General features: G+C 37.3%; 2 protein-coding genes across 2 annotated transcripts; one reads left to right on the top strand and one right to left on the bottom strand.

Annotated features, from left to right (window-relative positions):
• Nucleotides 1-32,509: 32,509 nt before the first annotated feature.
• Nucleotides 32,510-39,384, bottom strand: LOC117323864 (UBA-like domain-containing protein 2-A). Its single transcript, XM_033879370.1, has 3 exons — nt 39,182-39,384; nt 38,947-39,033; nt 32,510-34,395 (listed from the first exon to the last, which is right to left on the bottom strand). The coding sequence occupies exons 1-3, from the start codon at nt 39,287-39,289 to the stop codon at nt 34,228-34,230; spliced, it is 363 nt and encodes a 120-aa protein (XP_033735261.1). The 5' UTR covers nt 39,290-39,384; the 3' UTR covers nt 32,510-34,227.
• Nucleotides 39,385-39,606: 222 nt separating this feature from the next.
• Nucleotides 39,607-64,074, top strand: LOC117323856 (E3 ubiquitin-protein ligase MGRN1-like). The gene is made up of 14 exons (XM_033879360.1): nt 39,607-39,800; nt 42,918-43,036; nt 44,060-44,148; nt 45,138-45,290; nt 46,472-46,589; nt 47,893-47,956; nt 48,124-48,287; nt 48,621-48,845; nt 50,346-50,466; nt 52,975-53,053; nt 53,706-53,882; nt 56,548-56,608; nt 57,953-58,136; nt 63,398-64,074. Exons 1-14 carry the CDS (start codon nt 39,713-39,715, stop codon nt 63,697-63,699), a joined length of 1,944 nt encoding a protein of 647 aa, XP_033735251.1. The 5' UTR covers nt 39,607-39,712; the 3' UTR covers nt 63,700-64,074.
• The last annotated feature ends 4,881 nt before the right edge of the window (nt 64,075-68,955 follow it).

The raw sequence follows: 68,955 nt of genomic DNA, 5'->3' as shown, positions 1-68,955 counted from the left end.
ATGTTTACCGACAGTATATGGATATGTTTACCGACATTGTATAGATCTGTTTACCGATACTATAGAGATATGTTTACCGACACTGTATGGATATGTTTACCGACACTATAGAGATCTGTTTACCGACAGTATAGGGATATGTTTACCGACACTATAGGGATATGTTTACCGACACTATAGAGATCTGTTTACCGACACTATAGGGATATGTTTACCGACACTATAGGGATATGTTTACCGACACTATAGAGATATGTTTACCGACACTATAGAGATCTGTTTACCGACACTATAGAGATCTGTTTACCGACACTGTATGGATATGTTTACCGACAGTATATGGATATGTTTACCGACATTGTATAGATCTGTTTACCGAAACTATAGAGATATGTTTACCGACACTGTATGGATATGTTTACCGACACTATAGAGATCTGTTTACCGACAGTATAGGGATATGTTTACCGACACTATAGGGATCTGTTTACCGACACTATATGGATATGTTTACCGACACTATATGGATCTGTTTACCGACACTATAGATATATGTTTACCGACACTATAGGGATATGTTTACCGACACTATATGGATATGTTTACCGACACTATAGAGATCTGTTTACCGACACTATAGAGATCTGTTTACCGACACTATATGGATATGTTTACCGACACTATAGAGATCTGTTTACCGACACTATAGAGATCTGTTTACCGACACTATAGATATCTGTTTACCGACAATATAGAGATCTGTTTACCAACACTATATGGATATGTTTACCGACACTATAGAGATCTGTTCACCGACACTATATGGATATGTCTACCGACACTATAGAGATCTGTTTACCGACACTATATGGATCTTTTTACCGACACTATAGGGATATGTTTACCGACACTTTATAGATCTGTTCTGTTTACCGACACTATAGGGATCTGTTTACCGACACTATAGAGATTTGTTTACCGACACTATATGGATATGTTTACCGACACTATAGAGATCTGTTCACCGACACTATATGGATATGTTTACCGACACTATAGGGATCTGTTTACCGACACTGTATGGATATGTCTACCGACACTATAGAGATCTGTTTACCGACACTATATGGATCTTTTTACCGACACTATAGGGATATGTTTACCGACACTATATAGATCTGTTCTGTTTACCGACACTATAGGGATCTGTTTACCGACACTATAGAGATCTGTTTACCGACACTATAAAGATCTGTTTACGGACACTATAGATATCTGTTTACGGACACTATAGATATCTGTTTACCGACAATATAGAGATCTGTTTACCGACACTAGAGAGATCTGTTTACCGACACTATAGAGATCTGTTTACCGACACTATAGAGATATGTTTACCGACACTATAGAGATCTGTTTACGGACACTATAGATATCTGTTTACCGACAATATAGAGATCTGTTTACCGACACTAGAGAGATCTGTTTACCGACACTATAGAGATCTGTTTACCGACACTATAGAGATATGTTTACCGACACTATATGGATATGTTTACCGACACTATAGAGATCTGTTTACCGACACTATAGAGATCTGTTTACCGACACTATAGATATCTGTTTACCGACAATATAGAGATCTGTTTACCAACACTATAGGGATATGTTTACCGACACTATATGAGATCTGTTTACCGACACTATATGGATCTGTTTACTGATACTAAAGGGATTTGTTTACCAGTACCATAGATATTTGTTTACTCTCAGCATAGAGATTTGTTCACCGTTACCATAGAGATGTTTTGTCGTCACTATACAAATTTGTTTACCGTTACACTATTGTGATAAAGAGTTGTTAGCCTTTGTTTGATAGTATTTACCGATGTGTGACCATGCAGTTCTTTGTCGGACATTATTTTTCAATCACATCAAGCCAAACTCCCAGTAAACCAATGCCATCTAAGAAAGCTTTGAGAGAGACGAGGTCGAATGCTTTATTATTATCACATTTATCAAGGTTTTTTTTATCTATTTTGTCATGCAATGATTATAGTTACTAACAGTAGTCACCGATTATTTATGTTTTTGATACATGATACATTAAGATGATACAAACATGTTATCAAATTTTGTTGACAAATAAAATATTTGTTGAGCTCATGAGCATGTTTTATTCTAAACTGACCTGCCCGAATCGAGTGTGCTTCGAGCCAAATCGGAACCTCTTGTCATTTTCTTCGAACCTAGACAGCCTAGGTATTCATTCGCAGACGGAGGCGAGGTCTTCCGATTGCCTCGAACCGGAATCCATGTGCACGTCCCTCAATAAGTATTGAAAATGGCGGGTTTCCGAGACGGATGTAGCAGAATGACGCAGTATTCACAGAATATAGGGAATATCACTTTTCAGGTATCGGAAGAAACACAGACTACGAGTGCTGGTGATCATAGAAACACGGACTACCAGTACAAGTTGCCATGGAAACACGGACTACCAGTACTGGTGATCATAGACATAGAAACACGGACTACCGGTACTGGTGATCATAGAAACACGGACTACCAGTACTGGTGATCATAGAAACACGGCCTACCAGTACTGGTGATTATAGAAACACGGACTACCAGTACTGGTGATCATAGAAACACGGACTACCAGTACTGGTGATCATAGAAACATGGCCTACCAGTACTAGTGATCATAGAAATACGGACTACCAGTACTGTTGATCATAGAAACACGGACTACCAGTGCTGGTGATCATAGAAACACGGACTACCAGTACTGGTGATCATAGAAACACGGACTACCAGTACTGTTGATCATAGAAACACGGACTACCAGTACTGGTGATCATAGAAACACGGACTACCAGTACTGTTGATCATAGAAACACGGACTACCAGTACTGGTGATCATAGAAATACGGACTACCAGTACTGGTGATCATAGAAATACGGACTACCAGTACTGGTAATCATAGAAACACGGACTACCAGTACAGGTGATCATAGAAACACGGACTACCAGTATTGGTGATCATAGAAACACGGACTACCAGTACTGGTGATCATAGAAACACGGACTACTGGTACTGGTGATCATAGAAACACGGACTTCCAGTACAGGTGATCATAGACATAGAAACACGGACTACCAGTACTGGTGATCATAGAAACACGGACTACTGGTACTGGTGATCATAGAAACACGGACTACCAGTACAGGTGATCATAGACATAGAAACACGGACTACCAGTACTGGTGATCATAGAAACACGGACTACCAGTACTGGTGATCATAGAAACACGGACTACTAGTACTGGTGATCATAGAAACACGGACTACCAGTACTGTTGATCATAGAAATACGGACTACCAGTACTGGTGATCATAGAAACACGGACTACCAGTACTGGTGATCATAGAAACACGGACTACCAGTACTGGTGATCATAGAAACACGAACTATTGGTACTGGTGATCATAGAAATACGGACTACCGGTACTGGTGATCATAGACATAGAAACACGGACTACCAGTACTGGTGATCATAGAAACACGGACTACTGGTACTGGTGATCATAGAAACACGGACTACTGGTACTGTTGATCATAGAAACACGGCCTACCAGTACAGGTGATCATAGAAACACGGACTACCAGTACAGGTGATCATAGACATAGAAACACGGACTACCAGTACTGTTGATCATAGAAACACGGACTACCAGTACTGGTGATCATAGAAACACGGACTACTGGTACTGGTGATCATAGAAACACGGACTACCAGTACTGGTGATCACAGAAACACGGACTACTAGTACTGGTGATCATAGAAACACGGCCTACCAGTACTGGTGATCATAGAAACACGGACTACCAGTACAGGTGATCATAGACATAGAAACACGGACTACCGGTACTGGTGATCATAGAAACACGGTCTACTAGTACTGGTGATCATAGAAACACGGCCTACCAGTACAGGTGATCATAGAAACACGGACTACCAGTACTGGTGATCATAGAAACACGGACTACCAGTACAGGTGATCATAGAAACACGGACTACCAGTACTGGTGATCATAGAAACACGGACTACCAGTACTGGTGATCATAGACATAGAAACACGGACTACCGGTACTGGTGATCATAGAAACACGGACTACCAGTACTGGTGATGATAGAAACACGGACTACCAGTACTGGTGATCATAGACATAGAAACACGGACTACCGGTACTGGTGATCATAGAAACACGGACTACCAGTACTGGTGATCATAGAAACACGAACTACTGGTACTGGTGATCATAGAAATACGGACTACCGGTACTGGTGATCATAGAAACACGGACTACCAGTACTGGTGATGATAGAAACACGGACTACCAGTACTGGTGATCATAGAAACACGGACTACCAGTACTGGTGATCATAGAAACACGGCCTACCAGTACTGGTGATCATAGAAACACGGACTACCAGTACTGGTGATCATAGAAACACGGACTTCCAGTACAGGTGATCATAGACATAGAAACACGGACTACCAGTACTGGTGATCATAGAAACACGGACTACTGGTACTGGTGATCATAGAAACACGGACTACTAGTACAAGTTGCCATGGAAACACGGACTACCAGTACTGGTGATCATAGAAACACGGACTACCAGTACTGGTGATCATAGACATAGAAACACGGACTACCAGTACTGGTGATCATAGAAATACGGACTACCAGTACTGGTGATCATAGAAATACGGACTACCAGTACTGGTGATCATAGAAACACGGACTACCAGTACTGGTGATCATAGAAACACGGACTACCAGTACTGGTGATCATAGAAACACGGACTACTGGTACTGGTGATCATAGAAACACGGACTACTAGTACTGGTGATCATAGACATAGAAACACGGACTACCAGTACTGGTGATCATAGAAACACGGACTACTGGTACTGGTGATCATAGAAACACGGACTACTGGTACTGTTGATCATAGAAACACGGCCTACCAGTACAGGTGATCATAGAAACACGGACTACCAGTACAGGTGATCATAGACATAGAAACACGGACTACCAGTACTGTTGATCATAGAAACACGGACTACCAGTACTGGTGATCATAGAAACACGGACTACTGGTACTGGTGATCATAGAAACACGGACTACCAGTACTGGTGATCATAGAAACACGGACTACTAGTACTGGTGATCATAGAAACACGGCCTACCAGTACTGGTGATCATAGAAACACGGACTACCAGTACAGGTGATCATAGACATAGAAACACGGACTACCGGTTCTGGTGATCATAGAAACACGGTCTACTAGTACTGGTGATCATAGAAACACGGCCTACCAGTACAGGTGATCATAGAAACACGGACTACCAGTACTGGTGATCATAGAAACACGGACTACCAGTACAGGTGATCATAGAAACACGGACTACCAGTACTGGTGATCATAGAAACACGGACTACCAGTACTGGTGATCATAGACATAGAAACACAGACTACCGGTACTGGTGATCATAGAAACACGGACTACCAGTACTGGTGATGATAGAAACACGGACTACCAGTACTGGTGATCATAGACATAGAAACACGGACTACCGGTACTGGTGATCATAGAAACACGGACTACCAGTACTGGTGATCATAGAAACACGAACTACTGGTACTGGTGATCATAGAAATACGGACTACCGGTACTGGTGATCATAGAAACACGGACTACCAGTACTGGTGATGATAGAAACACGGACTACCAGTACTGGTGATCATAGAAACACGGACTACCAGTACTGGTGATCATAGAAACACGGCCTACCAGTACTGGTGATCATAGAAACACGGACTACCAGTACTGGTGATCATAGAAACACGGACTTCCAGTACAGGTGATCATAGACATAGAAACACGGACTACCAGTACTGGTGATCATAGAAACACGGACTACTGGTACTGGTGATCATAGAAACACGGACTACTAGTACAAGTTGCCATGGAAACACGGACTACCAGTACTGGTGATCATAGAAACACGGACTACCAGTACTGGTGATCATAGACATAGAAACACGGACTACCAGTACTGGTGATCATAGAAATACGGACTACCAGTACTGGTGATCATAGAAATACGGACTACCAGTACTGGTGATCATAGAAACACGGACTACCAGTACTGGTGATCATAGAAACACGGACTACCAGTACTGGTGATCATAGAAACACGTACTACCAGTACTGGTGATCATAGAAACACGGACTACTAGTACTGGTGATCATAGAAACACGGACTACCAGTACTGGTGATCATAGAAACACGGACTACTGGTACTGGTGATCATAGAAACACGGACTACTAGTACAAGTTGCCATGGAAACACGGACTACCAGTACTGGTGATCATAGAAACACGGACTACCAGTACTGGTGATCATAGAAACACGGACTACCAGTACTGGTGATCATAGAAACACGGACTACCAGTACTGGTGATCATAGAAATACGGACTACCAGTACTGGTGATCATAGAAACACGGACTACCAGTACTGGTGATCATAGAAACACGGACACAATTCAATAACGATACATTGTAGTTTGTATTTGAAGGGAGACAACCCAGTATACGATAAAGGGGAACAAACTCGGTATGTCTTGTATCATGATTATAACTACACTAATGAAGCCATTATCGTCAAGTTAAAAATGTCCAATGCCATATTTTTATAAGTTAAATATCATCTCGTTTTGCTTATGAGATTAGCGAATAATGGTTTTTGTGTCTAAAAAGACAACAAATGTCATTACCGTTAAGTTAAAAATATTTAAAGCCGTATTTGTATTTCAATTTTGTTTTAATCCAATACCCCTCCTGTTTAAAATTTTGGCAAATCCGTGTTGTATTTTCGCGGATCACAATACACTGTCAATATTTAATATCGAACATTACACGAGGTAAATATTACACTTCAAAGAAGGATATAAACGTGATTGTTTCTTATTTTCCTGATTTTTTTCCAATGGGCGATTTTGGTAAGTAATTGACAGGACTTCTTGGAGAATCCAAAGACACCAATTAACTTACGTTTCCAAGAGTTGATAAATCAAACTCTATCCATGATGGTGTGTTATTGGGAAATATTCCCATTTGATTATCTGATTAATTTGCATTGTTTTGCAAATAAATCACATGATCATTTCGGCTTTTGTTGAGTTTCAGAGCACAAGGTAGGGAGAAACACGTGCACACGTCATAATAGTGTATGGATATTGAGTATATGATGGAGAGCGATAGGTAGGTATATACTGTACATATACAGCCTACCCTGTATCTACACGTGATCTACACTTCACTGCCGTCGTACAGTTAACATGTCTTTACACATATGTACACTACACTACTCTACCGTATTTACATCTCCCTATACACACATGTGCACAACACTGCCGTGCTTAATTTACCTATATACGTATCCAATACATGTGTGTCACTGTACATACGTGTACTACATTTACGTATTTACGTGTCCCTATATACATATCCCCTATATATCAATACACACGTGTACTACATTGTCGTGTTATATGTCCCTATATACATATCACCTATATATCAATACACACGTGTACTACATTGTCGTGTTATATGTCCCTATATACATATCCCCTATATATCAATACACACGTGTACTACATTGTCGTGTTATATGTCCCTATATACATATCACCTATATATCAATACACACGTGTACTACATTGTCGTGTTATATGTCCCTATATACATATCACCTATATATATCAATACACACGTGTACTACATTGTCGTGTTATATGTCCCTATATACATATCCCCTATATCACAATACACACGTGTCCTAAATTGTCGTGTTATATGTCCCTATATACATATCACCTATATATCAATACACACGTGTCCTACATTGTCGTGTTACATGTCCCTATATACATATCACCTATATATCAATACACACGTGTACTACATTGTCGTGTTATATGTCCCTATATACATATCACCTATATCACAATACACACGTGTACTACATTGTCGTGTTATATGTCCCTATATACATATCACCTATATATATCAATACACACGTGTACTACATTGTCGTGTTATATGTCCCTATATACATATCACCTATATCACAATACACACGTGTCCTACATTGTCGTGTTATATGTCCCTATATACATATCCCCTATATATATCAATACACACGTGTACTACATTGTCGTGTTATATGTCCCTATATACATATCACCTATATATCAATACACACGTGTACTACATTGTCGTGTTATATGTCCCTATATACATATCACCTATATATCAATACACACGTGTACTACATTGTCGTGTTATAAGTCCCTGTATACATATCACCTATATATCAATACACACGTGTACTACATTGTCGTGTTACATGTCCCTATATACATATCACCTATATATCAATACACACGTGTACTACATTGTCGTGTTATATGTCCCTATATACATATCACCTATATATCAATACACACGTGTCCTACATTGTCGTGTTACATGTCCCTATATACATATCACCTATATATCAATACACACGTGTACTACATTGTAGTATTTACGTGTCCCTATATACATATCCCCTATATATCAATACACACGTGTACTACATTGTCGTGTTATATGTCCCTATATACATATCCCCTATATCACAATACACACGTGTCCTACATTGTCGTGTTATATGTCCCTATATACATATCACCTATATATCAATACACACGTGTACTACATTGTCGTGTTACGTGTCCCTATATACATATCACCTATATATCAATACACACGTGTACTACATTGTCGTGTTATATGTCCCTATATACATATCACCTATATATCAATACACACGTGTACTACATTGTCGTGTTACGTGTCCCTATATACATATCCCCTATATATCAATACACACGTGTCCTACATTGTCGTGTTACATCTCCCTATATACATATCACCTATATATATCAATACACACGTGTACTACATTGTCGTGTTATATGTCACTATATACATATTACCTATATATCAATACACACGTGTCCTACATTGTCGTGTTATATGTCCCTATATACATATCACCTATATCACAATACACACGTGTACTACATTGTCGTGTTACGTGTCCCTATATACATATCCCCTATATATCAATACACACATGTCCTACATTGTCGTGTTATATGTCCCTATATACATATCACCTATATATCAATACACACGTGTACTACATTGTCGTGTTATATGTCCCTATATACATATCACCTATATATAAATACACACATGTCCTACATTGTCGTGTTATAAGTCCCTATATACATATCCCCTATATATCAATACACACGTGTCCTACATTGTCGTGTTATATGTCCCTATATACATATCACCTATATATCAATACACACGTGTACTACATTGTCGTGTTATATGTCCCTATATACATATCACTTATATCACAATACACACGTGTACTACATTGTCGTGTTATATGTCACTATATACATATCCCCTATATATATCAATACACACGTGTCCTACATTGTCGTGTTATATGTCCCTATATACATATCACCTATATATATCAATACACACGTGTACTACATTGTCGTGTTATATGTCCCTATATACATATCACCTATATATATCAATACACACGTGTACTACATTGTCGTGTTATATGTCCCTATATACATATCACTTATATATATCAATACACACGTGTACTACATTGTCGTGTTATATGTCCCTATATACATATCCCCTATATATATCAATACACACGTGTCCTACATTGTCGTGTTATATGTCCCTATATACATATCACCTATATCACAATACACACGTGTACTACATTGTCGTGTTATATGTCCCTATATACATATCACCTATATATATCAATACACACGTGTACTACATTGTCGTGTTATATGTCCCTATATACATATCACCTATATATCAATACACACGTGTCCTACATTGTCGTGTTATATGTCCCTATATACATATCACCTATATATCAATACACACGTGTACTACATTGTCGTGTTATATGTCCCTATATACATATCACCTATATATAAATACACACATGTCCTACATTGTCGTGTTATAAGTCCCTATATACATATCCCCTATATATCAATACACACGTGTCCTACATTGTCGTGTTATATGTCCCTATATACATATCACCTATATATCAATACACACGTGTACTACATTGTCGTGTTATATGTCCCTATATACATATCCCCTATATATCAATACACACGTGTACTACATTGTCGTGTTATATGTCCCTATATATATATCCCCTATATATCAATACACACGTGTCCTACATTGTCGTGTTATATGTCCCTATATACATATCACCTATATATCAATACACACGTGTGCTTTACACCTCGGTGTTTACATGTCCCGATATATATATCCCAAATACCGCTATACATAAGTGTGTAGCAGCCGTCACCGCCGTGTTTAGATGTCCCATGGTGTCAACAACTTGGGACAAATCGAGTTCAGAAGTCTCTGTGTGTAACGATCTTAGACAAGGTGAAGGTCAGGATAAACTAGTAGACCACGTGAACCACACAGCCGTGAGTACGTGTATGTAAACACCCTGTTTCTAGGTCAGCCTAGGTACACGTCACTACTATAAATGTAAACATGGCTCAGTATTATGCTGTGCAACTATGTAGGCCAACACAGGTGAGTGATTCCGTTGACATACAGGGTCTAGCAATAATTACATCAACGATGACAAGTAGAATAACAGTATTACAATTATCACCTTGCACAAAACGTCGGGGATCATAAAAACCTTCAAATCAGATTGTTCCGTCGGATAAAACAAAAAACTTATCATACACATGCACATATAGCAGAAAACCTTGTCCATAACGTCGGATTATACCTACCGTTGGATAGTAGATAACCTTGTCCATACTGTCGTATTATACCTACCGTCGGATAGTAGAAAACCTTGTCCGTACTGTCGGATTATACCTATCGTCGGATAGTAGAAAACCTTGTCCGTACTGTCGGATTATACCTACCGTCGGATAGTAGAAAACCTTGTCCATACCCTCGGATTATACCTACCGTCGGATAGTAGAAAACCTTGTCCGTACTGTCGGATTATACCTACCGTCGGATAGTAGAAAACCTTGTCCATACCGTCGGATTATACCTACCGTCGGATAGTAGAAAACCTTGTCCATACCGTCGGATTATACCTACCGTCGGATAGTAGAAAACCTTGTCCATACTCTCGGATTATACCTACCGTCGGATAGTAGAAAACCTTGTCCATACTCTTCGGATTATACCTACCGTCGGATAGTAGAAAACCTTGTCCATACTGTCGGATTATACCTACCGTCGGATAGTAGAAAACCTTGTCCGTACTGTCGGATTATACCTACCGTCGGATAGTAGAAAACCTTGTCCATACCCTCGGATTATACCTACCGTCGGATAGTAGAAAACCTTGTCCGTACTGTCGGATTATACCTATCGTCGGATAGTAGAAAACCTTGTCCGTACTGTCGGATTATACCTACCGTCGGATAGTAGAAAACCTTGTCCGTACTGTCGGATTATACCTACCGTCGGATAGTAGAAAACCTTGTCCATACCATCGGATTATACCTACCGTCGGATAGTAGAAAACCTTGTCCATACTCTTGGATTATACCTACCGTCGGATAGTAGAAAACCTTGTCCATACTCTTGGATTATACCTACCGTCGGATAGTAGAAAACCTTGTCCGTACTGTCGGATTTTACCTACCGTCGGATAGTAGAAAACCTTGTCCATACTGTCGGATTATACCTACCGTCGGATAGTAGAAAACCTTGTCCGTACTGTCGGATTATACCTACCGTCGGATAGTAGAAAACCTTGTCCATACTGTCGGATTATACCTACCGTCGGATAGTAGAAAACCTTGTCCAAACCCTCGGATTATACCTACCGTCGGATAGTAGAAAACCTTGTCCGTACTGTCGGATTATACCTACCGTCGGATAGTAGAAAACCTTGTCCATACCGTCGGATTATACCTACCGTCGGATAGTAGAAAACCTTGTCCATACTGTCGGATTATACCTACCGTCGGATAGTAGAAAACCTTGTCCGTACTGTCGGATTATACCTACCGTCGGATAGTAGAAAACCTTGTCCATGCTGTCGGATTATACCTACCGTCGGATAGTAGAAAACCTTGTCCAAACCCTCGGATTATACCTACCGTCGGATAGTAGAAAACCTTGTCCATACTGTCGGATTATACCTACCGTCGGATAGTAGAAAACCTTGTCCATACTGTCTGTCGGATTATACCTACCGTCGGATAGTAGAAAACCTTGCACGTGTTGCTGGTCTTTTCCCTAGTGTGAGATAAAAAAAATCTCACCTCGATAAAACTGCTTATATCCTTGTCCAGGGTAAGAGAATTTCTTATCTCACCCTAGGGAAAAGACAAGCTACACGTGCTCTTTTCACGTTCTCAACAATTGCATTTCGTCACGTCAACCATACCATGACGTCACGGCAACAGTACAATGACGTCACGTCGACAATTCAATCACGTCACGTTATCATTTCCTTGAATTGGTGTAACGTTAATATTAGATGCATAAGAAGGTAAACAGGGTAAGAGAAAAATAATCATTCACCCCCATGGAAGTGAGACAGGGGAATCTCAACCCTCGGCAAGCCTCGTGTTTGGCAACTCAAGAATCTTCCCCTCGGGTTGAGATTCCCCTGTCTCACTCCCAAGGGGGTGGAAGACTCTATAAGTCCAATCCACTGTCGGATTATACCTACCGTCGGATAGTACCGAATGTGATTCGCTTGACATCGCGGTGTCCGACTAATTGAAATCTGACCATTCCCCGATGTTTCAGCCTAGCGGCAGTTCTACGGTATGATATATATTTAATCATATACCAAATAAAAGAAAAAAAAGCGTCTGTCTATCGATTTTGAACGGTTTATCGACAATCACAATTTTCTCAATTGGATCGTTTTAGTAGGCCGATGGAGCTCCTGACCTTGGCTATATATTGGGTGTATTTACGGACGATGCGAGCATCTGAGGTCCCTACCAATGAGACAAACAGTGCTGACGTCACACAAAGAATGATGATATGCCCGGCGATTTCGTGTGTTTTCCTTTCTTGGTAGTAGCATTGCTAAACTGTGATTTCTTCTGATAGATAGTAAAACAAGTTTAAGATGTAGCAATAAACGAACCTAAACCATACAATACATGTTTACGGGTTTCTATACCAAGTTCACATCGGTGAATGTTGTTGTGTACACTGCCACGCGGAGACAGTACAATGTCCCGTGGGTGCGAATGACGAGTGAGTGCAGCGCAGTAAGATATATGCATTCTTATAGGACCTACCAAATTGTAATGTTATTGTTTTGTACTCATTTATATATAACAAGTAATTCAATTATCTTAAACAGTATTATAGAAAAATAATCTGTCCGTCAATAACAATTATATAGAAAAATAATCTGACCGTCAATAACAGTATTATAGAAAAATAATCTGTCCGTCAATAACAATTATATAGAAACATAATCTGTCCGTCAATAACAGTATTATAGAAAAGTAATCTGACCGTCAATAACAATTATATAGAAAAGTAATCTGACCGTCAATAACAATTATACAGAAAAATAATCTGTCCGTCAATAACAATTATATAGAAAAATAATCTGTCCGTCAATAACAGTTATACAGAAAAGTAATCTGTCCGTCAATAACAGTAATACAGAAAAAAAATCTGTCCGTCAATAACAGTTATATAGAAAAGTAATCTGACCGTCAATAACAATTATATAGAAAAGTAATCTGACCGTCAATAACAGTTATACAGAAAAATAATCTGTCCGTCAATAACAGTGTTATAGAAAAGTAATATGTCCGTCAATAACAATTATACAGAAAAATAATCTGTCCGTCATGAATAACAGTTATATAGAAAAGTAATCTGACCGTCAATAACAATTATATAGAAAATTAATCTGACCGTCAATAATAGTTATACAGAAAAATAATCTGTCCGTCAATAACAGTTATACAGAAAAATAATCTGTCCGTCAATAACAATTATATAGAAAAGTAATCTGACCGTCAATAACAGCTTTATATAAAAGTAATCTGACCGTCAATAACAGTGTTATAGAAAAGTAATCTGACCGTCAATAACAATGTTATATAAAAGTAATCTGACCGTCAATAACAATGTTATAGAAAAGTAATCTGACCGTCAATAACAATGTTATATAAAAGTAATCTGACCGTCAATAACAGTGTTATATAAAAGTAATCTGACCGTCAAAAACAGTTTTATATAAAAGTAATCTGACCGTCAATAACAATGTTATAGAAAAGAAATCTGACCGTCAATAACAGTGTTATATAAAAGTAATCTGACCGTCAATAACAATGTTATATAAAAGTAATCTGACTGTCAAAAACAATGTTATAGAAAAGTAATCTGACCGTCAATAACAATGTTATAGAAAAGTAATCTGACCGTCAATAACAGTGTTATATAAAAGTAATCTGTCCGTCAATAACAGTTTTATATAAAAGTAATCTGTCCGTCAATGACAGTTTTATAGAAAAGTAATCTGACCGTCAATAACAATTATATAGAAAAGAAATCTGACCGTCAATAACAGTTTTATATAAAAGTAATATGTCCGTCAATAACAATTATACAGAAAAATAATCTGTCCGTCATGAATAACAGTTATATAGAAAAGTAATCTGACCGTCAATAACAATTATATAGAAAATTAATCTGACCGTCAATAATAGTTATACAGAAAAATAATCTGTCCGTCAATAACAGTTATACAGAAAAATAATCTGTCCGTCAATAACAATTATATAGAAAAGTAATCTGACCGTCAATAACAGTTTTATATAAAAGTAATCTGACCGTCAATAACAATGTTATAGAAAAGTAATCTGACCGTCAATAACAATGTTATATAAAAGTAATCTGACCGTCAATAACAGTGTTATATAAAAGTAATCTGACCGTCAAAAACAGTTTTATATAAAAGTAATCTGACCGTCAATAACAATGTTATAGAAAAGAAATCTGACCGTCAATAACAGTGTTATATAAAAGTAATCTGACCGTCAATAACAATGTTATATAAAAGTAATCTGACTGTCAAAAACAATGTTATAGAAAAGTAATCTGACCGTCAATAACAATGTTATAGAAAAGTAATCTGACCGTCAATAACAGTGTTATATAAAAGTAATCTGTCCGTCAATAACAGTTTTATATAAAAGTAATCTGACCGTCAATGACAGTTTTATAGAAAAGTAATCTGACCGTCAATAACAATTATATAGAAAAGAAATCTGACCGTCAATAACAGTTTTATATAAAAGTAATCTGACCGTCAATAACAAGTTATAGAGAAGCAATCTGACCGTCAATAACAGTTATACAGAAAAATAATCTGTCCGTCAATAACAGTATTATAGAAAAGTAATCTGACCGTCAATAACAGTGTTATATAAAAGTAATCTGTCCGTCAATAACAGTTTTATATAAAAGTAATCTGACCGTCAATAACAGTTTTATATAAAAGTAATCTGTCCGTCAATAACAGTATTATTGAAAAGTAATCTGACCGTCAATAACAGTGTTATAGAAAAGTAATCTGACCGTCAATAACAGTTTTATAGAAAAGTAATCTGACCGTCAATAACAGTGTTATATCAAAGTAATCTGACCGTCAATAACAGTTTTATATAAAAGTAATCTGTCCTTCAATAACAATGTTATATAAAAGTAATATGTCCGTCACTAACAATGTTATAGAAAAGTAACCTGACCGTCAATAACAGTTTTATATAAAAGTAATCTGACCGTCAATAACAGTGTTATAGAAAAGTAATCTGACCGTCAATAACAGTGTTATAGAAAAGTAATCTGACCGTCAATAACAGTTTCATAGAAAAGTAATCTGACCGTCAATAACAGTATTATAGAAAAGTAATCTGACCGTCAATAACAATGTTATAGAAAAGTAATCTGACCGTCAATTACAGTTATATAGAAAAATAATCTGACCGTCAATAACAGTTATATAGAAAAGTAATCTGACCGTCAATAACAGTTATACAGAAAAGTAATCTGACCGTCAATAACAATTATATAGAAAAGTAATCTGTCCGTCAATAACAGTTATACAGAAAAGTAATCTGACCGTCAATAACAATTATATAGAAAAGTAATCTGTCCGTCAATAACAATTATATAGAAAAGTAATCTGACCGTCAATAACAGTTATATATAAAAGTAATCTGACCGTCAATAACATTATTATATAAAAGTAATCTGACCGTCAATAACAATTATTATTAAAAGTAATCTGACCGTCAATAACAATGTTATATAGAAAAGTAATCTGACCGTCAATAACAGTGTTATAGGAAAGCAATGAGTCGGTGATCATGAAAACTCTCTGTCAATTTCACTCGTTTTTGATGACGAGTTGGTAATTAGTATAGCTGGGTTATTTTTGTATCCGGGATGAGGATTAGAAGTGTCTGAGGTAGTCTAGCCGTTACTCCCTCTTGTTGTTGTATTTTGATATTCGGGTGTACAGAGATAGGTCAGATCCTACGTCAGATCCGACAAACCAGGCCGTGTTGTTATTGGCGCTATATATCAGGAGCTTGTGTTGGACCCAATCCAAACCCAGGTACATATTTACGTAACAACACACGCTTTTACTACCAAACGAACAACAACTGGCCTCCAGATAAAATTCTTGTAACCTCAAAATATCTATAAGCTAAGGTCTGCGTTAGTAATTAGTGGCAATGGGAGGAACTTCAGAATGCTGTAAACTTCAAAAACAAGTACCGTGTTTTACCCCCCAAAATAATCAAAACATACATAATACATACCGTCGTATAAAAGGCAACATTCAAACATTCAAGGCGGTTGGATTACGCGACCATGTCAAATATCCCATCTCCCAACCCCCATAATAAAAAGCCCTCCTCAACAAACCCCAACCCAATCCAACGATGTCGCCCCTCTCCCCAAACCTAGCCCCATATCAACAATTCCGCCCCTTCCCCAACCCCCAACCCATTAAAAAAACCCACTCCTTCCGCCAACCCCCAACCCATGTCAACAATCCCGCTCCTTCCAACAAACCCCCAACCCAAGTAAAAAAAATCCCACCCCTTCCGCCAACCCCCAACCCATGTCAACAATCCCCGCTCCTTCCAACAAACCCCAACCCAAGTCAATAATAAAACGCCCTCCCCCACAAACCCTATCCCAAGAAACAGATGTCGCCCCTATCACCAAACCCCATCCCAAGTCAACAATAAAGATCCTCGTTTTTGTTCTTGTTCTTTTACAACGCGTTTGGCATCACTAGAAATCGTACTAGATCGGGGTTTTTGTCACTTAAATCCCGTGCCTTTAAGAGCTCTCCAAGTTCGCATGCTTGAAAAGTGACCCCTTCAGACATCACTACTACTTCAGACATCACTACTCCTTTAGACATCACTACTCCTTTAGACATCACTACTCCTTTGGACATCACTACTCCTTTAGACATCACTACTCCTTCAGACATCACTACTCCTTTAGACATCACTACTCCTTTAGACATCACTACTCCTTTAGACATCACTACTCCTTCAGACATCACTACTCCTTTAGACATCACTACTCGTTCAGACAGACATCACTACTCCTTTAGACATCACTACTCCTTCAGACATCACTACTCCTTTAGACATCACTACTCCTTTAGACATCACTACTCCTTTAGACATCACTACTCCTTCAGACATCACTACTCCTTTAGACAGACATCACTACTCCTTTAGACATCACTACTCCTTTAGACATCACTACTCCTTTAGACATCACTACTCCTTTAGACATCACTACTCCATCAGACATCACTACTCCTTCAGACATCACTACTCCTTCAGACATCACTACTCCTTTAGACATCAATACTCCTTCAGACATCAATTCTCCTTCAGACATCACTACTCCTTCAGACATCACTACTCCTTCAGACATCAATACTCCTTCAGACATCACTACTCCTTCAGACATCACTACTCCTTTAGACATCACTACTCCTTCAGACAGACATCACTACTCCTTTAGACATCACTACTCCTTTAGACATCACTACTCCTTTAGACATCACTACTCCTTCAGACATCACTACTCCTTCAGACAGACATCACTACTCCTTTAGACATCACTACTCCTTTAGACATCACTACTCCTTCAGACATCACTACTCTCGACTACTACTCCTTCAAGACACACTACTCCTTTAGACATCACTACTCCTTCAGACAGACATCACTACTCCTTCAGACAGACATCACTACTCTTCAGACATCACTACTCCTTCAGACATCACTACTCCTTTAGACATCACTACTCCTTTAGACATCACTACTCCTTCAGACATCACTACTCCTTTAGACATCACTACTCCTTCAGACAGACATCGCTACTCCTTTAGACATCACTACTCCTTTAGACATCACTACTCCTTTAGACATCACTACTCCTTTAGACAGCACTACTCCTTTAGACATCAGACAAAATCTCCTGTACAATACCATCGGTTAACATACCTTTCCTTTACGCAGAAGATGTGCTGCTACGTGACTGCTTTTTTTTATCCGACAGAGCTCTTAATTCTCAAACAAGAGATCCCAGAGGGATCTTGGCGCCCACCATTGAATGATCTTTATAGGTTCCATATCAGATTGATCTTTTCTCTACTTTTCCCTTCTTCTAAGTCTTACTAATCTGTGTAAATTCAGAAACAGCCCTCTAGATCTAGTACTTTTCAAACAAGGGAACCTATATATAAAATTTAAGATTTAGCGATAATGGCTGTCTGTCGGCCATGTTGTTTTCCGATTGGTCCCAAAATGCAATACCAGGGACCAAGGGGAACCTACATATGAAATTTGAGAAAGATCCCTTCAGTACCTTCTGTACAATAGCGATAACAAACTTCAATTTTCAAAATACAAGATGGCTGCCTGTCAGCCAGGTTGTTTTCTGACTGGTCTCAAAATCCAATATGTATAACTAGACACAGAGGGCAACCTACAAATGAAATTCAGAAAGATCCTTTCAGCAATTTCTGATAAATAGCGATAACAATCTTCAATTGTCAAAATCCAAGATGGCTGCCTGTCGGCCATGTTGTTTTTCGATTGGTCTCAAAATGCAATATGCATAACTACGCACTGAGGGAAACCTACATATGAAATTTGAGAAAGATCCCTTCAGTACTTTCTGAGAAATAGCGATAACAAACTTCAATTGTCAAAATCCAAGATGACTGCCTGTCGGCCAGGTTGTTTTCCGAATAGTCTCAAAATGCAATATGCATAACTAGGCACAGAGGGGAACCTACATATGAAATTTCAGAAAGATCCCTTCAGTACTTTCTGAGAAATAGCGATAACAAACTTCAATTGTCAAAATCCGAGATGGCTGCCTGTCGGCCATGTTGTTTTCAGATTAGTCTCAAAATGCAATATGCATAACTAGGCACCGAGGGAAACCTACATATGAAATTTCAGAAAGATCCCTTCATAAGTATCTGAGAAATAGCGATAACAAACTTCAATTGTCAAAATCCAAGATGGCTGCCTGTCGGCCATGTTGTTTTCCAATTGGTCTCAAAACGCAATATGCATAACTAGGCACCAAGAGGAACCTTTATATGAAATTTCAGAAAGATCCCTTCATAAGTTTCTGAGAAATAGCGATAACAAACTTCAATTGTCAAAATCCAAGATGGCTGCCTGTCGGCCATGTTGTTTTCCGATTGGTCTCAAAACGCAATATGCATAACTAGGCACCAAGGGGAACCTACATGTGAAATTTGAGAAAGATCCCTTCAGTACTTTCTCAGAAATAGCGATAACAAACTTCAATTGTCAAAATCCAAGATGGCTGCCTTTCGGCCATGTTGTTTTCGGATTAGTCTCAAAACGCAATATGCATAACTAGGCACCAAGGGGAACCTTCATATGAAATTTCAGAAAGATCCCTTCAGTACTTTCTCAGAAATAGCGATAACAAACTTCAATTGTCAAAATCCAAGATGGCTGCCTGTCGGCCATGTTGTTTACCGATTGGTCTCAAAACGCAATATGCATAACTAGGCACCAAGGGGAACCTTCATATGAAATTTGAGAAAGATCCCTTCAGTACTTTCTCAGAAATAGCGATAACAAACTTCAATTGTCAAAATCCAAGATGGCTGCCTGTCGGCCATGTTGTTTTCAGATTGGTCTCAAATCGCAATATGCATAACTAGGCACCAAGGGGAACCTACATGTGAAATTTGAGAAAGATCCATTCAGTACTTTCTGAGAAATAGCGATAACAAGAATTGTTTACGGACGGAGGGACGGACGGACGGACGGAGGGACAGACGGACGGACGGACGGAGGGACGGACGGACCACGGACCACGGACGCAGGGCGATTTGAATAGCCCACCATCTGATGATGGTGGGCTAATTATCAAAATCCAAGATGGCTGCCTGTCGGCCATGTTGTTTTCCGATTGGTCTCAAAATGCAATATGCATAACTAGGCACCAAGGGAAGCCTACATATGAAATTTGAGAAAGATCCCTTCAGTACTCTCTGAGGATTAGCGATAACAAGAATTGTTTACGGACGGACGGACGGAGGGAGGACGGACGGACGACGGACCACGGACGCAGGGCGATTTGAATAGCCCACCATCTGATGATGGTGGGCTAAAAATGCGAAAAATGGAACAAGCCCAGCCTTCAGTTAACATCCAATGGTCCAGTTATAATACATCTACCCACCCTTCAGTTATTCAATGGTCCAGTTATAATACATCTACCCCACCCTTCAGTTCACATCCAATGGTCAGGTTATAATACATCTACCCCACCCTTCAGTTATTCAATGGTCCAGTTATAATACATCTACCCCACCCTTCAGTTATTCAATGGTCCAGTTATAATACATCTATTACACCCTTCAGTTAACATCCAATGGTCCAGTTATAATACATCTACTACACCCTTCCAATGGTCAGGTTATAATACATCTACCCCACCCTTCAGTTAACATCCAATGGTCAGGTTATAATACATCTACCCCACCCTTCAGTTCACATCCAATGGTCAGGTTATAATACATCTACCCCACCCTTCAGTTTACATCCAATGGTCAGGTTATAATACATCTACCCCACCCTTCAGTTTACATCCAATGGTCAGGTTATAATACATCTACCCCACCTTTCAGTTAACATCCAATGGTCAGGTTATAATACATCTACCCCACCCTTCAGTTAACATCCAATGGTCAGGTTATAATACATCTACCCCACCCTTCAGTTAACATCCAATGGTCAGGTTATAATACATCTACCCCACCCTTCAGTTAACATCCAATGGTCAGGTTATAATACATCTACCCCACCCTTCAGTTTACATCCAATGGTCAGGTTATAATACATCTACCCCACCCTTCAGTTAACATCCAATGGTCAGGTTATAATACATCTACCCCACCCTTCAGTTTCACATCCAATGGTCAGGTTATAATACATCTACCCCACCCTTCAGTTTACATCCAATGGTCAGGTTATAATACATCTACCCCACCCTTCAGTTAACATCCAATGGTCAGGTTATAATACATCTACCCCACCCTTCAGTTAACATCCAATGGTCAGGTTATAATACATCTACCCCACCCTTCAGTTAACATCCAATGGTCCAGTTATAATACATCTACCCCACCCTTCAGTTAACATCCAATGGTCAGGTTATAATACATCTACCCCACCCTTCAGTTAACATCCAATGGTCAGGTTATAATACATCTACCCCACCCTTCAGTTAACATCCAATGGTCAGGTTATAATACATCTACCCCACCCTTCAGTTCACATCCAATGGTCAGGTTATAATACATCTACCCCACCCTTCAGTTTACATCCAATGGTCAGGTTATAATACATCTACCCCACCCTTCAGTTAACATCCAATGGTCAGGTTATAATACATCTACCCCACCCTTCAGTTAACATCCAATGGTCAGGTTATAATACATCTACCCCACCCTTCAGTTAACATCCAATGGTCCAGTTATAATACATCTACCCCACCCTTCAGTTAACATCCAATGGTCAGGTTATAATACATCTACCCCACCCTTCAGTTAACATCCAATGGTCAGGTTATAATACATCTACCCCACCCTTCAGTTTACATCCAATGGTCAGGTTATAATACATCTACCCCACCCTTCAGTTTACATCCAATGGTCAGGTTATAATACATCTACCCCACCCTTCAGTTTGTATACAATCCATAAATACATTTTATAACACCGATTTATATATACACTAAGTAACGTTCATCACCTTTCTAATCCCCTGACGTTGGTCTGTATATCAATGCTGTACTGGTCTCTGACGTCAGAATTTACTTGTCGATACAGGCTCCGTCTGGCGAGACCGATAGATTGTTTAGCCACATATATGTCAACAGTAAGAGCAATACCAAGAGGTCAGAGTAACTACTGAGGTCAGAGTAACTACTGGGGTCAGAGTAACTACTTGGAGTCAGAGTAGATACTGGGGTCAGAGTAACTACTGGGGGTCAAAGTAACTACCGGGGTCAGAGTAACTACTGGGGTCAGAGTAACTACTTGGAGTCAGAGTAGATACTGGGGTCAAAGTAACTACAGGGGTCAGAGTACCTACTGGGGTCAGAGTAACTACTGGGGGTCAGAGTAACTACTGGGGTCAGAGTAGATACTGGGGTCAGAGTAACTACTGGGGTCAGAGTAACTACTGGGGTCAAAGTAACTACTGGGGGTCAGAGTAACTACTGGGGTCACAGTAACTACTGGGGTCAGAGTAACTACTGGGGTCAAAGTAACTACTGGGGGTCAGAGTAGATACTGGGGTCACAGTAACTACTGGGGTCAGAGTAACTACTGGGGTCAGAGTAGATACTGGGGTCACAGTAACTACTGGGGGTCAAAGTAACTACCGGGGTCAGAGTAACTACTGGGGTCAGAGTAACTACTGGGGGTCAGAGTAGATACTGGGGTCAGAGTAACTACTGGGGTCAGAGTAACTACTGGGGTCAAAGTAACTACTGGGGTCAGAGTAACTACTGGGGGTCAGAGTAGATACTGGTGTCACAGTAACTACTGGGGTCAGAGTAACTACTGGGGTCAAAGTAGATACTGGGGTCAGAGTAACTACTGGGGGTCAGAGTAGATACTGGGGTCAGAGTAACTACTGGGGGTCAGAGTAACTACTGGGGTCAGAGTAGATACTGGGGTCAGAGTAACTACTGGGGTCAGAGTAACTACTGGGGTCAAAGTAACTACTGGGGGTCAGAGTAACTACTGGGGTCACAGTAACTACTGGGGTCAGAGTAACTACTGGGGTCAAAGTAACTACTGGGGGTCAGAGTAGATACTGGGGTCACAGTAACTACTGGGGTCAGAGTAACTACTGGGGGTCAGAGTAGATACTGGGGTCACAGTAACTACTGGGGGTCAAAGTAACTACCGGGGTCAGAGTAACTACTGGGGTCAGAGTAACTACTGGGGGTCAGAGTAGATACTGGGGTCAGAGTAACTACTGGGGTCAGAGTAACTACTGGGGTCAAAGTAACTACTGGGGTCAGAGTAACTACTGGGGGTCAGAGTAGATACTGGTGTCACAGTAACTACTGGGGTCAGAGTAACTACTGGGGTCAAAGTAGATACTGGGGTCAGAGTAACTACTGGGGGTCAGAGTAGATACTGGGGTCAGAGTAACTACTGGGGTCAGAGTAACTACTGGGGTCAGAGTAACTACCGGGGTCACAGTAACTACTGGGGTCAGAGTAGATACTGGTGTCACAGTAACTACTGGGGTCACAGTAACTACTGGGGTCACAGTAACTACTGGGGTATATACAAGTTCGAATTATGGATTTGTCGCTTTTAATGTGTGATAGTAGTTATCCAATCCTGTCTTATACTTACGGTACTGAAGCGGTAGTAGGATTTTATTTACCCACCGGCATCATGGCCGACGCCGATCGAGTTCAAAATAACAATCTTTTTTTGCTGCTAATTGCTCAGAGGATATTGTTTATTCAAGATTTGAGAAACAACTAAGTTTATTCTGTATAAGCATATTGTTGACCGGTTTGACTTACAGATCTGTCTGACCCAAGTCATATACATACATATCTAACTAAAATGTGCGTAACTGAATGCTTTTCTTTACGTGTGCGGTACATATCTGACTAAAATGTACGTAACTGAATGCTTTTCGTCACGTGTGCGGTACATATCTGACTGAAATGTGCGTAACTGAATGCTTTTCTTTACGTGTGCGGTACATATCTTAATGCTTTTCTTTACGTGTGCGGTACATATCTGACTGAAATGTGCGTAACTGAATGCTTTTCGTCACGTGTGCGGTACATATCTGACTGAAATGTGCGTAACTGAATGCTTTTCTTTACGTGTGCGGTACATATCTGACTGAAATGTGCGTAACTGAATGCTTTTCTTTACGTGTGCGGTACATATCTGAATGCTTTTCTTTACGTGTGCGGTACATATCTGACTGAAATGTGCGTAACTGAATGCTTTTCGTCACGTGTGCGGTACATATCTGACTAAAATGTGCGTAACTGAATGCTTTTCTCTACGTGAGCGGAATATATCTGACTAAAATGTGAGTAACTGAATGCTTTTCGTCACGTGTGCGGTACATATCTGACTAAAATGTACGTAACTGAATGCTTTTCGTCACGTGTGCGGTACATATCTGACTGAAATGTGCGTAACTGAATGCTTTTCTTTACGTGTGCGGTACATATCTGAATGCTTTTCTTCACGTGTGCGATACATATCTGACTAAAATGTGCGTAACTGAATGCTTTTCTCTACGTGAGCGGAATATATCTGACTAAAATGTGCGTAACTGAATGCTTTTCTCTACGTGAGCGGAATATATCTGACTAAAATGTGAGTAACTGAATGCTTTTCGTCACGTGTGCGGTACATATCTGACTGAAATGTACGTAACTGAATGCTTTTCTTTACGTGTGCGGTACATATCTGACTGAAATGTGCGTAACTGAATGCTTTTCTTTACGTGTGCGGTACATAACTGAATGCTTTTCTTTACGTGTGCGGTACATATCTGAATGCTTTTCTTTACGTGTGCGGTACATATCTGAATGCTTTTCTTTACGTGTGCGGTACATATCTGACTGAAATGTGAGTAACTGATTGCGTTTTCTTTTATACTCTGTAGGGTTGTATCGGGTACGTGTAGGACCTGGTTTCGCGAGATCTCGATCTTTTGTATGATGTAAGTGTACGTATAATGTATACGCAGAAGCTTGAACATGAACTTGTATTTTAACAAACACTCATTTAAAGTAATATTATGTTGTCGTAGAACACGCAGAACCCATCTTTAAAGACAGACTTAATTTAAGAATGAGAAAAAAAATAACTGAAACAGTGTCTGATACTCTTGCTTCGAAGGAACCCCTTTAGAAAGACAGGCGATATGTTATTTAACTGATATCTCAATTACAAGTTTGTAGGACGTCCAGCTTAACATTTAACCAATCGGGGGGAAAAGGTTAAATGATTCCATTGCTAAATAACCATCGACGAAAACAACATGAAGACAACCGAGTTAGCGTCATGTTTCCATACTACGGTAATATAGAGTTACCTACTTATAATTTCAGTTACCTACTTATAACTTCAGTTACCTACTTATAACTTCAGTTACCTACTTATAACTTCAGTTACCTACTAATAACTTCAGTTACCTACTTATAACTTCAGTTACCTACTGATAACTTCAGTTACCTACTTATAACTTCAGTTACCTACTGATAACTTCAGTTATCTACTTATAACTTCAGTCACCTACTTATAACTTCAGTTACCTACTAATAACTTCAGTTACCTACTTATAACTTCAGTTACCTACTTATAACTTCAGTTACCGACATTCCAGGACTCAGTTACCTACTTATAACTTCAGTTACCTACTTATAACTTCAGTTACCTACTAATAACTTCAGTTACCTACTTATAACTTCAGTTACCTACTTATAACTTCAGTTACCTACTTATAACTTCAGTTACCTACTAATAACTTCAGTTACCTACTTATAACTTCAGTTACCTACTAATAACTTCAGTTACCTACTAATAACTTCAGTTACCTACTTATAACTTCAGTTACCCACATTCCAGGACTCAGTCACCTAATTTCGCTTTCAACACGTTTTCAGTTTCCGAAATTTTACAGTGATGACCTCTGTAATATTTCGGAATGTATATATTGTATACACTTAAAGCTAAACGTTATAGTAGTTAAAAATGTATTATTATTATGAACATGTCTGCCTAACGGCACTGTCAGTACAGCCGTTCAAATATGAAAACAGAGACATATTTTTTTCCGTACCTGGATCGCCCGCCATATTGGCGTAGGTTAACTAGTTACGTACCACCGGTCCAGTACATTGATACTGAGCTATCTTCTGTCCTTTCTCCTTCGTTCTGACCAATGAGAAAATAATGTACAAGATTGGACGTTATCATAGCTTATGGATGATATACAAAAGTTAGTGGTTTTCCCCTTGGTACACTTTATTATAGTGTACATAGTTCACATTTTGAACATCATTTAGCAATGACCCGAAGTATCTTGGTTAAACTACGATAAAACAGCTAAGATGTTATTACTGTTAACTATATATTTTAGCGGTAATCTTATTTCAGCACTTTTCGCGCTGGAAGCTTTCCGCTAAATTATTATTGCACTAATTGCACCTTCTATATACACTGTTATAAATGCGCTAATCTGTTGATATGCGTAAATACGCTAAAATTTGAGTGTGCCCAATAAAGTTCGTTTACAGTATATGGAAGCCAAGCTTCAAGAACATCAGACATGACAACGAAGCCAACATTCTAACACAAAATCGACAGACAAAACGAGGGCAAAATACGACACAAGAACGTACAAGAACAAAACCAGGTGTTCAAGAAGGATAATCGTCTTCTCGTTTATCGTCGACACCAGCCATACAAATCTAGGTCACGGCGACACCAACCATATAAACCTAGGTCACGGCGACACCCGCCATACAAATCTAGGTCACGGCGACACCAACCATACAAATCTAGGTCACTGCGACACCCGCCATACAAATCTAGGTCACGTCGACACCAGCCATACAATTCTAGGTTACGGCGATACCAGCCATACAAATCTAGGTCACGGCGACACCAACCATACAAATCTAGGTCACGGCGACACCAACCATAGAAATCTAGGTTACGGCAACACCAACCATATACATCTAGTCACATTCTCAAAATTAGAACTAGGGAGGTGACAACGCAACCACCAGGTATAGCAACAGGTGTCAAATACGTCTGGATTCATACACAAGGAAATAGAACATTTCCAAATAAGATCGTGATGGCGACCACAAAACGTCCCGATGATCTTCATCAACGTATCTCTGGAAACCCTGTGTTGTTTGTCCTCTTCATCAACGTATCTCTGGAAACCCTGTGTTGTCTCTCCGTCTGTGGTCGACATCTGTCACGGAAATAGTGATGATGGGAACAAGTTCTTTTAATATCGAAGAAGACCTTACATAGATGAGGTAAGTGGATATGCTACTGTCTACACTTGCCCTGCAGGTAGGGCGTAAGAGTTAACATGTTGTCTCCATCGCATGATCGAAAGAGGCGACTGAATTTGGGATCTTATCCTCAATGTTCTTTCTACACGGTACCAAACGCTTCTTTTTTAATCTATGAACGTGCCGTAGTTTGTTTTCTTAGAAATTAATGAATGCAATATAAAAATATTTTCTGAAGTACAGTAACCTTTTTTAAATCCTGCCTTTATATATTTGATACAAGATTTAGTTCATTGACTTTATTTAGTCTTTTATTAATGATTGCCGTAAATAATTTTCCAAAACAAGAAATAAGCGTAATAGCTCTATAATTGTCCGATATCATCACCTTTGTTTGTGTAAATTGGTTTAATAACACGAACTGTCCTGGATTCCGGAACTATTCCCGAATATAGGATTATACTGAACAGTTTCACATATTTAGGTAAATAATATGGCTAGTGTTCTTGATACAGTTATTACTCATTTGAAATACCATCACTGTCACTCATCTTATTATTTAATTTTTGAATAGATATTTTAACTTAATCATCCGTTATTGGCTCATTAAATCTTTATAAGATTGATAATCTTGTATGACAGTAGATAAAACAACTCTTCATCTTGGCACGTATACAGATAACACGGACTGTTGACAGACGGACGGGCCGCCAATAGTGGTAACTAAAATGGTAACTGCTGCTCCTGTTTGGCGCTCAACATTTCTGGGAGCGTTACCAATCGTAACCAGTTGTCCGTATAATGTGACCGGTTGTGTGAGCTGCTTGATGTCTTCACCAATATGCTTCAGACAGGTAGCACCAGGAAGTCATCATCAAACACACTCATCACACGCACGAAACACGCACAATGGGGAGGTCGTCCCTAAATGAACAATATGGGGAGGTCGTCCCTAAATGAACAATATGGGGAGGTCGTCCCTAAATGAACAATATGGGGAGGTCGTCCCTAAATGAACAATATGGGGAGGTCGTCCCTAAATGAACAATACGGGGAGGTCGTCCCTAAATGAACAATACGGGTAGGTCGTCCCTAAATGAACAATATGGGGAGGTCGTCCCTAAATGAACAATACGGGGAGGTCGTCCCTAAATGAACAATACGGGTAGGTCGTCCCTAAATGAACAATATGGGGAGGTCGTCCCTAAATGAACAATACGGGAAGGTCGTCCCTAAATGAACAATATGGGGAGGTCGTCCCTAAATGAACAATACGGGAAGGTCGTCCCTAAATGAACAATATGGGGAGGTCGTCCCTAAATGAACAATATGGGGAGGTCGTCCCTAAATGAACAATACGGGGAGGTCGTCCCTAAATGAACAATATGGGGAGGTCGTCCCTAAATGAACAATATGGGGAGGTCGTCCCTAAATGAACAATATGAAACCAAAAATTAACAATCAGGAAATCGTCACGCTGAGTCGTAAGCTGTCCCTGCTTGCTACGTGGTAAGTAAAGATCGAGGTAAGCGGCTGATGTTGAAGAGTCTATATAGTGTCCTTGATGTCCAGTTCTAAAGGGTATATCCAATTTATATATAGGCATTTCTGGCTATTTTTTATATAAAAATAGACATGCCCCTGTGACCCAATCACAGTATTATACAAAATCCAAAAGTACGTAACAAAATTGTGGCGTGAAAATAGAATTCAGATGTATGTTATGGGTCTGAAGAAGTAGAGTGTTTCTTTGTAACGTACAGCGACACACGCTAACAAGTGATGTGATGTAAACATCTGTTAGCGAGATGTGACGCCGGGGCGACACACTAACCTAAATGTACGCCTGTTCTCCGTCGTCTGCAGCAACACGCAGCGCAATCATATGGTCGCCACTGGTCAAGTTGATCGCGAGATGGGTGAAATGACATTGTCCATTCGCTAGAACCACGAGAATCTGCATTGAACATACCCTTACCCTTGGCCATGGACTATCCACTAACTTGATTGGTCAGTCGACAATTATAGGCAGTATGGTGTAGGATCTGGGCCAATGTGTCGGTATCGATATTTATACCTGTGGAAAGGTTGCCGACATAGGTCGATGATCGCTCGATAGATCTTAAAACATACACTTTACTATTAATGGGAACCTCTACCTCCTATCTCGAGTACCTAACTTCGTGCTATTTGTCTGACCGACTTAGTCTTAGATTGAGAGTTGTAATATATTCCGACCGACAAACCTACATAACGATGTTGAGGTATCTAATAAGTAATGCTATTGTATTTACCAGTAGATAACTTCTTAAAGTAGATCAGTAACGTTTTCTGTAACCAGTAAATAGTCATTACCAGCAGATATATCAACTACATATTCTATACCAGTAGATATCTCGACTACATATTCTATACCAGTAGATATCTCGACTACATATTCTATACCAGTAGATATCTCAGCTACATATTCTATACCAGTAGATATCTCGACTACATATTCTATACCAATAGATATCTCAGCTACATATTATATACCAGTAGATATCTCGACTACATATTCTATACCAGTAGATATCTCGACTACATATTCTATACCAGTAGATATCTCGACTACATATTCTATACCAGTAGATATCTCGACTACATATTCTATACCAGTAGATATCTCAGCTACATATTCTATAACAGTAGATATCTCAGCTACATATTCAATACCAGTAGATATCTCAGCTACATATTCTATACCAGTAGATATCTCGACTACATATTCTATACCAGTAGATATCTCAGCTACATATTCTATACCAGTAGATATCTCGACTACATATTCAATACCAGTAGATAACTCGACTACATATTCTATACCACTAGATATCTCGACTACATATTCAATACCAGTAGATATCTCAGCTACATATTCTATACCAGTAGATATCTCAGCTACATATTCTATAACAGTAAATATCTCGACTACATATTCAATACCAGTAGATATCTCGACTACATATTCTATACCAGTAGATATCTCGACTACATATTCTATACCAGTAGATATCTCGACTACATATTCAATACCAGTAGATATCTCGACTACATATTCTATACCAGTAGATATCTCAGCTACATATTCTATACCAGTAGATATCTCAACTATATATTCTATACCGGTAGATATCTCAGCTACATATTATATACCAGTAGATATCTCGACTACATATTCTATACCAGTAGATATCTCGACTACATACTCTATACCAGTAGATATCTCGACTACATATTCTATACCAGTAGATATCTCGACTACATATTCTATACCAGTAGATATCTCAGCTACATATTATATACCAGTAGATATCTCGACTACATATTCTATACCAGTAGATATCTCAGTTACATATTCTATACCAGTAGATATCTCAGCTACATATTATATACCAGTAGATAACTCAACTACATATTCTATACCAGTAGATATCTCAGTTACATATTCTATACCAATAGATATCTCAGCTACATATTATATACCAGTAGATATCTCGACTACATATTCTATACCAGTAGATATCTCAACTACATAATCTCAACTACATATTCTATACCAGTAGATATCTCAGTTACATATTCTATACCAGTAGATATCTCAGCTACATATTCTATAACAGTAAATATATCGACTACATATTCTATACCAGTAGATATCTCAACATATTCTATACCAGTAGATATCTCAGCTACATATTATATACCAGTAGATATCTCGACTACATATTCTATACCAGTAGATAACTCGACTACATTTTCTATACCAGTAGATATCTCAGCTACATATTATATACCAGTAAATATCTCGACTACATATTCTATACCAGTAGATATCTCGACTACATATTCTATACCAGTAGATAACTCGACTACATATTCTATACCAGTAGATATCTCAGTAACATATTCTATACCAATAGATATCTCAGCTACATATTATATACCAGTAGATATCTCGACTACATATTCTATACCAACAGATATATCAGCTACATATTATATACCAGTAGATATCTCGACTACATATTCTATACCAGTAGATATCTCAACTACATATTATATACCAGTAGATATCTCGACTACATATTCTATACCAGTAGATATCTCAGCTACATATTCAATACCAGTAGATATCTCAGCTACATATTCAATACCAGTAAATATCTCGACTACATATTATATACCAGTAGATATCTCGACTACATATTCTATACCAGTAGATATCTCGACTACATATTCTATACCAGTAGATATCTCGACTACATATTCTATACCAGTAGATATCTCGACTACATATTATATACCAGTAGATATCTCGACTACATATTCTATACCAGTAGATATCTCAGCTACATATTTTATACCAGTATACGTAGATATCTCGACTACATATTCTTTACCAGTAGATATCTCAGCTACGTATATACATATATTGTATAACAATAGATATCATGAATAAATATTCTACACCAGTAAATAGCTTGGTGACAAATCAAAATTCTACACCACATATAATGAAGACATTTAATTATAAGTTGCTGAAAGTTATCAATGATCAACGAAAATCTCTGTTTCTTGTTAAGATTTTATTTACTCACAGAAATCATGTGGTACCTATATATAACTGCCTTTCTCTGACAATGTCTTTCACATGTGAACATGACAACAGAAAAAGAACAACAATATCATATAGAGTTAAATTTGCTCTCATCAAGGTATTAGTATCATACAATCATCATTTCAGTTTTTACATATAACAAGGAGCTGCAGACTTGTCAACATTTTTATCAACAAAACATCAACTTTGTCTAGTATCAATAAGTTTAGAATGTGTATACACGTATATACAAAATTCATACAAATTTAGAGTAATTAACATGTGATTAGTTCTCTCTAGACATGAGAATATGAGAAAACTTCGGGGCAAAATACACATTTGATCTAAAACAAGCAAAACCTGGTACAAAGTACAAAACATACAAATGTACAGTATATAATATTATAAGCAAAATAGAATACAAAAAGGCAGTCAAGTCTGTGTTAGTGTGCGTGTCCGTTCTGAAACAGTGAACTCATTATATAAATACTGAGTCAAAAGCTAATGTTTGAGTCAATATGAATCCGAGATGCAATTGCGTGACTATAAATTCCAACTTTTTCATGATTATGATTTAATGTTGATGCTGTTAATAGCTAGTTTCAAAATGAAGGTAATTTGATAACCTATCGGGTAACATCACTGACATTTTCATTTTTGTTTCACCTTTGAAGATACTAACCCGGACTAGTACAAATTTCATTTTATGATTATGTAAAATGTTCTATAAAAGCAAAGTGAAAGCATTCAAATTTTTTTTTTTATTATTTTTGGGGAAAATAAAAAGCAATAACAATATGAGTTGAAGTTGATAAACACAGATTATTTTAGTGATGTGTCGTACCTGTGAAATTATGAGTATGACGATGTCAAATATTCTAAAACAAATGTCACAATCACATGACGCCTATATACAGTCATAAATCTACATATATACACAATCTTTAATAAAATGTCGACAAAATTCACACAATAAGATAGACCATTACTTTGTAAAATGAATTGCGGTACTCAGTGATCATGAAGGGTTCAATCAGAACATATTTTAAACAGGGAAAGACATGATAGTATGACTATAAGTGGACAAGGGTGATCATGAGGTACCCAGTGCTGAACAAGGACACCCTCCCAGAGCTAGAACTACACCCACACTTGTGGCCTTGCTCTAACAACAAGGCAGGGAACAATCACATACCTCCCAACCAAACTTAAACGCTGATCGGGATGGGGCAAATACTGGTATCATGATAAAGCAACAAACTTCTCTCAAACTCTTGTAATACATAAATATCACACACATCCTCACACAGCACTAGATCATAATGACAAAATTGAAAATAAAACTTACCATCAAGAAATCTATAGAGGGTATTTCAGACTAATTATATGACACCTGGATAAACACACATATCTAGGTGGGAAAGTGCTAGTCTTTCCACATAAAAGTCTGATGTAGTATGGGTATACACTAAAAGTGAGGTATCCAAATAAGGTATTATAGCACTTTGTTTCCAATACATGTAAAACATAGGGGCCTCCAGGCTAGGCCTACCATGGCCCAGCTTATCCTCATCATATCCCTCCACCTTGTTTGCTCCCTCTAAGAATGGACGAATAACACAAAGTCTTTTTCTTTCTCATCCGTTCTTCCCTCATTCAATGTCCCTATAAGACAACACAGACCAGTGTTATCGCTGCGTTTCTATCTCCATCCCTTTGGGAGAATGAGCTACCTGCTGAGGGGATGTAGCATATGGAGATGAGCTGAATTTTTCTGTTGTTGAAAGTTTTGATAATGCAGCTAGTGCATCTGGGAAATTGGGTGGAGTAGCAGGAGTATTGGCAGGTGTACAGAGCTGTAACAGAGTAACGGTACACATAAAACAACGGTACACAGAAAACATGTGTTACTTAATTAGTTCACATCCAATAGATCATATTTATAGATCATACTACAGCTACGATCAATATGCAGAAGATGTTTACTCTTTTTAACCTTCATCAAGCTGCTGCTCAAAGCAATAGAAGTTGTTTACTCTTTTAAACCTTCATAGCTGCACAACAAGTACATTTACACTGTTTGGGGAGGGGGCGATATGTAAATAATCTATACACATTTATAAAAATCTCACATATAAACATATACACACATATTCAGTGTATGATTGTGTTATAAACAAATTTGATATGCATGATGATGTAACATAATGCATGCACTAATTACTTATGTTTTTAGCTTGATGTGAATTTGTAACAAACAAATTCTGTAAATATGTGGCTTCAACCCCTAATAAGTATATGTTCAAATGTAGACAGTAACAAGAGTTTTCAAAAGAAAGCATAGCTTGCAGAATGGGTTGAAAATCAGAATAAGATTTTTTTTTTAATAAGATCAGGGTCATGGTCAATGTGACTCAGCTAATCCACAGATGTACACAATCAATAGAAAGGTCATGTAACAGCTGGCCCTTATAAAGGTTTCTTTAGTAGATCAAAGATCATTGTCAAGGTCAGTAGGTCCACAAATATAGTACCAATTGCAATGACATACATGTAATATAAAGGTCTTGTCATAAGGAACACATATGTGATATATAGCAGAAATACCGAAGCTTAATCCTCATTAGTATTGTGATCTACTATATAAAAACTTTAGGCTAGCTAGCTGTCCATGGACCCCAGGAAAAGTAATATATTACGTAAACTCCCATGGACTTTCTCGAGCTCCTGCAAGCTAAAAATTCATTTCAAACAAATTTGTTATTAATAGTTAAATGGTATTTTTTTATGTAACTTATCAGTGTAGCATACAAAAATGATAATTTTATCTAGGTTATATATTTAGACCTTATAATTAGGGCCAGCCATTTACATTCATAGATATATGGTACAGAACAATGGCTCATAATTATATAATCAAATGAACTGTTATATAATAACTTGTTTACACAAGAACAATGGCTCATAATTATATAATCAAATGAACTGTTATATAATTACTTGTTTACACAAGAAGAGATCAATAATTCATCAAGTACATGTGTATTTCTCCCTAAAATAACTACACATAAATCATGTGTATTTCTCCCTAAAATAACTACACATATATCATGAGTGTATTTCTCCCTAAAATAACTACACATATATCATGAGTGTATTTCTCCCTAAAATAACTACACATATATCATGAGTGTATTTCTCCCTAAAATAACTACACACATATCATGAGTGTATTTCTCTAAATTATAATTACTACACATAATCATGTGTATTTCTCCCAATTAAAACTACACATAATCATGTGTGTAACAGCATATTTCTCCTAACTCTCTACATGTGTGTACTTATTTAAAAGTTAATTATACATTCCCTTACTTTTTTAATAATAACAGCAGTAATTTCCTACATGATCACTAAAACACACTAACTTAATTGAAAACAACAATTGTGTAAGTGTACAAGTACTGGCGAGGGGATGCAGCAATATATGACTACACGTATATATAATACATATGTATACAGTTTATAAATGAGCCTGATCTGCCATATTGATCCTGACCCAGACTAGAGCAGGTTACACGTGTCCCTTATATACCAAGTGTCAGACAAACAGGCAAACCACACACATGACTAATCTAAACCTGCCTGTGGATGTGGCAAGTGGGCATAGTGTTTAATTAATGAATCACATATACAGTCCATTTAATCTACCCTAGAGATGATCTTCAAGTGCTGATCAAAATTTAGAACAATCTAATAAGCAGAATTAGAAGTTAAATATTATTATGAAACTGAGAATGTAACTTAATATAGTGTTAATATTAATATTATCATCAGATTCAGAGGAAAATAAGAATAAAAAAAATACTGAAATACATGTGTAACAGGACAACAGAATGAATTGTTTTCTCTATAAATATATGCATTGGAATGCATTGTTTTCTCAATTCTTTCAATGGAAAAGTTTTTGTTTTTCCTACAAATACTTGTATGTGTGTGAAAGAACATGGGGAAAACACATTCCTGTCTATTGCCCTGACAGGAATCGAACTAGCGTGACAATCCCCTGCTCTACCCTGTAGCCCCTGAGCCAAAGAAGTGTGCTCTCACTGCTCTGTCAGCCGAGTTATGAGCCACACCAACCCGCTCCTTTTACACACATATAACTAATCCAAACACATAAGTTTAGTGGGTGTTTCACTCTAGACCTAACAAAACATGGTGCACATAACAATAGAATATAAGGTACAGGTTTTATCATGTTATGCTTGAATATCCACATGTGTACTGCAGACTATGTATACGGTGCAGAGGGTCAACTAAAGCAACAGAAACGATCTGGTACTGGAATGTAGTCGAGTGTTGACTATATATCACTGTAGGTGATACTCAGATACTATTTCAGCTGATTTTTCATTTAACATCCAAAAAACACTATTTCAGCTGATTTTCCTTTAACATCCAAAAAACAGTCACCTTTCAATAGCCAAACAGTATTATTTTCCAACTGAAGAAATGCATTCAAGAATATTCCTGTACATGTACAGGTATAAACATAATCAGTATTTACTATAAGATTTCTTCCAAAATGTAGACCAAAAATCCCACTAAGCTATCACAGGTTATGATTCAATGGGAGTAACAAACTAAAGTCATAAACATTTTGTGTAATAATACTATTGTGATCTCAATATTCAATATCACCATGAATGTCATTGTCTTTGTTATCATACACACACTTATCAGTGTCATAACCTATTACCCAGGTACGGATGAACACGTGTAATAAATAACTACCAGATTTGATGAAGGTACTCAATATGTTCTAATGGCGACATAACTTCTTGGTTTCACACGTACGTCATGCATTACATAGCCATGATATAAACTAACTACCCACATAGGCAGTTTGTCTATGACAGTAAAACTGACACCCAAATCATAACATCATTTTATGAACATACATTTCATGTAACATCACCAAAATAGAGGAATTGAAGACGAATATTGCCATTTTAGATTTCATAGCAGTTAGTTGCATCCTTTTTTCATAAAAGGTAGCTTAGAAAATATATAAGTTACCTGATCAATAGAATCCTACAATAGTTTTTCATTAACCTCATCATCTTTTAAACCTAATTGAATACCAAGTGTTATGATCATTTTGTATTTCTCAGACTATTGACCTGCACAACACAACTTTGATATATGATGATGAAATATTTGAATATTCATGAATGAATACAATGATCATAAGCCATGATCTTATCAATTACTGGCTACATAAAAGGAAATTGACTCAACCTTGCACCAGGAAGTCAAATATCATGAGCAACAACATAATTTGCCACTGGCATGAGTGTTCACTAATTAACATGAATGAATATTGAAATGATACACAGGACATCCTGGGGAAAATGCCCCCCCCCCCCCCCCCCCCCCCCCCCACCATGGTGATCAAATTATTAAAAGAATAAATTCCTGTCCTGTTGTCATAGGATTTTGAAGGTAAACATTTTAAAAGCGGGTTTAAATTTTGTTCAAAGTACCATGGCTTATCATGATAAAATCAAGTTGTATTTAACGTTGGTACTGTCAAAACAGTACAATAATACATAATGTGTTGGCATATATTAAAACAGACACATAAAAGACGCAAATGCATACTAAATAAAACACACATAATATTTCAAAACGTGTGAAGTACTATTTGACAAAGCTTAGATAAATATCAGGGGGGATCAACAGAGACTGTTTCCTGCTTGTGTGCCCATGTATGTTGTCGGATATTACACGATCAAGTGACACTTTGGCATGACAGATTGAAACAAGAATATTAGTCACCTTCGTGATTTCGAGACAGTCAAATGATAAGCATTTTAATTAGTGATTCTGAAAATATTACACTTTGTTGTTTATTCTATTCAATTCAAATGGAAACAAAGGTTTGCATTTAATTCTTCTTTCTTTTCTTAGAATAAGCTCATGAACATGTACAACATCCTGAAATTATTCAAAGAAATATACCCACTACAATCTAATAATGTACCTAGCTAGTAGCTAGAGTAGATGCGACTATTTCGCAGGCATTGACTAGTTTCGATTTTTATATACGTATGATGGGGAAAACTTAGGGTGATTGTCGGGAAATCCATTTTTCTAAACGTCAATAAATTAATATCCTGTCGGTAACCCAGTCATGCCCATGTTCCGTGTACAATGTACTTACGAAAGTAAGAAACGAAAATAGGTATATTTATAAAGAACATTTCTATAAAATTTCTATCTAATGTTAATAACTGTTGGTGATTATAAACTGTTATTTCATTTTGTAAACAATAATTAGTAAATACAACAACAAGAATGATGATGTCATCAACATGGAGTCCAGACGGGTGATATCTTACCGGATAGTGAGCATTGTTTGTATGGTTTCCATTGCAAGTTCGACACGTTGGAATGGCCGATTCTTGAAAGAACATACTAAGAGCCGTCTGAAATTAAACAAAAATATATTTGTGTCAGTTCATAGCAGTACGTATAATGGGATATACAAAGAGTAAAGGGCACAATGACCTCGTTTTAAAAAGTAAACACATGCGCCATGATACTTCTTAACCCCTGATAGCACCAAAACATTACCTGAAACTGCCACTTTGATGCTGCTAACAACTGTTTAGCTTGCTCTACATGGCAGCCTGTTGCTGAAATAAAATGATTTATCATAACTTGTTCTTTTAAATTTTCCATATTTGTCGTATTGCGTGAAATAAACACAGCTTCCTAAGCAAGACAGTTCCAATGTTGTTGTTCGATTGGGAAGTTGAAAGGGAGCACTGTTTGATTGACAAGCAAACGTCAGCAACATAATTGATTTGATTGGCTGATTCGTGGAAACAAAGGCGTGGCTATATGGAAAATGCAAATTGCACATGTATATAATTGCAATTGGTAATTGTATATCATTATTTATTTTTGTTTTCAAGACACGAAAACCTTCAGTTAATCATTTGCTCACGTTTTTAAAATGCATGAATTTATTATGTTTACAGCACGTTCCCGTGACGTCATACACACGGAAGTGGATAGGGACCACAACATACATACGCCATTTTGACAAGTTATTGAGAAAAGACGATCGAAACTGGTGTTTTTGCACGCCATCGGTAAAAGATGGGTGCCTTAACCAGTAGAAACAATGATGGAGTAGAAGAAGTCGACTATGCTTCAAACAATGCATATCGCTATCCTCCAAAATTGGGTGAGATATCTGCAGCATCACCATAGCATGAGTAGTTTAGAATAATAGAAAAAAATATCATCCCTAGGCTAGTACCCTTATTATTATTACTACAGTAACTATACGCCAGTGAATAGACCTTATATTATCGTCCATGAAATCTATTGTAAAATATGATAGTATCGAACAGAGGTAAATTACAATTGTATTTAATATGGAATTCAGTAAGAAGCTTACTTTAGCTATAATAATCAGTACAGTAAAACTTGGCTTTAACGAATTCCATGGAAATTCCAAGAAACAATTCGTTATAACCGAAGTTATAGGGTTTCTGAAGGTTAACATCTAAGTTTACGTTTCATACTTCTGCCTCCTATTTCACATTAGGCTGGACTAGGCCTTAAACACAAAAACCAACACTGAACATTTAAATAATTTAAAAAAGACCTGACAGCTTGTCCGATGTAGGGTCAAGGCGTACTATTAGGTATAAGCACATACAGAGCCGTGCCAAAAGTATTCGCGGAAAAATGGCCGCCGTTCTAGTGCAAGTTGTCTCGCTTGGAATACAAGAAGCGCTTTTTGAAAAAACAACAACACACATTTACGAGTATAGATCGGAACAACTGATCAGGAGTATTGATTTTGGAGGCCTGTTTTTGCAGTTCCATTTTGATTTTGAGTCAAATATTCTCTATAATATTGATGTACAGTGATTGAGCTAGCCATACCATATGCCTCGGATACCGTTTTCCAAACGTAAACCTGGTTGTTTTGTCCAATCACCACCTGGGATTCATCACTGAATATAACATTTTTCCATTGTTTATTTAACAGTCCATCACCGTTTTTCTAAACACCATCTCCGTCTCTTTCGGTTGACCTCTTTTAAGACCATGGCTTTCCACACAGCACGACAGAACAGTTCTGGGGTTAGGGTTAGCATTTCCAATGTTAAATTGAAGGGTAACATCTTTTAAAACTTTTCGACGGTCAATTTTTCCCACCCGCAAAAGTTGTAATTCACCACACAGGTATGCCTAACAATCTAGCAATTTCACTCACTCGATGTTCTTCACGATTTAAATCCACCATGACTTGTTTATTGTCAGGAGACAACTCGGCTGACTTCCGATCCATGTTTATCTATGTCTGATGACATCTGTGCGATGACACACAGACGACAGAAACTGACATCACGGCATGCGCCATTCTTTCACGATGATGCAGGTGTTCTTAAAATTTAAATCAATCTCGATAGCGCCATGGTAAACAACGTCGCAACCGCTTCCAAGAATACTTTTGGCACAGTGCTGTATGGTTGGCCCCCGGTTTCTTTTTGAAACGAGGCTACACTTGACAATTTAAAGAAAAATGGGCTGGGAAAATTTGTATTAGGTGCAAGCTTAAGTATTTATTTGACTGCACCACAAAATGATTTTGTATCAAAAGAAAATTTGTTATATGTGAACTTATTATAATTTGTTTCCAATGAAAATATAAAGAAGAGCCGAAACCGAGGATTTGAATTTACTTCAGAATCAGAAGGAATTTGTATCAAGCAGGTTCATCTTAAGAGAGTCTTACTGTAATTATAGTCTGATCCTAAAAATTATCATCTACATAACACTACCACTTTTAATATTCATGAAATAATTCTGTAATTTATATCAGGCTTACATCTCTTTATAACTTGAATGAATGTCTGAGCCGAGCCTCAGAGGTTCAGCTCATCCTCTCACTGAAGATCCTTAAATATTAAACTACCAAGAGAATCAGGACAATGGCTTGGTACACCTCATCAAGAGAGAATTTGTAATTTGTGTAAATGAGATATTGGTGATGAATTTCATTACATATTTAAATGTGAACATGAATCTGTAATATGTTTGAGGAAGAAATATTTTCATAAATACTACTTTACTTATCCGAGTCGAGAAAAAATGCAAGGGATGTTCTCTATATTTAATCGTAAAGTTTATACAAGATTGTGTATAGATTTATAGAAAAACTAAGTAAATTGATTTTAAAGTGATTTTTGTATCAGACAGTGCTCCTCTATTCTTTAATGTTCTTAGTAATTAAGTAATTATCGCAAATATGTATTGTATAGAATATTGTAAGATTGTATAACTGTACGCCTTCATATTGTTATTATATACATATATGTGACCTCTTGTTACATACATTAGTCTGTCAGAATGCTATCAATAAAACCTTTAAACCTGAAGTTGTGATCGATGCAGTCTCACTGTCTGTTGTGATTTTAATGAAATTTGAGTTTAATCACACAGTGTTTAAATTAATAAGTTATATACTTTGCCTCAAGTTTGAGATGTGAGAAATTTTCTACTGTGCATTTGTATCACATTTTGATAAAGCTAGCCTATAGGTGTTTAAAAAGAAACATTATTTATTGACATGTAAGAAATCAGGAAGAAACTGATAACTCTATAATGGGATTTTGAAAGTAAGGCCCAGTCTCTACATATGGAAATTTATATTGTATACTTATGAAACTTTTGAATTTGTAATTGCTTTTAGTCATAATATATATATTTACATGAGTCATGTTTGGAAGTCTTCATGAATTACTGGTAATATTGCACAGACTATGTAAATATTTTAAAAGCCTAATTTCCTTAAGGTTGGGTATAAAAATGTGTAACACACACCTTATGTGATTTTACATTTGTATATTACAAATTAGTTTTACAGTACATGTATTTTCCTTAATTTTATTTTTATGTAAAAACAGATACATTATTAAAAGTTAATATATCACAGAAGATCACATACAGAAGTTAATTGTGTAGACCAGTCCTTGTATTGACCAAAAAGTCTTATTCAATTATATATACATGTATATATAATTATCACTGAAATGTTCAGAGTAAACACATGTGAAATATCCTTTCCATGTACATAAAAAGATGCATTTAAATAAAATGTAGCATTTGGTAGCATATTTACCATGTATCTGCATATGTATGCTCTGGGTTTTTTTCCAAATCTATATAAAATGAATTTGCTCTAATCATTGCTGTTTTCCTGAAACAATTGCCTGAAATAATGGTATATTGGTTGTCATTGTTTATACTCTTATATATATGAACATATATATATATTTCTTTACAGGTAACTATTTTGGTACTCACTTCATTATGGGCGGAGAAAGATTTGATATGAGTCAACCTGAGGCATATTTGTTTGGAGAAAATTCTGACCTGAATTTTCTTGGGAGTAAACCAATACCTGTGAGTTGACTATCTATAATTACAAATTATGATAATAATATAATATAATAATTATTATATAATATAATGATTAGTTAGGCCATACAAAATTAAGTGATTGGTTCTCAGGCCTGCTCGTATCCAAAAAAAAATTGTGTATCGGTGCAGATTTGGAAAGGATCAACAATAATACTGCCATGGAATAAACTTGGGGATTTTCAGAAGCTTGCATAATGGCGGAACTAGTACTATATACACTTAGATAAATGATGGGTTATGGACTTTCCCCACAAAATTTTAGAATGCCATGTTTTGGCCCAAGTTGGCAAGTCTAAAACAGACAGATTTGATTGACAAAGTCCAAATCAAAACAGAAATCTGTTTTTTTGTTTTGTTTTTTAAAATTTTACGGTTTCTTGTTGAAATTAATGAACACAGAATTTGCTTCAAAGTATTTATTAAAATATCTCATTTTGATGTGAATAAAAAAATCAGAAAAATTCACCATCATCCATTTTATATCCTATTAAATGGAAAAAGGACAATAAGAGGGCATCCTGGATTTTGAAACTTGAAGTTTGCTATCGCTATTATATAAAAGTTCTGGAGGGATATTTCTCAAACTTCATGTGTAGGTTCCCCTTGGCCCCTAGTTGTGCCAATATCAATTTAGAAGTTTGATCAGAAATAGCAAAATGGTCGATAAGAGGTCATCCTGGATATTGAATAATCAAAGATTGTTAGCACTATTTTTATTTCTTGAAAAGTACAGTCAGCCCCACCAGAACAAAAGATAAATGTCCTTGTTCAGGCTGCTTCCTACACTAGTGACTACTTGGTATAAGATCTTCATACTTGGGGCATTTGTCCACCTTGGTTAACCAGTGTATCATGTATCAATAGTAGATCACTCTGACCTACATTTTGACCTTTGACCTACATCTGGTAGGTGACTAATTCACTGAATATTCTTGTTATTTATAGAACTGTATGAACAAGCTGAGATGTAAAAGTAAATCAAGTGTTTAAAATTGTTACTTGTAGTTCCCATATCCTCCACCTACTGGCAATGAGCCCACAAAGACACTGAAGAGCCTCGTCAACATCAGGAAGGACTCACTCCGCTTTGTCAGGTGAATATGATTTTTCTCATTGAAGACCAGCAATCTTTCATTGTCTGCTAGGATACTAGACAGTTTGGATAATTGTCGCTTTTCATGATGATTGATTATTTTTAAGTTCAAATTCCATTAATTGTCAATTAATATTTAGCGTGTGACCATAATTTTATTGGTTTCACAATATAAAATCAAGGGTTGAATTAGCAAGGGCAAGTGAGTTTATGCCGTAGTGTAGCGTCCATTGTCCATCTGTCCAACTTTTCCTTAAACAACTTCTCAATAACCAAGAGGTCCAGGGACTTCATATTGGGCCTGTAGCAGGCTGGGATGAAGGGCTACCAAGTTTATTCAAATGAATGAACTCAAGATCACAGGGGTCAAATAGGTTAAAATCCTTACACCACCATTGGTTTGGTTTGGTTTATTTTGTTTAACGTCCTATTAACAACCAGGGTCATTTAAGGCTGTGCCTGGTTTTGGGAGGTGGAGGAAAGCCGGAGTGTCCGGAGAAAAACCACAGGTCTACGGTCAGTACCTGGCAACTGCCCCACATGGGTTTCAAACTCGTGGCCCAGAGGTGGAGGGCTAGTGATAAAGTGTCAGGACACCTTAACCACTTGGCCACCACGGCCCCTTTAAACCACAAAAGGCCCAGCAACCTGAAGTGAAGAGCTACAAATTTAATTGAATATACCTAGCCTACTCATATTTGAACAAAATGGTAATCTGCTTAGTATCTGCATAAATGACCCTAAGTTGCATTAGAAGTGATACATGCCCATTAGGCCTCTTGTTTAGATATGTATATCTACTTTTTGTTATTATCTGTTATTTATTAATTGAATTCTTTGTCGGTTAACCTTACAACAAAAACATGAATTAAAAAACACCTTTGGAAAAACTAAGTGTAACTTCGATTTTAACTACAAAGCTGAAATTATACAGGGTACAAAGAATATATACTGGGAGAGGTTAAAGGCTAACCTTACTTACAATTACAGAGTAGAGGAAGCTGATGCTGCTCAACTGCCTGAGGATGGGAAGACCCGATCGGGCTGTAGATACAACATTGAGTTCACGTTTGACTGTGATGTAAGATGTGCTATCACCATCTACTACTTTGCCTCGGAGGAAATCAGCAATGGTCAACTCATGTATGTATACTGTATATCAGCAATCAGCAATCTGGGTAGATATATCTTCATTGCAACAAAAGTTATTTTTCTTTTGAATTTCATGATACAGCATTCTAAAATTCCCTGAAAGTCCTTGAGCATTGGAATAATGTCTTGCAGGTGGAATGATAATAATAACAAAATAATTCCCAAGTTGTTCTAAAAAAAATGCCTGTATTTAGATAATTAATGTGAAAATTGTATTCTTTTTCTTACAAAAAAAAAACAAAAAAAACCACTATTAATACGAGGGCTGATTGATAAGTTGTGAGCCTCTTATTGAAGGATTTGAATTTTGCTGGACATATTGTATTACCTTTAAACATAATCTCCTTCAGTATCTGTATACTTTTGCCAGCAGTGTTTAAGGGCCTCAATACCACTTTTATAGAACTCCTTTTCTTTGCTGTTCAGAAAGTCATCCACTGCATGTTAGGGTTAGGGTGCCTGAAATAGCCGTTTTCAGTTTTGGAAATAGATAAAAAGTCTGATTGAGTGATATCAGGTGAATAAGGCGGATGCTCAATCAATTTAAAGCCACAATCATGAACGGCAGCCATGGCAATGACACATTTTTTCACCCTAATACTACCGATTTTGTCCATTTTGCCAAAGCCGCTTGACTTGTTTATTTTAGAGTGCTACCTCGTCGATATAAACTAATCAAATAAGACCAGTCCTTGCACATGGCCCTATATAGTCAGAGAATATTAGGACTTAAAAAGAACATCCTTGAGTACCTCCTTCATTACAAGGCTCACAACTTTTCAATCAGCCCTCGTATGTCACTCAGATTGCAGTGATACTAACAATAAGTACAATGTGTATACTAGAGATTTAAGACATTAACATTGATACCAGTTATACTCCTATCATTTCTATGTCAGATTGCCAATTCTTCTTCACATAGTTTGAATATATTTCCCCCCTTTATAGCAGAACTTGAATCACAACATCAAACATCAATCAAATGTAAAAAAATTCAAAGAGACATGATCAAAAGCCTATACAAAATCCACCATTAATAACACTCAAGGGATTTTATTTCCCTCAGTATATATTGCATAATGTCATAAACCAGGCAGGTATTGTCCTAACATCCTGATATAAATCCTGTCTGATCAGAGTTATACTATGATAAACTAATGCTCTTTATATAGATATCGCCCACGGGATCCAACAATGAACTCGGAGACATTCCACTACAAAAGAGGAGTCAACCAAGTCTTCTCTCAGCCCACTCACATCATTGACCCCAACAAGTTTGTGGATGATGAGGTACATGTAGATTACATTGATCAGTCTGAATACATTATTGAGATGATTGTTAAAGCTTTCAGTTTATAAATACTAAGTTAGCACCCCTCTCTAATATATGCCTTTGTTTTCTGTATACACATCATAAAAGGACAGAACTAAGTGAATAACCTCCAATATACTGCATAACAGTCAGCATAGAAAGCTCAAAGGTGATGTGTTTCTATGGTGATGTGTATCTATGGTGATGTGTATCTATGGTGATGTGTATCTATTGTGACGTGTATCTATGGTGACATGTTTCTATGGTGATGTGTTTCTATGGTGATGTGTATCTATGGTGATGTATTTCTATGGTGATGTGTATATATGGTGGTGTGTATCTATGGTGATGTGTATCTATGGTGATGTGTATCTATGGTGATGTGTATCTATGGTGGTGTGTATGGTGATGTGTATCTATGGTGATGTGTATCTATGGTGATGTGTATCTATGGTGATGTGTATCTAGGATGATGTGTATCTAGGATGATGTGTATCTATGGTGACATGTTTCTATGGTGACATGTTTCTATGGTGATGTGTATCTATGGTGATGTGTATCTATGGTGATGTGTATCTAGGATGATGTGTATATATGGTGACATATTTCTATGGTGACATGTTTCTATGGTGATGTGTATCTATGGTGATGTGTATCTATGGTGATGTGTATCTATTGTGATGTGTATCTATTGTGATGTGTATCTATGGTGATGTGTATCTATGGTGATGTGTATCTAGGATGATGTGTATCTATGGTGATGTGTATCTATGGTGATGTGTATCTATGGTGATGTGTATCTAGGATGATGTGTATCTATGGTGATGTGTATCTATGGTGATGTGTATCTATGGTGACATGTTTCTATGGTGATGTGTATCTATGGTGACATGTTTCTATGGTGATGTGTATCTATGGTGATGTGTATCTAGGATGATGTGTATCTATGGTGACATGTTTCTATGGTGATGTGTATCTATGGTGATGTGTTTCTATGGTGATGTGTATCTATGGTGATGTGTATCTATGGTGATGTGTATCTATGGTGATGTGTATCTATGGTGACATATTTCTATGATGATGTGTTTCTATGGTGATGTGTATCTATGGTGATGTGTATCTAGGATGATGTGTATCTATGGTGATGTGTATCTATGGTGATGTGTATCTATGGTGATGTGTATCTATGGTGATGTGTATCTATGATGACATGTTTCTATGGTGATGTGTATATATGGTACAATGAATGTGAGATATAATTATGTATAATTTCTATGTTAGTGGCTGTTTGACCCAGTGAAGGAGACGATTCCTGTAGTGATCCACGCTGTTGTAGAAGATGATGGTAGGTACTATTTATGTATTGTAAAAATAAATCTCACAACAGATGGTAGGTATTTATAACATACAAAATACATACTTTCACTCCTTATGATGTTTTTCACTCCTGCCGTTCTAAATTCCTACAGACCACTCAATGTTTTTCATATTCACCACTCTTAATCACTACAGATCACTCCAACCATGCCCACATGACATTTGCTATGGTGGAGAGAAGCTCTGTGGATGGCAGTTACATGATCAAACCACTCAAACAGAAACAGTTCGTAGATGGACTGCCTTATCTGCTGCAAGAAATTTATGGAATAGAGAACAAACAGACTGACCGCTCAAAGGTAAGTAATGCTTATAGAGCAGACTGACCGTTCCAAGGTAAGTAATGCTTATAGAACAGACTGACCATTCAAAGTTAAGTGATGCTTATAGAACAGACTGACCGTTCAAAGTTAAGTGATGCTTATAGAACAGACTGACCGTTCCAAGGTAAGTAATGCTTATAGAACAGACTGACCGTTCAAAGGTAAGTAATGCTTATAGAAAAGACTGACCATTCAAGGTAAGATTATGTGTGTAACTTATAACCTATCTAAATAACATATTAGTCCTAATATTTTAGAAACAACCATGCTTAACAAAGGCTACATTAGTTGACTGCATTGTGATTTTAGATTGACCCTGATGACGACCTTGAGGACAGTGGAGCAGAATGTGTGATCTGTATGTCGGATATGAGGGACACGCTGATCTTGCCATGTCGTCACTTGTGTCTATGTAGTACGTGTGCCGAGTCCCTCCGATACCAAGCCAGCAGCTGTCCAATCTGTCGTTCACCTTTCAGGGCCCTCCTCCAGATCAGGGCCATGAGGAAGAAGCAGTCCGTGCCCCTCCATCAGGTACATCATTACAAATGTCTCTCCTTGAAGTTCTCCTCTGGATAAGAGTAAGGAGCAAGTAGGTCATCAGAATGATGTTCTATTTTCAGCTGTCACCATGATCAAAACATTAAGGAAATTGTCTCCCCTTAAGGGCTGTCTCCTAGATCAGGACTATAGGGAGGAAACTCTAGCCCTCTATCAGACAAGTCGTCAGAAATGGTCTCCCGTTTGGGACTTTTCCCTTGAAGACGGCTATAGAAAGGAAACTCTAGCCCTCTATCAGACAAGTCGTCAGAAACGGTCTCCCGTTTGAGACTCTTCCCTTGAAGACGGCTATAGGGAGGAAACTCATTCTATCAGACAAGTCGTCAGAAATGGTCTCCCCTCTCCAGTGATTAACAGTTATAAGATACTGCCTATCCTTTACTGACTTCAGATTGTATCATTTTGTTTACACACTGTTCATGTTGTTCACCTAATATCAAGCTGTTATACATCTACATCTACATCAACATCAACAGGGTTTGATACAACATATGTAAAGTATGACCTTGACCTACTTATAAAGGTATGTTTATAGCTGCCCTGTGTGTTATTTGTCTGTAGTAGAGGTGGTAGACACAACTATTTGTTTACATTGTGCGAGTTAAATTTTACCTGAATTTAACAGATATAGGTCATGTGTCTCTATAAAGACCCAGTGTATTGTCGACAGCAGTGTATTCACTCATGCGTGACACCATTACACACTAGTCAGACAGGTGTGTCAAATAACTCATTATTTACCTGTAAAACTACACACAACTTACCATCACAGATGATTACACAGGGTTGATGTGTGAGCAATCTACTGAAAGTTGTTTACAATTACAATACTGGTCACTGTGCCGAGTTGTTTATATCATTTATAGTTTCAAAAACACATTTTTTTATGTAAAGGTAAACCAGACTACTTACATTATAGAGTACATTCTTGTCTGTATGTTTGACATTGTTACTTATTACAGTATTGCACAAAATTACATTGTAATAGTATATTTTACCTCCACTACAAGAAATGGGAGTACTTCTAACAATCACACACCATGTCATCAATTTAACACTAGTAAACTGACAGACATTGTCTTGGACATTAAATGTGAGTACGGTCAGCCAAAATTCAGGTATCTTTGAAGATCAGTCATATTTCTTAAGTCATTGTATCTCAGACAAGTCCAAGTTTGAGGACCACATGAAAGATTAGCCTTTGGTTAAACATGTATTTTATCCTCATAAGATAACGATTATTACCATTATCAGTCAAAGGTCAAGGTCATTGTATCAGAGATAAGTGTGAATTTAGGCATGATCAATCAGAGGCCAAGGTCAGTGTATCTCAGACAAGTCTGAATATGAACATAATCAACCAAATGTCAAGGTAATTGTGTCCTCTAAATATAATAGACATAATCAGTCAATGGTCAATGCTCACTTTCTCAAGTTAATAATGAATAAGTATACATATTTTGTTTATTTCAGACTGAAGGCAATGATGAGAACCCTGTCAGTCAGGAGGGTGTACCTCCAGGTTATGAGGCTGTCTCTCTCATTGAAGCCCTCAATGGTCCTTGTAACCAGTTCTTCCCTGCTCCAGGTGATGGTGAGCTTCCTTCCACAGTTTTGTTAATACAAAAATTGATTCTGTGTTTTCCATTACAAATATGATTAATTAACCAACATAACAAGATCTGTAAAAAAAATCCTTCAATATCATTATAGCGCATATAAGAAATTTTCCAATTGCCATTAAGCTTTGTATTTTAATGTCTTATAAGGGTGGTCCAACTTGTCAACCAAATAAATACTTTATGGAACTCTTAGTGTGAAAAACATTGCCATCTCTCTCAGAAAACAATTGTCCCCAGAAATCATATGTATAATTTAAATTTGTAGCCTGTAGAAAAGAAATGTATAAGTGTGTGTATGTATTCAGGGTTCCCTGTGTCTATGAGGATGATGTCAACATAAGTGTACTTATCAGAATGTGTGTATGTATTCAGGGTTCCCTGTGTCTGAGGATGATGTCAACATAAGTGTACTTATCAGAATGTGTGTATGTATTCAGGGTTCCCTGTGTCTGAGGATGATGTCAACATAAGTGTACTTATCAGAATGTGTGTATGTATTCAGGGTTCCCTGTGTCTATGAGGATGATGTCAACATAAGTGTACTTATCAGAATGTGTGTATGCATTCAGGGTTCCCTGTGTCTGAGGATGATACCAACATAAGTGTACTTATCAGAATGTGTGTATGTATTCAGGGTTCCCTGTGTCTGAGGATGATGTCAACATAAGTGTACTTATCAGAATGTGTGTATGTATTCAGGGTTCCCTGTGTCTATGAGGATGATACCAACATAAGTATACTTATCAGAATGTGTGTATGTATTCAGGGTTCCCTGTGTCTATGAGGATGATACCAACATAAGTGTACTTATCAGAATGTGTGTATGTATTCAGGGTTCCCTGTGTCTGTGAGGATGATACCAACATAAGTATACTTATCAGAATGTGTGTATGTATTCAGGGTTCCCTGTGTCTGATGATGATGTCAACATAAGTGTACTTATCAGAATGTGTGTATGTATTCAGGGTTCCCTGTGTCTATGAGGATGATACCAACATAAGTGTACTTATCAGAATGTGTGTATGTATTCAGGGTTCCCTGTGTCTGAGGATGATACCAACATAAGTATACTTATCAGAATGTGTGTATGTATTCAGGGTTCCCCGTGTCTGAGGATGATACCAACATAAGTGTACTTATCAGAATGTGTGTATGTATTCAGGGTTCCCTGTGTCTATGAGGATGATGTCAACATAAGTGTACTTATCAGAATGTGTGTATGTATTCAGGGTTCCCTGTGTCTGAGGATGATACCAACATAAGTGTACTTATCAGAATGTGTGTATGTATTCAGGGTTCCCTGTGTCTGAGGATGATACCAACATAAGTGTACTTATCAGAATGTGTGTATGTATTCAGGGTTCCCTGTGTCTGAGGATGATACCAACATAAGTGTACTTATCAGAATGTGTGTATGTATTCAGGGTTCCCTGTATCTATGAGGATGATACCAACATAAGTGTACTTATCAGAATGTGTGTATGTATTCAGGGTTCCCTGTGTCTGAGGATGATACCAACATAAGTGTACTTATCAGAATGTGTGCATGTATTCAGGGTTCCCTGTGTCTGAGGATGATGTCAACATAAGTATACTTATCAGAATGTGTGTATGTATTCAGGGTTCCCTGTGTCTGAGGATGATGTCAACATAAGTATACTTATCAGAATGTGTGTATGTATTCAGGGTTCCCTGTGTCTGAGGATGATGTCAACATAAGTATACTTATCAGAATGTGTGTATGTATTCAGGGTTCCCTGTGTCTGAGGATGATGTCAACATAAGTGTACTTATCAGAATGTGTGTATGTATTCAGGGTTCCCTGTATCTATGAGTATGATACCAACATTAGTGTACTTATCAGAATGTGTGTATGTATTCAGGGTTCCCTGTGTCTATGAGGATGATACCAACATAAGTATACTTATCAGAATATGTGTATGTATTCAGGGTTCCCTGTGTCTATGAGGATGATGTCAACATAAGTGTACTTATCAGAATGTGTGTATGTATTCAGGGTTCCCTGTGTCTGAGGATGATGTCTACATAAGTGTACTTATCAGAATGTGTGTATGTATTCAGGGTTCCCTGTGTCTGAGGATGATGTCTACATAAGTGTACTTATCAGAATGTGTGTATGTATTCAGGGTTCCCTGTGTCTGAGGATGATACCAATATAAGTGTACTTATCAGAATGTGTGTATGTATTCAGGGTTCCCTGTACATGTGTCTGAGGATGATGTCAACATAAGTGTACTTATCAGAATGTGTGTATGTATTCAGGGTTCCCTGTGTCTATGAGGATGATGTCAACATAAGTGTACTTATCAGAATGTGTGTATGTATTCAGGGTTCCCTGTGTCTGAGGATGATGTCTACATAAGTGTACTTATCAGAATGTGTGTATGTATTCAGGGTTCCCTGTGTCTGAGGATGATACCAACATAAGTGTACTTATCAGAATGTGTGTATGTATTCAGGGTTCCCTGTGTCTATGAGGATGATGCAGCCAGGAGACTTGGACACTTACCACAGGGAAAAGAAACGGTCATCAAAAAGGTAGGTACAGCCATAATCATCTCTGTACCATAAAGAAACATTACTAATGAACATTTGGACATTATTAAAATATGTACACACATACATTTAATCCCAATCAATGAATTTGGCTGAAACAGAATTTGTCCTATGTGGAGACTATTAACAGTTTAGTATTAAGCTGCATTGTTTTCTCCCCTGACTTTTCTGCTGTATAGGAAATGTTGTTTAGCTTTATGCATCTACACTGGTTTATTAGTCCCCTACTGATGAAACAGGGGGGGGGGACTTGGCTATAGGTTTCTGGCTGTCTGTCCGTCGCTCAGTTTTCGGCACTTTTCTCAGCCATGATTGTTGATATGTAACTTCACTATGAGTAGCTACAGATTAAGATCGAGTTCCAGGGTTTTTGTTTTGTTTTGTTAAATCAAATCTAAGCTAGACATTTGCCTCTTAAGCTTACCGAGAGGCTAGGGAGGACAGTCAAATTTGTTAAAAAAAATTTGACTTATATATAGGATCAAGTTTTGAAAAAAAAAAACCTTAACTAACTAACCTTTAAATCATATTATAATGTTATTTCTCCCTATTTCATAATATATAAAACAGAAAGTTTACGGATAAAGGGATATAAAATGTCCTCTCCAATTATATCTTGGCATTCTTGTTTAAGGAATGTGATTGCAGTGGACTCGGCCAAAGACACTCAGCAGAATGTGGTGTTCCGAGCAGACGACAAGAAGATGCTGGAGGAAGAGGAACGAGAGACCCAAGACCAACCTCAGGTTGTCATGATGGCCCAATCAGAGCAGGCCAAGTCTCCAAAGAAGAAGGATCTCAATAAACCCATGTATGTAGTGTACAGGAGTGAAGTAGATCTCAATAAACCCATGTATGTAGTGTACAGGAATAAACCCATGTATGTAGTGTACAGGAATAAACCCATGTATGTAGTGTACAGGAATGAAGTAGATCTCAATAAACCCATGTATGTAGTGTACAGTAATGAAGTAGATCTCAATAAACCCATGTATGTAGTGTACAGTAATGAAGTAGATCTCAATAAACCCATGTATGTAGTGTACAGTAATGAAGTAGATCTCAATAAACCCATGTATGTAGTGTACAGTAATGAAGTAGATCTCAATAAACCCATGTATGTAGTGTACAGGAATGAAGTAGATCTCAATAAACCCATGTATGTAGTGTACAGGAATGAAGTAGATCTCAATAAACCCATGTATGTAGTGTACAGGAATAAACCCATGTATGTAGTGTACAGTAATGAAGTAGATCTCAATAAACCCATGTATGTAGTGTACAGGAATGAAGTAGATCTCAATAAACCCATGTATGTAGTGTACAGGAATGAAGTAGATCTCAATAAACCCATGTATGTAGTGTACAGTAATAAAGTAGATCTCAATAAACCCATGTATGTAGTGTACAGGAATAAAGTAGATCTCAATAAACCCATGTATGTAGTGTACAGGAATAAAGTAGATCTCAATAAACCCATGTATGTAGTGTACAGGAATAAAGTAGATCTCAATAAACCCATGTATGTAGTGTACAGGAATAAAGTAGATCTCAATAAACCCATGTATGTAGTGTACAGGAATAAAGTAGATCTCAATAAACCCATGTATGTAGTGTACAGGAATAAAGTAGATCTCAATAAACCCATGTATGTAGTGTACAGGAATAAAGTAGATCTCAATAAACCCATGTATGTAGTGTACAGGAATAAAGTAGATCTCAATAAACCCATGTATGTAGTGTACAGGAATGAAGTAGATCTCAATAAACCCATGTATGTAGTGTACAGGAATAAAGTAGATCTCAATAAACCCATGTATGTAGTGTACAGGAATAAAGTAGATCTCAATAAACCCATGTATGTAGTGTACAGGAATGAAGTAGATCTCAATAAACCCATGTATGTAGTGTACAGGAATAAAGTAGATCTCAATAAACCCATGTATGTAGTGTACAGGAATAAAGTAGATCTCAATAAACCCATGTATGTAGTGTACAGGAATGAAGTAGATCTCAATAAACCCATGTATGTAGTGTACAGGAATAAAGTAGATCTCAATAAACCCATGTATGTAGTGTACAGGAATAAAGTAGATCTCAATAAACCCATGTATGTAGTGTACAGTAATAAAGTAGATCTCAATAAACCCATGTATGTAGTGTACAGGAGTAAAGTAGATCTCAATAAACCCATGTATGTAGTGTACAGGAGTAATGAAGTAGATCTCAATAAACCCATGTATGTAGTGTACAGGAATAAAGTAGATCTCAATAAACCCATGTATGTAGTGTACAGGAATAAAGTAGATCTCAATAAACCCATGTATGTAGTGTACAGTAATAAAGTAGATCTCAATAAACCCATGTATGTAGTGTACAGGAGTAATGAAGTAGATCTCAATAAACCCATGTATGTAGTGTACAGGAATAAAGTAGATCTCAATAAAACCATGTATGTAGTGTACAGGAATAAAGTAGATCTCAATAAACCCATGTATGTAGTGTACAGGAGTAAAGTAGATCTCAATAAACCCATGTATGTAGTGTACAGGAGTAATGAAGTAGATCTCAATAAACCCATGTATGTAGTGTACAGGAATAAAGTAGATCTCAATAAACCCGTGTATGTAGTGTACAGGAGTAATGAAGTAGATCTCAATAAACCCATGTATGTAGTGTACAGGAATAAATTAGATCTCAATAAACCCATGTATGTAGTGTACAGGAGTAAAGTAGATCTCAATAAACCCATGTATGTAGTGTACAGGAGTAAAGTAGATCTCAATAAACCCATGTATGTAGTGTACAGGAGTAAATTAGATCTCAATAAACCCATGTATGTAGTGTACAGGAGTAAAGTAGATCTCAATAAACCCATGTATGTAGTGTACAGGAGTAAAGTAGATCTCAATAAACCCATGTATGTAGTGTACAGGAATAAAGTAGATCTCAATAAACCCATGTATGTAGTGTACAGGAGTAATGAAGTAGATCTCAATAAACCCATGTATGTAGTGTACAGGAATAAACCCATGTATGTAGTGTACAGGAATAAAGTAGAATATGATATACTCATCTTTCAGTGTCTTCTCTCATGCAGAACTCTCGTGCATGACAAGAGACAAAATCTCACATTATTAAAAAAAATTCTCCCTCCATATTATGTCAGGCAATTATGTACCAGATTGCATGGCATCCAGTGCCTTTTATTGTCATACAAGCTTGAAAAATTGAAAAAATTTGAAAGGGAAAAAAACAACAACAACAAAAAACAAAAAAACCCCATTTGAAGTATGTTTTAGTTGTATCTTTGTTCTCAAATGAATATCTGTGCAAATGAGTACACAATATATATTTGATTTTGTCATTAAGAACAATTATAATTGAATTAGATATTGAAATGAATTTTAAGACCTGATTTTACATTAAATGACAAGTAGGAAACTTGTACTTATGGTTTGTATTTCTGTCGATAGGTATGATGAAAGTTCAGACGAGATGAAAGTGTCTAAAGATGGTGACTCCCAGGATAAAAAGGTACGTGTAAGAGGGGTGTCATTGTCATTTCAGGAAGGAGTTGAATGAAGGAGACAGCTCCTACTGAGACAAAGAGACAAATCCTATTGTACTCACCTTTGTAGAGGCCATCTTAGTCCATTATACTTTCATGGTTTTGAATCAAAGTATGCTGATATCTGTGCAGTCAATTATCCCCTAATTATAAAACTGATGAGATAATTATTTGCATGTAATTTTTCACATATCTTACACGTAAAATTTTCATTCAAGTGGATTTTCCAAAAATACCCAGGAAAATCAATGCTGTTACTGTCAATAGATTTCTGATGTCCTCACTCTAACAACTTTATTAATAATTCAATTTTCCTGAAACCTTCATACACTTACAACTATCCTCTCTGGTAAGAGTTCACATGTCAGCCACATTGGGTCAAAAATGCTGCTATCAATAGATTTCATTTATCTTCTTACAGTCCAGGAACTCCATACACATACACAAAACCAGCATCTGTTGGGAAAATTTAGGCTTAAATCTCCTACACAAAACCAGCATCTCTTGGGAAAATTTAGGTTTAAATCTCCTACACAAAACCAGCATCTCTTGGGAAAATTTAGGTTTAAATCTCCTGGGGTGAAAATTAAGGTCACTGCTGGTATGCTACTATATATGGATGTTTGGCATCCTCAATCTACCAACTTCATTTGTTATGTCTGATTGTCCTAAAACTTAAACTTACAACCATGATCTCTTGAATGAATTTTCATTTCAATCTCCTGGGATCCAAATTTGGTCACTCTTATAAATATATTTTCATCGTCCTCGCTCTACCAACTCGGTAAATTATTGGATGTTTATCTGTTACTTCAAACTCTTACTCAAAGCTATTGTGTCTTGTTATGATATTTAATAGTGTTTTCCTAGTAGACATTGTGATTAGACAACTCTTGCCATCTTTTGTTGCATATTTGTCATTGATGAATAGCGACGGGATTCATCTCACTGTAGTTGCCTTGTAAATAGTGAGGAGATTCATATCACTGTAGTTGCCTTGTTAAATAGCGAGGGGATTTGTATCACTTGAGATACCTTGTTGACACAACACTAATCAAATCCTTCAGGCTTTCTCTTTGGCCTTTGGAAAACAATGGTTCCAAAGATATACCTTGGTTTGAATAGGATTTAATATTTTGAGTAAATGAAATTCATTAGAAAATAAAAAAGAAAAAAAAATGTATTCACCAGATACAAAATCGTGATAAAAATAAATTGATATTGTTCAAGCATCTACAGTCAAAATAAATGAGTAACAAATAAATCAAGTCATTTAGAATACTTACAAGCTCTGTTGATTATGTCCTTAGGACCTACAGGTATATGACCTTGGGGAATCCGAGGCCGACAGTGACTATGAGCTGAAGCCTATCCAGGTAAAGCAGAGTCACCTGTCTGCGGAGGACCTCGCTGACGATGAGAGAGAAGATAGTTCAGAGGCTGAACCAGAACCCGATCCTGACTATGACAATGCCATCAACAATGAAACAGAAAGTAAGACTCTGTGATGTGGTGCTAGCCATCTGTGTGTAGTCCAATCAGCTCGAGATGTCGCATCCTCTGATATATCTGTTTCAAGTAATAGACCAATGTGTGATTAATTTAGATGTATCTGTCGAGGCCTTGTTAGCTAACATAACAAGAAAGAACTAACAATTTTCTGACAACTAATGTGATGTACAACACCTGTTGTCAAATTTTCTTAAAAGGATGTCTTTTGCAAAACTGTAATGCTTTTGATATTGAGCTTACTGGGACAGGACATGAATGACCTTGACCCACTTTAAAAGTTATATTGGTCAATTGTTAGCAGTTCTACACCATTAACCACTGGTTCATCCATATCAAGGTGTGATCATATCAGTATTTGGTAGTAAAGTGAAAACTTAACAAATGGACCATCTAGAACAGATAAGTTAAAGATCAAAAGGTAGTAAAACTAGGTGAGCTGGGAAAACTAGGTGAGCTGGGAAAACTAGGTGAGCTGGGAAAACTAGGTGAGCAGGGAAAACTAGGTGAGCTGGGAAAACTAGGTGAGCTGGGTCTTTGGGTCTTGAGTGTGTGTGTGTTTAAAGACCTTGTCAAATTTTATTGCTCTGAAATTGGTCTAAACTGCGCTTTAATGGTAAACATGTGTGACATAATATTCTTACTCTTACCATTCATCGCTAAATATAATTCTGTAAATGAAATGAAATCATTCAAGAACTGAATTTAACCTGACAGATCAATACATTATATAGTCCAGTGTGTCCCCTATATTCTGGGACATATGATAGCCTATGTTCCTGTGTCTGAAGTACTGCACGTATTGTTTGTGTTTCCAACTGATCCCTGTTTTACCATGCTGTTAATTTTGCTTTATTTGCATCAATTCAGGTAGCAGGTAAGCATAATTCTGTTAAGGTGTTGTTTTGAACATATCTGTCGAACCTTATTACTTTGTTTACATCAGCTGGTACCTGAATTATGCATACTTTTGAATGCTTTAAGCTGTGTGTTTGGCTTACTGGTTCTACTTAATTGTGTGTACATATGGATGTTTTTTCTGTATCTATAAAAAGAGTAAGTTTTCATCCGTTGTCCAACCGTCCCTACATAAACAGTCCTTGTTAATATTTCGAGAAGTTATTCAAGGATTTTTCTCCAACTGAATATGTAGGTTCATCTTGATCCCTAGCTGTAACCATGAAATTATGACCTTGATCCAGTTAAAAAAATGGCTGATAGGCTGCCATTTTGAATTTTGACTTTTGAAATTTGTTATTGTAACTTTTTCAAATTTCATATGTTGTTCCCCTTGCTCTCCAGTTGTGCATATTGAATATTGAGACTGATTCAAAAATTTAGTCTTCTCTTGGGTCTCAAATGAAAAATTACTTTAGGAAAAGGATGATGGCCTCTAGTGTGCATATTGAATTTTGAAACGGATCAGAAAGCAATGGCCAACAATTTTGACAGTTAAAAATTGTTATTGCTATTTTCAAAAAGTTCTTCATTGATAGTTTCATCTATTTCCCCAGAATATTCTACGTTGATCTCTTACAGATTTCATATTAAGAGTAGTGATGTCAAATCGATTGATAACCATAATAAATCAATCGGTAAAATCAGTTGTCTGCAACCACTACTGGGCAAATGTGACCTAATGTTGTGTAAATGGAGGGTATGGCTCCCTGGGGGCCGGAGAGATTGAGCCCAATAACAGATAAACACAATCCTGTTATTAGCTCACTTGGACTGAAGGTTCGTTGAGCTTATGCCATGGGGCGGCGTCCGGCATCTGTAGTCCGTCAACGTTTGCTTTAAATCGCTACTAGTTATAAAATGCTGAATTTGGTCAGAAAGATCCTTCGGGGAACGTTAACAGATTTTGCATTAATGACCATTATGACCTCCATGGGGCCAAAGGGGTGGGACTTTTCCTTTTAATTCCTTTAAATTGCTACTAGTAATAAAGTATTAGATGGATTTGTACCAATTTCAGTCACTAGTCACAAAGTGGGTCTTTCCCCACCCCAAGGATCTTAGTTTCTTGGTTATATTTTTTTAAACTGTTGAGATCCCAACCCCATAGATATATATAGCATTGTTTGACATCAACAAATATAGATATTAACAAATTGAACATGAACATTATTTTGATGTTTGGTCAAATCCAACCAGGTCAGCGATACAGGCTCTCTGGGCCTTTTGTTTTGATATATCTTTGAAACCATTGTGATCCCAACCCTATAACTATATATAGCATTATTGGGCATAAAGAGAAAAACACATCATGAACTAAAAATAGGCCCTAGGATCTTTCCCCACCCCTAGGGACTTAGTTTCTTTGATATATTTTTGAAACTATTGGGATCCCCACCCTATAACCATGTACATGTATAGCATTGTTGGGCATAAAGAGATAAACACAATTATGATGTAAAAATAGGCCCTGGGGTCTTTCACAACCCTAGGGTCTTAGTTTCTTGGTTATATTTTTGAAACTGTTGAAATCCTAACCCAATAACCATATATAGCATTGTTTGACATCAACAAATATGGATAGTAACAATTTGAACATGAACATTATTTTGACATTTGGTAAAATCCAACCAGGTGAGTGATACAGGCCCTCTGGGCCTCTTGTTTAGTTCACCGGGTCCAAAGTTCTTAGGTGAGCTTATGGCATAGTGTGACAACTATCAGTTATCTGTCCATCTGCCAACAGTTTGCAATTGATAAAAACTTCTTCTAGGGATGTGGCCAAAAGGGAGCAATTGGGCTATACTTCTATAATTGACTCCTTGTTCAGTGAAAGGGAAACAATTTTGTATAAACAGTGTGTCGGGCCCCGAAGTGGTCTGAGGGGTTGGGCTCGATAGGGGAAATATAGCCAATTCAAAATCTTTCTTCTCAGGTAGGAATAAAGGAATAACAGGAACTTTGTCCGAATTGGTGTAAAATATCATTTGGGGAGAAGGAAAATGTTTTGTATAAAAGGTTGGTCTGACCCCCTTTAGGCCTATGATGAAGAGCAGCAAATTCTTTAAAATTGTTCTTCAGACTGTAGACATGAGAATCTTGGATATTAGTTGAAGTTTGTTATTGATATATCTCAGAAAGTTGCAAATATTTAGAGGAAGGGAGGAAAGTAGAGTTAATGTCAGTCTAACGTGGATCCTATAAAGATCAGTCTACGGTGGGAACCAAGATCCCCAGGGATCTCTAATGTCAGTCTAAGGTAGATCCTATAAAGATCAGTCTACGGTGGGCACCAAGATCCCCAGGGATCTCTAATGTCAGTCTAACGTGGATCCTATAAAGATCAGTCTACGGTGGGAACCAAGATCCCCAGGGATCTCTAATGTCAGTCTAACGTGGATCCTATAAAGATCAGTCTACGGTGGGCACCAAGATCCCCAGGGATCTCTAATGTCAGTCTAACGTGGATCCTATAAAGATCAGTCTACGGTGGGAACCAAGATCCCCAGGGATCTCTTATTTGTAATGGATGGAACAATTGAAGGATACATAAAATGTCAGTGTTTCTTCTGTTAGCATGTAAAGTACACTGGTTTGTTTCAGGTAATTTGAACGATGATTTCACTTTGTATTTAAGTCCGAGTCTTTTTATTGTCATCATTGTTGATATTATTTATATATAGTCATATACATCACAAAGTACTGCCTGGTTATTTTAGATAGAATACTAACACAGCAAAAATGATGTCACTGAAGCACCGAGTCTCTTGTTGCACTGTGTCTGTGGCCTGTGAATGTCACACAAACTGTACATGTGTAATTCTATAACAATGGTCATTAGTCTGTATTCTCATGTATGTTCATTGTTAACATGAAACTTACAATGATAAGTCATCATAGATGTCATTGAGAAATTGTATACTAGATACTTGATAAAAATCATTGTTTTTAGCTCACCTGGTGTAAAGGACAGCTAATATAAGTTTATGCCATGGTGTGGCCTGCATCGTCTGTTGATATTTCATTTAAATCGCTACAAGTTGTATAGGACTACATAGATTTTGACCAAATTTGGTCAGAAGTATCTTTGGGGGAATGCAGTGAACGAATTTTGATTAAATGATGACTGGGTTGGAGGGATGGGGCCAAATACGGGAAATAGAAGTAAATCCTTTAAATTGCTACTGGTCTTGGAATGAGTGACTGGATTTTGACTGGTTAGATGTATCCATGGGGGAAGGGGACAATATTTTGCATAAAACTTTTGGGGCCTAAAGGGTTGGACCCATTAGGGAAAACAGAGAGAAAAGTCTTTTAAATCACTTCTGAAACGAAGGGTCTGGATGACCTATAGGCATCATGCTCTGTCCATTGCTGTGCGTCATGCGCCGTTAAACTTTTTCTTTCAAAACGCTACTCCTCCTGAACCCCAAAGCAGATTACTACCAAATTTGGTGTGAAACAATTAGGGGAGGGCAATTATATTTTATGTAAATAAGGCTGAAATGAGGCTGGTGTGACCCCTAGGGACAGAGGGGCAGTGCCCATAAAGGCCAGGGAACTTTGCTGACATTTTGATTTAAAACCCTACTCCTTCTTACCCATTGGGTGGATAACATCTAAATTTGGTGTGAAAGATCATTAGGAGAGGCTAATAATATTATATGTAAATGAGGCTGGTGTGACCCCTGTGGCCAGTGGGGCGGGGCCACAAAAAGGGGAACTTTGGTGATTTTTTGCTTTAAAACCATACTCCTTCTTAACCCTTGGATGGATTACATGTGTACATCCAAATTTGGTGAGAAACATCATGTGAGGGAGACCAATGATATTTTATATAAATCAGGCTGGTGTGACCCATGGAGCCCGAGATGTGGAACTTTGCTCTAACTTTGCTTTCTATTATATGATGGTTTAATTGTCAGATGACAATTACGGGCCATGTTAACAAATCTGGTCAGAAGTATCTAAAGGGAAGAGGAAAACAAATTGCATAAATGGTGACACAGGAATGACTTTTGACTAAATTTGGGAGGAGCCTGGCAGGGGAAACAGCAAATTATTTTAAATCCTTCTGTAAGAACAAAAGGATTTGATCTATATTTGGCTGAAGGGGAACTAGTTCTCTGCAATATCCAGGCAAGTGATACAGGCCCTATATGTGTCTCTTGTTTTCTAAACAGCAGAATACTTGAGCAATAATATGATAGTTCGTAATACATACAATAGTAGTATACCAGGCAGCTAAACAGGATACATTCAATTATGTTATTCCATCTGTTCTCTAGGGAGCCAGGACGAGGAAAGTGGGGACGAATGCACACCATCAAGGGCTTCAAGTCAGCTAGAAGTGGGTCATGCTAGGGACTACGAGGACCGAAGGGTGACGTACATCAAAGGACTTAGTAGGAGTGCAAATGAGGTGAACACAGACAGTGATGGGTACACACCTCTCCATGTGAGGAACAGTTTGTCCTTACCTGTAGCCTCCAGTAGTAGTACAGAGGTGTCTAGCTTTGGCAGTGCTAGCAGTTCCCAAGGACTTCTCCCCTCCGACTTAGTGTCTGACGATGACAAACTTGATCTGTGATTCTAGATACATTAACTCTCTACTGTTAGCCAAAGATGGGACTGTGGTTGTAGTTCAAAATTTCTGTAATTTATGATAATCCTTGGTTTTAAACTTTGGTATCTGTTTAAAGAAATCAGAGTAGTCTAGTTCACCAGTTCCCTGTGTTGGGCAGGTGTTGTGGTTCACCAGTTCCCTGTGTTGGGCAGGTGTCATGGTTCAACAGTTCCCTGTGTTGGGTAAGTGTTGTGGTTCACCAGTTCCCTGTGTTGGGAAGGTGTTATTATTCACAAGTTCCCTGTATTGGGCAGGTGTCATTGTTCGCCAGTTCCGTGTGTTGGTCAGGTGTCATGGTTCACCAGTTCCCTGTGTTGGGCAGGTGTCATGGTTCAACAGTTCCATGTGTTGGTCAGGTGTTATTGTTCACCATTTCCCTGTGTTGGGAAGGTGTTGGGTAAGTGTTGTGGTTCACCAGTTCCCTGTGTTGGGAAGGTGTTATTGTTCACCAGTTCCCTGTGTTGGGAGAGTGTTATTGTTCACTATTTCCATGTGTTGGCCAGGTGTTGGGTAAGTGTTGGCCAGGTGTTAGCTAAGTATTGCAGGGCAGGTGTTAGCTAAATATTGGCTAGGTGTTGGCTAAGTGTTGAGCAGGTGTAAACCTGACTGGCGTTATTCACTGAATTATGTATAGTTGTGAGCTTCCTTATACCAATCTAGTCCAATATGTTAAGTTGTTACAGAATGTCTGGACTAACACATTTACTGGTGATCTACACATCACTGATTGTATCACTTTCTAGTCACAAACATGAGAGGTTGAAAAGTCCCTTCATCAGATTAATACAGTTAATCATACGTAGTTAGGAAACTTCTACCCAATAGGTCCAAATTCTACAAATTTATATCTTGTTAGTTCTGTCATGCCTTGGACAAAAAGTCATGGAAACGAGACTGGCCGTGGCGACAGAGTTGTCAACATTTCACACTCAAGTTTTGCATTAGATCTGTTGCTCAAAAAGTATGTCCAACATTAACCTACCTTTCAGATAGAGATAGGTCACATGATGGAGTTTATACAACTCCCTTAAATTATGGAAAAACGTCTGGAGTTTATGGTCCACCGGCCTGATGGGAATCTGGACTTTAAAGTTTTGTGTTTAAGTTCAGTTTCTCAAAAAGTATTAGTGTTATTCCATCAAAACCTGGAATGTAATTGTGTTGTAGTATGGACATCTCAACACACCCTAAAGATTCTGTGAATTTTTGTGTGTGTGTATCTCGACATTAAAAACCTTAGATTTTGAAAATCAACAAAGGATAAAATTAGATTATAGTCAGATTAAAACAAGTTTTGTTATAAATATATTGGATGCTTTATTCTCACTTTACAGGAAAAGTAAGTTTTTGGAGTAAAATGGCATATTGAGGTGAATTTTGATTATAAAAACTTTTCAGATTCATCAATGTTTAAACATGTTTATAACATGTACAGGGTGCTTCCATACTATCACTTTATTAACGTGGAGGTTTGTTTGAGGCATGTTTTGTCTTGTGTAATTCTTGTTTTGACTTGTGTAATTTCTTGTTTTGTCTTGATGACACACTTTTATTTAGTGTACATCGATTTATTGTACTGCGTCATCAAACCCTATACAATAACACCAAAGTAAAATCTAGTGCAACATAAATAATTTGTGTACCAACCACCCTCACAAAGCTTTGTTTGAAATGTTATCTATTTTTAGCTCACCTGGCTTGAATGGCCAAGTGAGTTTATGCCATGGTGCAGTATCTATTGTCCTTCTGTAATCAGACATCCGGCGTCAACTTTTCCATTTAAATTATGTCTTCTTTTTAATCAAGAGTCCCAGAGTCCTGATTTGGCTAATAGGTTCCTGAGATGAAGCCCTACAAAAGATGCAAAGAAAAATTATCTTGGCTTATATACAAGGTAACAGAGATCCAATTGGTTAAACATTCAAACCCTTCTCAAAAACCAAAATGCCTTTTGGTTATGATATTTGGCTGGAAGGTTCCCGACATGGAGCAAGTTTATTTAAAGAAATGACCTTGACCCATATTCAAGGTCACAGATCAAATTTTTTTTAAATTCTAGTGACTTCTCACAAACTAAAAAACCTAGAATAAAAGTTCTTTTGATCAATTGACAGGCAGAGAATCATTGAAGAAGTGAATACCAGGTGAGCGATACAAGCCCACTGGGCCTCTTGGGTGTGAAAATGATTTAACCGGTATCGGAAAGCATTACTTGGCAAGTGATGTTCCCAGCTGTTTTGTGATATATACCTTAGCTGTGACATGGTAGATAGGGTGTCTGTGATAATAGGAAGTCTGGCTGAATGAATGTATACCTATTCAGATTTTCATTTGTAAATATGTTTAATTTATGATTTGTATATATACTTGGAATCTCTGTGTCTTAACAACTACACAACTGGTTCTGGTGTGAAGTTTTGACTCTACCCTGTACAAATTGTCTGTTGTTTGATGTACATTTTGTACATCCCCCCCCCCCCCCCCCCCCCCATGAATTCCATTGCATATTCAGAGAAGATTCAGTCTGTGCCCCTTATAGTTTGATGTTGAATTATGATTGATCGATAATTTCAGTAAATGTCAGTATTGTATATATGTATCTCATTTATTCTCAGTGTAAGATATCATTTTCATATGACATGTATAATTGTAAAGGAAAGCTGATGCAGCATGTATTGTAGGACTATTATAATGTGAAGAAGTAGTGCTAGATACACGCAGAGCATGTGATGTGCAATCCAATTCACCACAATTTACTGTATATACATACGGTGCTTCATTTTCTTGTATTTGACCACTGTTCATTTGTCTGCTGGCCAGAAATCGTACAAGTCAGTGGTTTTGATTGATAATGAGTAGGTGTGAAACATAATGTAAAATAATGTATATGTTGTGTTTTGACTTCATGTAACACATTATAAACATTGTGTATTGACATAATGAAATACAATGTATACATTGTGTTGTGATGTAATTAAATACAATGTATCTGATGTAATAAAATACAATGTATACATTGTGCTATGATGTAATAGAATACATGATGTAATGAAAACATTGTAAAAATCGTGTAATAATATAATATAATGAACATGTAATATAATGCATGTACATTGTGTTTGGATGCAATAAAATACAGTGTTAAAATTGTGTTATGACAATGGAACTGCAATCTTAACTTGACTATAGAAAATGAAGTCATATGTTCCTGGATAAAATAGTGGTGTTGCATTTTAATGACTAGAAAACTCCATTGTAATGACGACTAGAAAACTCCATTGTAATGACGAGTAGAAAACTCCATTGTAATGACGAGTAGAAAACTCCATTGTAATGATGACTAGAAAACTCCATTGTAATGACGAGTAGAAAACTCCATTGTAATGACGAGTAGAAAACTCCATTGTAATGACGACTAGAAAACTCCATTGTAATGACGACTAGAAAACTCCATTGTAATGACGAGTAGAAAACTCCATTGTAATGATGACTAGAAAACTCCATTGTAATGACGAGTAGAAAACTCCATTGTAATGACGACTAGAAAACTCCATTGTAATGACGACTAGAAAACTCCATTGTAATGACGAGTAGAAAACTCCATTGTAATGACGACTAGAAAACTCCATTGTAATGACGACTAGAAAACTCCATTGTAATGACGACTAGAAAACTCCATTGTAATGACGACTAGAAAACTCCATTGTAATGATGACTAGAAAACTCCATTGTTTAGACAATTTACAGCTGTCGTTAGGTCACCAAATTTGACATTTGACACTGATACTATGTATGGAACTTCTATGTGTTCATTGAAAAAATCCATTGTCGGCCCGATAAACTATATTATACAACTTGTACAATAAATGATCTGCGGAGAAAGCAGCCATATAGAGGTGAACCAGATAGAAATGATGTGAGGTCATGTATATTTAGCATGGTTTGATCTGAATTTCATCAAGATTATTATGACAGCCAAACACTGATCAAAATGTATCATATTCTCATTTTGAAAGTAAAACAACATAAAATGTAAAATTTCAAACAAAAGTGAATCAGTGAATAATAGATTTGGTACAATCAAACCTTACTCCCTAATAGAGACATGTGTGTGGACATGTAGCATTGTATCAGACATATCCAAATAAAAAGGTAGTAATTAGGGTCATTTTATTGAGAATTTAATGTCCGATAATTTCAGAGATTATGAAATTGTGATTTTTTTCAGAAATAAATATCTGAGAGATTAAGTGTTGTGTCCATTGTTTCTGTGTACAACTTAAATTATAATTCAAAAAACTTTTCATGATGACCACAAATCTTGATTGAGATGTGCTACTGAAAAATTGAAAGTACATGTACTGTAAATGAAAGAAAAGTGAGAAGGAACTTTCATAGATATACACCCTCTCCCTCCTGCATTTGAGCAAGCTGGGGTGAAGGCAACAAGATTTTTAAATGAATGTATTTGATCTACATTCAAGGCCACAGGTGTATGGTAAGCTAATATCTTTTAACACCTTCTCCATAACAAAGAAGCCCAGAGACCCCGATATTGGACATTTGTCTTCCTGGGATAAAATGCTAAGTTTGTTCAGATGAATGACTTCAACATAATGGTAGGGCACATCCTAGATCCTAGATCACAGGAGTCTATTATGCTAAATTGTCAAACAACTCCAAGAGGCCCAGAGACCTGATATTGGGCCTGTAGCATTATGAGATGAAGGGCTACCAAGTTAGTTCAATTTAATGACTTGGACCTGCTTTCAAGAACACGGCTCAAATGTGTACTAAGATTGTTTACACAAGGACCTCTCAATAACCGAGTGACCTAATACTGGGATGAAGGAATTCAAAGTTTGATAAAATGAATAAATCAAACATACTCTTATATTTTGATAAATTGGTTACCAGTTTAGTATCTGCTTAAATGACAGATCAACTTGTTATGGTGTGAATTTGAACTAAATCTATCCAGAGGTTCACAAGATTTCTTGTACACATGGACAGAGGCACACACAAACACCAAAATGATTACGATAATGACTGGTGACTGACAGGTGACTTGGATTTTGACAGTTCTTAGATCTTTCTTAGACTTCATATGCAAGTTCTCCTTGTAATCAACTGATTAAGAGGAAGAAAACATCAGTCTGTTGTAGGACAAATAATGGTGAGCGCCTAGATCCCTGTATGATCCCTCATCCATAATAAATC

This window comes from Pecten maximus, chromosome 1, assembly GCF_902652985.1.
Source record: "Pecten maximus chromosome 1, xPecMax1.1, whole genome shotgun sequence".
NCBI lineage: Eukaryota > Metazoa > Mollusca > Bivalvia > Pectinida > Pectinidae > Pecten > Pecten maximus.
This window is presented reverse-complemented; position numbering and strand designations above follow the sequence as displayed.

Bases quoted from the DNA above. Each gene is read 5' to 3' on its own strand.
- LOC117323864 (XM_033879370.1), bottom strand. From the start codon at position 39,289: ATGGAAAATTTAAAAGAACAAGTTATGATAAATCATTTTATTTCAGCA. The intron at 39,034-39,181 runs GTAATGTTTTGG...GTTTAATTTCAG, and splicing joins CATCAAAGTGGCAGTTTCAG to ACGGCTCTTAGTATGTTCTT. The intron at 34,396-38,946 runs GTAAGATATCAC...ACTCTGTTACAG, and splicing joins CAAACAATGCTCACTATCCG to CTCTGTACACCTGCCAATAC.
- LOC117323856 (XM_033879360.1), top strand. From the start codon at position 39,713: ATGGGTGCCTTAACCAGTAGAAACAATGATGGAGTAGAAGAAGTCGAC. The intron at 45,291-46,471 runs GTATGTATACTG...CTCTTTATATAG, and splicing joins ATCAGCAATGGTCAACTCAT to ATATCGCCCACGGGATCCAA. The intron at 53,883-56,547 runs GTATGTAGTGTA...TTCTGTCGATAG, and splicing joins AAGGATCTCAATAAACCCAT to GTATGATGAAAGTTCAGACG.